General features: G+C 36.2%; 1 long non-coding RNA gene across 1 annotated transcript; it reads right to left on the bottom strand.

The window, feature by feature from the left end:
• Positions 1-2750: 2750 nt before the first annotated feature.
• On the bottom strand, positions 2751-9465 carry LOC118763200. Its single transcript, XR_004998951.1, has 3 exons — positions 9382-9465; positions 5043-5101; positions 2751-2760 (listed from the first exon to the last, which is right to left on the bottom strand). It is a non-coding gene; the product is annotated as an uncharacterized LOC118763200 (long non-coding RNA).
• Positions 9466-55000: the final 45535 nt, after the last annotated feature.

Below are 55000 nucleotides of genomic sequence, written 5' to 3'. Positions count from 1 at the left end.
TATATATGTATGTATATATAAATTTTACTGAAAATATGATATATTTGCGAAGAGGTTGCTGTCATCTCAGCGAGCGGGACTGGCTACCCTGAACTGACGACGAGCATTAGACTCAGAAACATATGTCTTCAGGTGCTAGTCCCAGCTGGCGGTGGTGATTGCCTCCCCTTTGCAAATATAAGGACACAGAAAATATGTCAAAGCCGACAGGAGATGTCGATGTTTCCTAGGGCTAAATGGCGGTGGCGTAATTCCCTTACGGGACTGTCACATTGAGTTGACAGTATACGACCACTATATCGCTCCACCACCGCTTATGTCTCTCTGAGACATTTAGAAAGTCAATATTTCTAATATATATATATATGGATGGAAGCACTCCGTCGGTTACGACGACGAGGGTTCCGGTTGATCCGAATCAACGGAACAGCCTGCTCGTGAAATTAACGTGTAGTGGCTGAGCACTCCACAGACACGTGTACCCTTAACGTAGTTCTCGGGGATATTCAGCGTGACACAGAGAGTGACAAGGCCGGCCCTTTGAAATACAGGTACAACAGAAACAGGAAGTAAGAGTGAGAGAAAGTTGTGGTGAAAGAGTACAGCAGGGATCACCACCATCCCCTGCCGGAGCCTCGTGGACCTTTCGGTGTTTTCGCTCAATAAACACTCACAACGCCCGGTCTGGGAATCGAAACCGCGATCCTATGACCGCGAGTCCGCTGCCCTAACCACTGGGCCATTGCGCCTCCACTCTAGCCACTCTATACCTCCCACTATATATATATATAATATATATATATATATATACATATATATATATATAATATATTATATATATATATATAATATATATATATATATATATATATATATACATATATAATATACATATTATATATATATATATATATATATATATATACATATTTTACTTGTTTCAGTCATTTGACTGCGGCCATGCTGGAGCACCGCCTTTAGTCGAGCAAATCGACACCGGGACTTATTTGTAAGCCCAGTACTTATTCTATCAGTCTCTTTGCCGAACCGCTAAGTGACGGGGGCGTAACACACCAGCATCTGTTGTCAAGCGATGGTGGGGGGACAAACACAAACACAAACACACAAACACATACATATATATATACATATATACGACGGGCTTCTTTGAGTTTCCGTCTACCAAATCCACTCACAAGGCATTGGTCGGCCCGGGGCTATAGCAGAAGACATTTGCCCAAGATGCCACGCGGTGGGACTGAACCCGGAACCATGTGGTTGGTTAGCAAGCTACTTACCACACAGCCACTCGTATGTATGTATGTATGTATGTATGTATGTATGTATGTATGTATGTATGTATATGTGCGTTTGTATATGTATGTATGTATGTATGTATGTATGTATGTATGTATGTATGTATGTATGTATATGTGCGTTTGTATATGTATGTATGTATGTATGTATGTATATATATGTTCATGCATTCACACATAATCACATGCATACCCACGTGCGCGCACACATACACTGTTTGAACTTCGTTGTTCAATCTGCCGAAACTGAATCTTGTTTGGCTTTTTCAGTATTTCCTCAGAGACATTTACTAAAGGAGTGAAAACTACTGAGATGATTAAAAGCTTTTGTTAGTGACTATCAAGCTACACAATTACGTGAGGAGTGAGACAGAAAAGTTCGACTTCCATGATTTTAATTAAGATATTTTAACAACGAACTACATACATTTCTGTTATATTCTGATTGCTTTCTCAAATATTTGATTATTCGCATTAAATCTTTTGTCACCTTTATCAGTAATGTGTGAATGAATATATTGAGGTATTCGGGTGCATGTGTGTGAATGCGTATGTGAATGGACGATGGATGAGTGCGTGCGTATGAGTAGAAGTGGATGTATGAGAAAGAGAGGAGAGAAAGAAAAAGAAGACGAAAATAGAGAGAGGGGGAGCGAAGAGGGAGAGAGTGAGAGCGAGAAAGAAAAACGTGTCAATGTATGATATGAAGGGTGTATGGGTATCTAAGAAAGAACGGGAGAATGAAGAGGAAAAATGTGTGTGTATATCTCTAATACACACATGCATGCATATATACATAGATGATGTCGTATATATGTATATATATATATGTATGTGTGTGTATATGTTTGGTGTCTGTGTTTGTCCCCCTAGCATTGCTTGACAACCGATGCTGGTGTGTTTACGTCCCCGTCACATAGCGGTTCGGCAAAAGAGACCGATAGAATAAGTACTGGGCTTACAAAGAATAAGTCCCGGGGTCGATTTGCTCGACTAAAGGCGGTGCTCCAGCATGGCCGCAGTCAAATGACTGAAACAAGTAAAAGAGTAAAAGAATATTATATATATATATATATACATATATATAATATATGTATATATATATATATATGTGTGTGTGTGTGTGTGTGTGTGTGTGTGTGTGTGTGTGTGTATGTATGTATGTATGTATGCATGCATGCATATATGCATGTATGTATGTATGTATGTATGTATGTATGTATGTATGCATGTATGTATGTATGTATGTATGTATGTATGTATGTATGAGTGAGGGCGCGTGGCTTAGTGGTTAGGGCATTCGGCTCATGATCGTACGGTTGTGAGTTCGATTCCCGGCGACGCGTTGTGTCCTTGAGCAAGACACTTTATTTCACGTTGCTCCAGTCCACTCAGCTGGCAAAAATGAGTTGTACTTGTATTTCAAAGGGTCAGCCTTGTCACTCTCTGTGTCACGCTGATTATCCCCGAGAACTACGTTAAGGGTACACGTGTCTGTGGAATGCTCAGCCATTTGCACGTTAATTTCACGAGCAAGCTGTTCCGTTGATCGTATCAGCTGAGACCCTCGTCGTCGTAACCGGCGGAGTCTTTTAATAATGTATGTATGTATGTATGTATGTATGTATGTCCGCATGTGTACGTAACTACGCCTGTATCTGACCCTGTGATATGTGAAAATAAATGTGTGTGAGTATATGAGTGTGTATGTCTGTGTGCATGCGTGTGTATATTTCTTTCAGAAAGCATAGCAAAAAAGCAACTTAATATTTAAAAAAAAAGGCAATGCTCCAAGCTAATCAGTTCAGTATTTGAATTCGAACTATCATTGTAAGATCAATACAGTTGATATTGATTTCTATCTGTGTATGTAATTGAGATTATCTGAATTGACACAGGACTATGCAGACTTCTCGGCGACTCTGTTTATCGACAGCAACTACATCAACAACAATAAAAACCATTATGAAAACAAGAAGACAGCAAGAGAATATACTGTCGAAGAGCTGGGGGAATGGGTTATGGTGTCAAACTAAGCTCTTAAGTATTCAGTTCAAATCTACTAAAGCCGTTTCCTTGTTGCTGCTGTCTCCTTCTTTTTCTTCTTCTTCTTCTTCTTCTTCTTCTTCTTCTTCTTCTTCTTCTTCTTCTTCTTCTTCTTCTTCCTCCAATCAGGACTCACGACATTAGCCACAAAAAATAATCTCTAATTCGAGCCTACTAAGAATGCGTGTGGCAACTTGAAGATCCACCCACTACACGCGATAGACTGGCGGTTGCACAGGCGCGAAAGCTACGTTGTTATCCTCATTCCGTAAAACGGTGGCTTTTAACGGGTGGAGAGCTGAATCATCCTGGGGTACTGAGGTTTCACAATCTAGACTAGGGTCTGAAAGTTTACCACACCATAGTGGGTTACACAATGGTTCCTCTGCTTTGTGACAGAAGTAAGAAGTAAGAGTGAGAGAAAGTTGTGATGAAAGAGTACAGCGGGGTTCACCCTCTCCCGCCGGAGCCTCGTGGAGATTAGGTGTTTTTGCTCAATAAAAACTCACAATGCCCGGTGTGGGAATCGAAACGGCGTTTTTACGACCGCGAATCCGCTGCCCTAACCACTGGGCCTTTGCGCCTCCATTGTTGCTGCTGCTGTTGTTTTAGCCACTGGCCAGTCCTGACTGACAAGATTTATGATCAAAGGCGTTATTAGTCATGACCCATCGCTTTTCTCTTGATCATTGAGTATCAAGCACTACATTATCTAATCTGTCCCTTGCTTCACCTTTATATTTTTTACTCTACTACGCTGTAATTTAGGGATGATTTCTTAGAGGCCAAAACATTCACGTAAGGCAGTGGTTCTCAAAAAGTTTTGCCAATGGAACCCCGTTTATTCCTATTTTACTCAGGCGGCAGGGACCTCAGCCATTCGATGCCTAAAATCTCTCGTATTTTTATGATTAAAGTCTTATATTTTTATGAATTGTATTTCAAAAATGTTAAAATGTATTATGTATTGTAGAAATATAAACAGTTTATTGCACATAAAGTTTAACAACAAATATCATATGGGTCCCCAGGTCATATGGACCTCGGTTAAGAACCATTGACGTAGAGGTTCCCTCACTAGTTAGCATTTCGCTGAGTACATGAGCTGACCTTTTGATTTTTGTAAGCTTCAGTTAACATAGATGTCGAGAATAAAATATTCAATCATCTGAAATGTTTATTTGGGGTAACTCGAGTATAATCTATGAAGTGATTTATCGCCTATGCACTTAAAGCCATATATATTTATTGGCTATTTTGTATGGAACAGTCTAAACAGTGTAAGACGTTATGTCGTGTTTTATATTCGCATCCAGTGAAAAGTAGAAAATTGAAAAATCTGTTGAGTGCTGGTAAATGTCATAAGGTGCTTAGTTACGTCGTTCCATGTTCTGATCCATTTTGGAATTAATTTCTTCTTTCTTTATTGCCCACATGGGGCCAAACATAGAGGGGACAAACAAGGACAGACAAACGGATTAAGTCGATTAAATCGACCCCAGTGCGTAACTGGTACTTATTCAATCGACCCCAAAGGATGAAAGGCAAAGTCGACCTCGGCGGAATTTGAACTCAGAACGTAACGGCAGACGAAATACCTATTTCTTTACTATCCACAAGGGGCTAAACACAGAGAGGACAAGCAAGGACAGACAAACGGATTAAGTCGATTACATCGACCCCAGTGCGTAACTGGTACTTATTTAATCGACCCCGAAAGGATGAAAGGCAAAGTCGACCTCGGCGGAATTTGAACTCAGAACGTAGAGACAGACGAAATACCGTTTGGCATTTCGCCCGGCGTGCTAACGATTCTGCCAGCTCGCCGCCTTAATTTTGAAATTAATTTCTGTTGTGACTGACTTCGCCTTTCATCGTTTTGGAGATAATGAGATAAATATAATTAAGTCTTGGGGGTGCGGGGAAGGACGTAGGTTGATTCCACTCAGCTCTCTTTCAAAATGTGTGGCAATATATTCTTATCGTTTAGTCAGACGAGGTGGCGGTTTCCATAACCCTTTACAGGGCCTCTGAGACTGGTGGAGGGAAAGAGGAAAGTATTCTCAAAATCGGAGAAATGACTCGAATGTTCGCAACTGAGTGGATTCCGCTAAAGGGTCTCAAAGTGTCAGATGGAGATGTTACACCAGTTCTTGATTAAGTTTGCCAGTCAAATAGGCCACAACAAGATTGAAATCGAGAACGAAAAGTCATAATGAATATTGCAACCCATCCAATTCGACGTTCCTACAGTCCTGCCAAACTACTATTCTGGATTGGTACTTTGTATTTTCCCCAAAAGGATGGAAAACAACACTCATCTCGACGGGATTCGAACTAGAGCGCTGAGATTTAAAAAATGTATAATATTTGTCAAACTCCATTGGTATTTCAATTGTGGTTTATCATCCACGAGTAATAAAAAGACTGAACTGCTAATTTCCTCCGCAAAATCAGGATAACTGAAAAATGAGCTCCGCGAGGTGGGGTGGCTGTTGCAGCGAGTGTCGCTGGCCATTCCGCCGCAGCAACGCCATTGCGGTTATGTCCGTATGGCGCCGCTGAACATGCTATTTGTTTTGGGGTGTACTTTACTCCCCAACCATCTTCTGCTGCTAAATCACCCCTTTTTTTTTCTTTTTCTTAGGTTCCTTGTAATTAAATTGTGATTCAACCTTTATGTAAATAAACCCAATTTTGAAAGTAGAAAAAAATTCATTAAAGAAAAGCAATACTGTCCTTAAAATATATTCATATATCTTTTATCGTGGAATCATCCGAATTCTAATACACTGTTGTGACGCCTAACTCGCTTTCTTTAACGTTTGCCCACCTGAAATTAGAATCCTTCATTTGTGTGACCTACGACCGTAAATAGAATTCAGTTCCCTACTCTAGTTGTAGATTAGTTCACCTTAAAACTAAGAAAAGAAAATCACCCAATTTTCCAGCGACGCCAGATGCCATACGAAACCCTTTGTCTCCGATATGCATCTCTCCGGAATTCACTTACTACACACGTTTCAACTTCTGATATGACTACAAGAATTCAAAATGAATTAATACTACGTATATTCCTCTATAGTGGAGGCGCGTGGCTTAGTGGTTAGGGTGTCATGATCGTAAGATTGTGGTTTCGATTCCTGGACCGAGCGACGCGTTGTGTTCTTGAGCAAAACACTTCATTTCACGTTGCTCCAGTCCACTCAACCGGCAAAAATGAGTAACGCCGCGATGGACTGCCGTCCCGTCCAGCTGGGGAACACATACGCCATAGAAACCGGGAAACCGGGTCTATAAACCTGGCTAGGCTTTAAAAAGGGCGCAAAAAATATTCCTCTATTACCCAGGATAGAGAATTTGAAAAGCGCTTTCTTATCTTATTAATGGACGCTGTCCCCCCATTTCGGATTCAGTAATATAAGAAATAGACTACACATTTTAGCTATGGCAATTCTTAAATAAAAAGCTGCATTCATATGGTATGTATTTAGCTTGAACTGACCTTTGATTTCCAATGAAAAAAGATACTTGTTGAAGTGTTATCAAGAAGTCTGTGTGTATAACCTGTTCATAACCTACATCAAATTGTCTGCAAGATACACTAGAATTTGTGCAATAACCTAATCTGTGATCTCTTCCATACATAAGCGAAACATGTTTATTATTATTAGCTTTATTTTTGCTCTGAACTTAACCCAACATTTTTCTACTGTCTGTACAATGAAAAGCTGTATTTATTAACCAGAGACACACTTGTATTCATTATTTTATAATAGACAGAGAAGAACGTGTGTGTGCGTATATATATATAATATATATATGATATAAATATAAATATATAATATATATATATATATATATATATATATATATTATATATATATATTAATATATATATATATATATATATATATATATATATATATATATATATATATATATATAAACGCATACGTACACACGCTCACACATATTCACAAGATATAGATTTACATATATCTATCTATATTCATATATACATATATATAAGGAGGGTATGTATGTGTGAGTGTATATGTGTGGGGAGATGGTTACAGAAATACCAGTTATTCTGGTTATTTTTCTTGTATTATTTTTCAGACTTTAAAATTCATTGTGTTGTTCTATTTGTTTTCATTCTTGATTTATTTAAATATACTTTAAATAATGCAATGCACTCTACATTAAATGATGTATTGTATACAGCCTTAGAAATACGTTTTAGTGTTATTGTTTTTGTTATCATCAAAAGTGAAAACCCAAGCATTGACCACCGATATGAAATATCCTTTGATCAATCAACATTGTCTTTAGTAGTCTATCTATATTTACACATACAAATATATATACATATATATATATATATATATATATATGGAAAAAAGTCAAGGTAGAAAAGGTTAAAATAATTTTATAAAAAACATTTCAGTACCGGTTTCGGTGATTGAGACTTTTTCAACTGTAAGTATGACACCCAGAGCAGGTTAGTGCATATATCGGGTTCTCCGAAGCACATGTGCAGCTGCTTTTCACTGTGAAACGTTGAGGGATCAGAGTTCTCATTCAAACATAGACAACGTTTCACAGAGAAAAGAAGCTTCATATGTGCTTCGGAGAACCTGATATACGCACTAAACCTGCCCTGGATGTCAAGAGCAATACATATCTCAAACAAAAAACAGTCTACGTCAAAGGATGGCTCTGCACAGATCTCAGATCAAAATTTTAAGAAAAAGAAAAATAGCATTCAGCCAACACATCGACATTTGCGCCAATAAAAATCCAAGCTTCAGAATGTTTCCCCTCCATCAATTCAGGGACGATACACCCTGTAGCCAACGAATTAATAAAGAGTCTCTCTTTATTACAAAATACAGATCCCTTTTGAACGCATCTACAACAAATGACATATCCACCACAGCCTTATAATAACACCCACGCAAATATTAAAAATGATACATTCAAAAAAGACACCCAAGAATTCATTAAAAACAGCCCCAATCACTGCTATAATCCATAACGAATCACTTTTAGGTCACTTGACCATTTAACATCCTCCTACTATCCAACCATCCTGCATTCCCTTATTATTCTTTCTCTTCTTCTCTGTCTCCTTCTTCGTCTTCTTCCTCTCCACCTCCTTCCTTACTTTACTACTACTGCTATTTAGAATAACACCTACGCAAATATTATAAACAATGCATTCAAAAGCGATATCTCAAGAATTCAGTTACTACTTCCATCCACAAGTCACTTTCAGGGCACCTGACCATTTAACATCCTACTACTGTCATAGCATTCCCGCATTATTTTCTTCTTCTTCTTCTTCTTCTTCTTCTTCTTCTTCTTCTTCTCTTCTTCTTCTTCTCTTCTTCTTCTTCTTCTCTGCCAAGAATTCACAACGACCTCGAAGCCACAAGAGTAAAGAAGAGAGACAAATACAGAAACAGGCAGAAACAAGGAAAATGCCCCTTGTATTTGAATACTATGCAAATATTCTTTTTAAATACTTTTCATTTAATTTTTTCAAAATTTAATTGTTTTCCATACTTACAGTTTAAAAAGTCTCAATGACCGAAACCGGTACTAAAATGCTTTTATAAAATTATTTTTGTATTTTCTACCTTTACTTTTTTCCATAAATATATCAACTCGTGTGTGTGTGTGTTCCTTTTCAACCTCATATATATATATATATATATAACTAATGCTTGCCGTGATCGTGAGGTGTTTTAGACTTTTTAAGTGTCCGCTTTTCATGGATTGAATGTATTCGTGTCTTTGCCGACATGAATTGCCGACTTGCATCGAATATCCTCGATATAATTACAGTTCTGAAAGCCCACTAAGCATTTCACCCGGCGTGCTAACGTTTCTTATTTCTAAACACAGAGAGGACAAACAAGGACAGACAAAGAGATTAAGTCGATTACATCGCCCCCAGTGCGTAACTGGTACTTAATTTATCGACCCCGAAAGGATAAAAGGCAAAGTCGACCTCGGCAGAATTTGAACTCAAAACGTAGCGGAGACGAAATACATCTAAGCACTTCGCCCTGCGTGCTAACCTTTCTGCCAGCTCGCCGCCTAAGACAGTTGAAATATTGCCGCCAAAATGCTTTCAATTCCATCCGATCTTAGTGTGCAAAAAAAAAAAAATCTGACAATATTTAGAAAATTGGCAATGTCTAAATCGATGTGTTCCACACATGTGGCAACAATGACTGCATATCTCTTTGTTTCTTTTGTTAACATCTGACATGGAATGTTTGAAACAAAAAAATATGAAAACAGCTTTTAATTAGTTTGAAGGGAGTTATATACGATAATTAAATGTTCAGAAATACCACTCGCACTTCGTGTGTGTGTGTGTGTGTGTGTGCCACAGAATCTCATAAAAGATGTCCCCAATGTCTAAGCGTTGCCTAGTCTAATAAGAATATCTATGAAGAAACACAACCAATATGATTGTATGTAGTCTTCTCAAACTATGAATCCACAAATACTTTCCCCTTTACTAGAATGAAGGGCAACTCAAGAACGTGATTCAGGTATGAAAAATAATTCACTCACTAATAAGCGTAACAAAATATACATTCCCATCATGTGTGTGTTTGTTATATCTTTGTGAATTTGCATACAACTATACTGTTGTGTATATATATTTCTGAGTGCCCATGTATCAGTATATATAAATACATGCACCCTGGCCCAGAACGCTATATCATTCAGTAACTGTGCATGTACAACAATGGCTAACAGTTGTCCGTTCATCAAATGGCCAACTGTGTAAGTTTTGTGACGCCATTTAATACTTCAGTCATTTTTAGACAAAGAAAACTTTATTTTCGAACCTGGGGTACCGTTAACATTTAAGTTCTGTGAAACTAAAATAGAATCTATATGAACACAGAGCCATAGTTTGTATGGTCCACCTAACATCGAAATATTCAGAATAGCCAAATCTTTATTTCAAAAAACTACTATACGTGTGACCTGATGTTTTTCAGGTGAAACCCAACATAATGATCTTCTTCATAAGCTATATTTATTTATAAATGGATGCATAAACATTTTAATGACTTAGACGAGGAGGAAAAATAGCCATGTTTCTTTTCCGGACGTCTGACACTGACACTGGTGGTAGGAGAAAAGGAAGTTAACCTAAGACAAAGGTGGCTATCCTGAATCCTTACAGCAAAGTAGAATTCGTAAAGGAACCCAGGTACCAAATGATGGCATTAAATTTGGTATCCTTCCAAGCCTACCGCTCAAGAGCAGAAATTTATGCTCAATTTAATTCTGAAAACTTTAATATATCCGAAAGTATGGTAAAATACTATGGTGCCTAGTGGGGGAATCGATCACAAAAACCTCGTAATTGCGAAGCGTACTTCATAAATTCATAGCTATGCCTGCATCAATTCAATATTTAAAATATTAGTTTCAAATTTTGGCACAAGGCCGGTAATTTGGGAAGAACGGGGACTCAACTCTGTGAGGTCTGTGCGTTGTCACGATCAGCAAATAATATCAGCAATTTGAAAATTTAATGTATAGATATACATACATACATATACATATACATATATATATATATATATATATATATATATAATATATTATATAGATATATATATATATATATATAGAATTATATATATTTAATTTGAAAATCTAACATATATATATACATACGTAAATTAATGTATAAAAATATCTATCTCACAATCAATTTACATCCATTCACTACTGTTTTGTGTGTCTATGCTGGGGCTATTATTATTATACTATTATTATTTATTATTTCTTATTATTATTATTATTATTATTATTATTATTATTATTATTATTATTATTATTATTACACTTTAGATTTTCAAATCACTGGTATTATTTGTAATAAAGAAATAAGAATTGTTATCGCACTGGATGAAAAAGCTCTGCACAATTTTTCTGAGCTCAAATCACGGCGCGGTCACTTTTGCTTTTATCATTCGGGGTCGACAAAATAAGTACCAGTTCAGTACTGAAACTGATATAATCGATTATCCACTTCCATACGAAAATTTCTGGCGCTTGTCCCTTTAGTAAAGAGAAGAGAAAAAAAAACAGGGAAGCAAAGATCAGGTGGTGTTTTTAAACTGGACAACAGAAAGCATTTTGTAATTTTCATGTTCCATTTACAGGAGAATTATTTAGATTTTGCATTATTTACATTATTTACATTACTTACATTCAACGGATATTTGTCCTCATCTTGTTTGTTGTTAACTTAACGTTTCGGCTGATATACCCTCTAGCTTTCTTCAGGTGTCTTGGGGAAATTTCAAACCTGGGTCCTCATTCTTAAGGTATATTTTTCGATGTTATTATTGTTGTTATTATTATTGTTGTTGTTGTTGTTGTTGTTGCTGTTGTTGTTGTTGTTGTTGTTCAGGTCACTGCTTGGAAACGAACTCGGAATCTTGGGGTTAAGAGCACGGGCTTCTAACCCCAAGATTCCGAGTTCGAACCAAGCTGTAACCTGAACAACATTAACAACAACAACAACAACAAAAACAACAACAACAACAACAACAATAATAATAATAATAAAATAATAATAATAATAATAATAATAATAATAATAATAATAATAACAATAATTACATCGAAAAAATATACCTTAGGAAGAGAACCCAGGTTCGAAATTTCCCCAAGACACCTGAAGAAGGCTGGAGGGTATATCAGCCGAAAGGCTGTGTTAACAACAAACAAGATGAGGACAAATATCCGTCGAATGTAAATAATGTAAATAAAGCACATAGTTCCTCATCTCTTAAATATAGAACTGTATTAAGATTTTGCCAGAAATTAATACGTCTACAAGACTTTCGAAACAGAAGAATTGAAAATATGAAGCTGTTTTTATATCTTTTGTGTCTTCCTACTCAGATCATAGTCTTAATTCTTGTAGGTTCGGCCCATCGTTTGTGTTGCGCATAAAATAATCGTGACCTGATTTTATATCAAGTTATTGAGATATTAAGTATATAGTATATATATATATATATATATATATATATATATATATATTATATATATATATTTTATATTATATATATATATATATATATATATATATATATATATATATATATTATATATATATATATATATATGTATATATATATATACTTATTTGGAAAAGAATGTGTGGCGTTCGATCATATAATAATATAAATAATATAAAATATATGCATATATACATACATATACGTGTATAGCTACGTATATATGTATATATGCATGCCTATATGGGTACAGGACATCAAAAATCGTTGAACACAATGAGAAACGAAAACATAAAAACAAAAATATAGAAAAGAACTTTTTTTTCGAACAACGAAAAAAAAAAAAACTAAACATCATATATATATATACATATATATTATATATATATAATATATATATATATATTATATATATATATATATATATAATATAACGTTTATATAATAGATTTCTTTTAACATCGATAAATCATTTCTGGAAAAAATATCTTTGATAACATATGTCTTTTTCTTGTTAAGTTTCATACCTACGAAGTACGTGATCGCAATACACTTTCATAGATGTATGCACGTGTACATGCACAGCATACACAAAAATAAAGACAGCCATGAAAATAGATGTGTGCTCGACCAATTGTATATTTGTGTGAGTGCGTGTATGTGTGTGTGAGCATATGTGTGTGTTTGTGTGCACGTGTGCGGATATATATATATATATGTGCATATGTATGATGTATGTATATACGCATAAATACATATATGCGTATGTATATATGCATCTATATATATATATATATATACATATGCGAATGTATATATACATACATACATATATGCGTATGTATATATTTATATATATATATATGTGTGCGTGTGTCTGTATACACATATATATATATATACACATGCATACACACGCACACACACACACATACACACAAACACACACGCACATACATGCATATACAGACGTATGTATACGTTCATAAATGCATAGACACACATACAATACCTACAAACATATTCACAAACACGTTTGTTTTTTTGTCCGCGTGCGCGCGCGTGTAGCGCAATTTAACACATCTGAAATACCAAGATATTTTCGTGACAACATAATAACTCATCTATCAATTTGTCATGTTTCTCGATTAAATTACCGGTGTATAACGATGATCAATGTATTTCTTTTCGATATCTGAGCTAAAAAGATTTTATCCTACTTAATTTACACCAAATTTCATCTGCTCTAATCTTGGTTATTTAGTTCTCAGAGCTTTTTTATTCTGTCTTTTTAATGAAATTGGAGTCATTTTTTTTTATTTTGAAGTCACGTATAAATTGTAATAGCTACATCAATTTAAGAACGATGTCTTCTCTTGATTAACTTAAATACTGGGTTGTCCAGAAAGTTCATGCCGATTTTTAAAGGAAAGAAAAAGGTCAATAAATACTTGCTATTATAATTTTAATCAACCAAATATGAACCATTTTGTTGCACAATGCGTCTCCATCTTTCCATTAAATTGAAAATACCCTCTTCCCAGAATAGAGGTAGTTTCATGGCAAAGAATTCATCAAGGTATCTTTTTACGTCATCCAAGGAATTGAAGTTTTTACCATTAAGACTATTCTGCAGAGACTTGAATAAATGGAAATCCGAAGGAGCAATATCTGGTGAATATGGAGGGTGGGGTGACACATCCCAGCCGAGCTGCAGCAATTTTTGTCTGGTTCCCAAAGCATCAAGTGCCGAAAATGAACTTTCTTATCTTCCATTTTAAAGGGTTTCAGAATTAACACAGGTTATAGGAACATAAACCTTCTCCCACGAAATGATAGCTTAAACTGTGCTCTAAATGGAGGTGTAGTCAAATCCTATTTCGTGGACTCAAACATGTTCTAAAGTAAGTCGAAATGTAAGCTACTATAAACCGGCATGAACTTTCCGGACAACCCAATATATGACTCTTTTGTCTCCCGTGTATAGCCCCTGAGTAAAGTATCTAGAATTTTACTATTTCAAGAAGTTTAGCAATCAACACTCTGTCTAAGACTATTCTGCAGAGACCTGAATAAATGGAAATCCGAAGGAGCAGTATCTGGTGAATATGGATGGTGAGGTGACATATCCCAGCCGAGCTGCAGCAATTTTTGTCTGGCCCCCAAAGCATCAAGTACCGAAAATGAACTTTCTTATCTTCCATTTTAAAGGGTTACAGAATTAACACAGGTTATAGGAACATAAACCTTCTTCCACGAAAATACAGCTTAAAATGTGCTCTAAATGGAGGTGTAGTCAAATCCTATTTTATGGACTCAACCATGTTCTAAAATAAGTCGAAAGGTAAGCTACTATAAATCGGCACAAACTTTCCGGACAACTCAATATATGACTCTTTTGTCTCCCGTGTATAGCCCCAGAGCAAAGTATCTAGAATTTTACTGTTTCAAGAAGTTTAGCAATCAATTACTCTGTCAGCATTTAGCAAAGCAATAAATGATGCCGAGTCTTCGAGACAGAAAAAACAAAATTTAAAGATACAAACGTAAAATATCTTTTAAGACAAATGTTGACTTAGGTAAAAGCTCGTGCCTGGTTTAGGGTCAAGATGATTAATAACTACAGGTTTTAGGATTATTCACCAACTGTTAAATAATTAAAAAGATCGGAAACCAGTTTGATTTTCAACGGCATTAATGCCTTCGTTGCTAAGTAATGAGAAAATTGTGTTTGCTAACAATATTATCGTAATCCTCTTTGATTTCACTCTTCGTCGAGTGAATGTCGTCAGTGGATGTTACTTTGTCAATACGAGATCTTGTATCGCTTTAAAGAGGATAGAGAAAGAAGCTTGGTCTTATGGTTTTTATCTTGTTCTATTCGATCTTCTCTTTACAGTTTCATAGTTTTGACTTCAGTCTAACATCGCAGCACTTGTGAAAGTGTCTTCTGCAATAACTCCGGACCAAACAATGCCCTGAGCACACACACACACACACACACACACACACACACACACACACAAACACACAAACACACATACACACACACATACACACAAACACACACATACACGCAAACACACACACACGCACGCACACACAAACACACACACTCACACATCACACACACATACACACCAAGAACACACACACCACACAAAGGCACACACACACACACACAAACACACAACCACACACACACACACACACACACACACAAACACACACACACACATACACACAAACACACACACACACACACAAACACACACACACACACACAACACACACACACACACACAAACACACACATACACACATACATACACAAAAACACAACACACACACAAACACACACACACACACACAAACACACACACAAACACACACACATACACATACACATACACACACACATACACATAAAACACACACACGCGCATACAGCGAGACGCTCTTTAAGATTATGAGAAGTCACACAAATAAGGTTACGCACTTTCTATTTTCGTTTGAAATTCTGCCTAGAATGTTTTTGTTGTTGTTTCGTATTAATTTTTATGAATATTTAAAATCTATGAATTCTGTCAATTTCTGTCTGAGTTGACATGAACTTTGTCCCATTCATTTTGCTACGAACTTTATATTGTATTATAAACACAAACTTTTCAATCAATTCATAACTCATTAACATATTGCGGTATAGTTAAGAGGCTTGCATTGCAATCACATGGTTTTGGGTTCAGTCCCAGTGCGAGGCTTCTTCAGTGAATAGTGCCATATTAGCGAATCTGGTAGACGGACATTGTGGGGAAGCCCGTCGAATATATATTTCTTTGTGAAGCGCAATGGCCCAGTTGGTTAGGGCAGCGGACTCGCGGTCATAGGATCGCGGTTTCGATTCCCAGACCGGTGTTGTGAGTTTATTGAGCGAAAACCCTAAAAGCTCCACGAGGCTCGTCAGGGATGGTGGTGATCCCTGCTGTACTCTTTCACCACAACTTCTCTCACTCTTACTTCCTGTTTCTGTTGTACCTGTATTTCAAAGGGCCGGCCTTGTCACTCTCTGTGTCACGCTGAATATCCCCGAGAACTACGTTAAGGGTACACGTGTCTGTGGAGTGCTCAGTCACTTACACGTTAATTTCACGAGCAGGCTGTTCCGTTGATTCGGATCAACCGGAACCCTCGTCGTCGTAACCGACGGAGTGCTTCCATATATTCCTTTACTACTCACAAGGGGCTAAACACAGAGGGGACAAACAAGGAGAGACAAACGGGTTACGTTGATTATATTAACCCCAGTGCGTGCGAAACTGGTACTTAATTTATAGACCCCGAAAGGATGAAAGGTAAAGTCGACCTCGGCGGAATTTGAACTCAGAACGTAACAGCAGGCGAAGTACGGTTACGCATTTCGCCCGGCGTGCTAACGTTTCTGCCAGCTCGCCGTCGAATATAAATGTGTGTGAATGCGTCACTCTGTTTGTGCGTGAGTGCGTGCGTGCGTGTGTGTGTGTGAGTGTGTGTCTCTCTGATATAGCTTAACAACCGGCTAATTTGTCTTGTTTGTGTTACCATAACTTAGCAGTGCGACAAAACATTTCGTTGGGATAAGTACCAAAAATCTTTATATATAAAAGAGAAGTTGTGTGTCTGTCTCCTACGATTTAGATTCCTAACTACTCCCACATTTTGCGGTGCAGTTTAATCAAAAGCGGGTATCTTATAGTCGTGATTCATATCGAGCCCTTCTGGGTATTAGCGCGCGTCTACGATGAGTCTGCGATTTGAAAAAAAATTACCATAATTTTTTTCCATTTTAATGCATTTTTTTCGCTATGATATAAGGGAAGTAACTCTCTAAAAATGTCTACGATGAGTCAACGATAAAAAAAAAAAATTACCATAATTTTTTTCCATTTTTAATGCATTTTTTGCTATTCTTTGGCTATAACTCTCTAAAAATGTTATATAGTTATTTCCCTTACAAACCCGAGCAACGCCGGGCGATACTGCTAGTAAAAAATTAAAAACTCACACAAGTACTGGAGTCGAATTCTCCAGCTAAAAGCTTTCAGCTCGGTGTTCCATTATGGTCGCCGTCGAATGAGTAAAAATATAAGAAATAAAAGATAAAAGAACGTACACATTTCCTTTGTGCTTTCAGTTTCTATACAGACTATATTCAATGTTGCTATTTTTATACTGTTCTTAGATTTTGAATTTCTTGCATTATGGATCTCTTGTGATCAACATATTTTTTTAGATCGTAGTAAAATGACCTTTGCTACGTGAATTATTCTCATTACTATAACTCTCTCACTCTCTCTCTCCTCTCTCTCTCTCTCTCTCTCTCTCTCTCTTTCTCTCTCTCTGATATCTCCCGAACTATCATCTTCAATTATTTACTTCACTGTCTCTTATTTTCGTAGAATATCAACAAATATATTATATATATATATATATATAAATATATATATATATATATATACTACACAACACACAAAATACTTAGATATTTACGAAAGACGATATATCGTAATAGATGTCTATGTCTCATTGGCGATTATTGAGATGTAGGTTCTAGATTGTTTCCTTATGCTAAGTTGAAGATATAACCAAAACTTAATGACTGTAAAATTAAAAAGGTCGGCTTGTAAACATGTGATTTCGGGTTCAGTCCCACTGTACGGAACCTTGGTCTAGTGTCCTCTAGATATGAAAACCACTTTTCCACTCCATCATTCTCGCTCTTCAGTACAGTATTTCAAGATTTTAAATTTGAGAACACTGTAAAAAAATTGAACATACCTTATCTGATCAAACGACATTAGACAAGCTTCATCCAATGACCAGTACTTCCGAATTCAAACAAACGAATGAGATCTCGTATTCTCCCTTCTCGTATTCTCATACGAGGGGCGTTCAATAAGTAATGCCCCTGACCCACTTCCCATAGCAGTAGAGCAACGACACTTGGCACAGTTATTGTCTTTTCCTACATAGGAACTACTCAGTTATGCATTTCTCCCATCGTTTGATACAGCTCTGGAGACCGTTTTTGTAGAAGACCCCAGCTTGGTCCTCCACCACACACGGGACTTCAGAAATCAAGGCTGCATCATCTGGAAACGCTTTCCTTTCAAAATCAACTTCATGGCTGGGAAGAGGTGAAAATCAGAGGGTGGCAGGGGAGGAGTTCATAGCTGCACGCCTGTGCTTCTGATCTGGCGACACGCGAGTTGTGGACCGGAGCGTTGTCCTGCAGGAGGAGGATACCTTTGCTGATCTTGCCCCTCCTCTTGATTTTGATAGCTTCTCTTAATTTCCTCAAAAGTGAAGCTTAATAGGCTCCTGTAATTGTGGTACCCTTTGCCAGGAAATCTGTCATCACTACTCCGTCCTGGTCCCAGAAGACTGTGAGCATAACCTTGTCAGCGGAGGGCTGCAACCCTTGCCTTCTTTGGAGGAGGTGAGTCACGGTGCTGTCACACTGCATTGACTGGGCTTTGGTCTATGGACATAGTGATGGACCAGGTTATCCTGTGTGATCAGTCTTTGAAACATTTGACTCATCTTTTGGCACATCTCCAAATTCATCCTCGAGCACTCAACGCGTTCTTGCTTCTGGAAAGGTGTGAGCAACCTGGAAATCCATCTGGCAGACACCTTTTGCATATGCAAATGGTCATGACTGATAGTTTCCACAACCCGTACTAATCTTGACCTATGGGCTATTTGGCGAATAATTAGCGTTGACCTTCCAAAATGGCAGCCTCAACTTGACGGACAGACGTCTCATCACGGCAGAAGGGGGCGACCAGATCTGGGAGCTGGTTTTCTACAGAGTTCCGACTATGTTTGAATTCACAATGCCAGCGTTTTACAAGGTCATATGGGGGGCATCATCACATAAGTTACTTTCATTTCATCAAAAGTCTCCCGTGGTGTGCGTCCTTTCAAATACAAAAACCAGATCACTGCTCGACACTCAACAGGCTCCATTTCACACTTGACTCAGTTCAAACACCTGTAAATCAGAAACCACAATTAGTTCAGAGCTATAATTTATACCTCTATGGAGGTATAAATAAGTGCACATGCAAAATTTCAGCTAGATCCAACAACTGCAAGTGGGTCAGGGGCATTACTTATTGAACGCCCCTCGTATATATACAGTCTTCTGGGACCAGGACGGAGTAGTGATGACAGATTTCCTGGCAAAGGGTACCACAATTACAGGAGCCTATTATGCTTCACTTTTGAGGAAATTAAGAGAAGCTATCAAAATCAAGAGGTGGGCAAAGTCAGCAAAGCCATCCTCCTCCTGCAGGACAACGCTCCGGTCCACAACTCGCGTGTCGCCAGATCAAAGCACAGGCGTTGCAGCTATGAACCCCTCCCTTGCCACCCTCTGATTTTCACCTCTTCCCAGCCATGAAGTTGATTTTGAAAGGAAAGCGTTTCCCAGATGATGCAGCCTTGATTTCTGAAGTCACGTGGTGGTTGGAGGACCAAGCTGGGGTCTTCTACAAAAACGGTCTCCAGAGCTATATCAAACGATGGGAGAAATGCATAACTCTGGGTAGTTCCTATGTAGGAAATGACTAATAACTGTGCCAAGTGTCGCTGCTCTACTGCTATGGGAAGTGGGTCAGGGGCATTACTTATTGAACGCCCCTCGTATCTAACTCCGAAACGCGTTTACAGTTAATCAAAGCCAGGGGAATTCGTTATTTTTTTCTCTTTGCCTACGTGGGTTGTTGAGTATTGTTGTCTGGCAGATTCTCTTATGGTAGAGAAATAGCTAGTTTTGGGCTGCTATTTCTAATTTCGTTATGTGGTGAGCAAATGTTTTGAACCCTAATTATAATTAATATATAATATATTATATATATATATAATATAATATATATATATAATTATATATGTGTTGTGGTGTTGTGTGTGTGTGTGTGTGTTGTGTGTGTGTGTGTGGCCCACAATGCATTTGCAGTGCCAGTACTTATATCAACATTTGGCTGCTTCATTGGACGCTTGATGAGATCCGAACCGCTGATGTGAAAACCCTAAAAATACTAGCAAGCACAAATAATTTCTACATAAACAGTGACTTAGACCGTCCCCAATTAAACGAAAACAAGGCAGCAGACGCTTAACATCGATCCAAAATGCCTTTCAGTGTCGCATCATATCCCTTCAGCAACACCTTCTAACTACCAAGAAGTTGAAGTGCATCCTTTTATTAAGTTTGCAAACATTAGGTTCATAACATCATAAGACTTGGAAGGCAGCTCCTTGAGCAACACTCTTTGTTTGATAAGCTAGAATACATGCCCAAAGAAGTCGCACGGCTGTACCGTAACGTATCATCAGATGAAAGGATGAGCCTATATGAGCAGAAGACTATGCATGCTACGTTCCAAATTTACTTTCTTATCTGTAAGATATAAACATATATATATATTACAGACAAGAAAGTAACCAGAAAGCATCGCCTTGGAGAACTTTTAGACGAATGAATCAACCCGAGTACTTATTTCTTTAAAGCCGTTATTCTAAAAGTCGCTTTTGTCGAACCACTAACTTACGCTTACATAAACACACCAACAACTGCTGTCAAGCAGTGATGGGCGGAGTCAGACACTGACACAAAAACACACACACACACACACACATAGTGATATGCGTGTGCGTGTGTGTGTGATATGTGTGCGTGTGTTTGAGTGTGTGTGTATGTGTGTATGTATATATATATATATATATATAATATATATATGTGTGTGTGTGTGTGTGTGTGTGTGTGTGTGTAGACGGGCTTCTTTCAGTTTCCGTCCACCAAATCCACTCACAAGGTCATCCCAAGGCTATAGTAGAAGACACTTGTCCAAGGGGACATGCAATGGGACTGAACCCAGAACCATGTGATTTGGAAGCAAACTTCAGCCAATGTTACGCTTAAGCATAACAATACTAATAATGTACTGTTAGAGCTCAGTATACATGCTGAGTAAACAGATGAGTAAAGGGCGCAATATGAAATGTTTAAAATGACAAAAGAACAGGAGTTATATAATCAACTATATAGATGTATGCGGAGGCACATGGCCTAGAAGTTAGAGCAGCGGACTCGCGGTCGAGGGATCGCGGGTTCGAATCTCAGACCGGACGATGTGTGTGTTTATGAGCGAAACATCTAAGCTCCACACGGCTCCAGCAGAAGGTAATGGCAAACTTCTGCTGACTCTTTCGCCACAACTTTCTCTCACTCTTTCCTCCTGCATCTTGCAGCTCACTTGCGATGGACCGGCGTCCCGTCTAGGTGAGGAACCTATACGCCAAGGAAACCGGGAAACCGGCCCTTATGAGAAGGAACAAACAATATAGCTACATAAGTGTTTATCCACGCCACATCAAACAACTGGTGTTGGTCTCTTTGTCCCTTTACATCACTGTAACTTATCGGTTCAACTAAATAAAAATGAATAATTTGTTTTTATAAATGAGAGATTAAGTACTAGACTTTCGAAATAAGTAATTAGATCGATTTGTTCCACTAGAAGCCCTTCAATTAAAAGATAAATGATACCAAATCGATTTTACTAACGAAGTCCACCAGCAGAATGTCATCACTTTGGTTCGTGTCTGATATTACATGATAGTTATAAACAATTGGAGACTATGTCCTAAGCATAGTATAAGGCGTTATTTGAATTATTGGTTCGCCTACGTCACGAACTGCTGATGGATTAAATCAAACGCTGATACTAGCAACATATATTCTCTCCCCGTGTTTTTCTTTACCCGCCCTTCCTCTCTTTTATTTATATACTAGCAGTATCGCCGGGCGTTGCTCTGGTTTGTTTCGACCCTTTAGAATTGGAATTTTTAGAAAGTAAAAATTTTGCATTATGTAGCTTGCTATTCTCTTTAAGTGAACATTTTCTGGTTGAAATGCACCGAATAATGGTGAAACAGCAGTCAAAAAATCGTAAAAAATAGGGATTTTCATAGAAAAAAAGCACCTTTTTGATGTTAATAATTTTTGGTGTTAACATGGTCTGATTTGAATTTTTTCTTTTACGGAAGGAAGAGCAAGCCTTGTATGTATGTATGTATGTATGTATGTATATATGTATGTATGTATGTATGTATGTATGTATATATATGTGTGTATGTATATATATATATATATATATATATATATATGTATATATGTGTGTGTATGTATATATATGTGTGTATGTATATATATGTGTGTGTGCGTGTGTGTGCGTGTTTGTACATATATACATGTATATATGTATGTACATATGTATGTATATATATTTACTATCGGACAATTTTAGGAAAAATGCATTGAACAGAAACTTGCACTATACCATTGCTTTGTTGATTAAAGCAAGGCATTCGATACTATTAATCGAAATACTCTGTGGATAATTCTAAGGAAAATAGGTTGCCCAGAAAAATTTGTAAACATGATCAGAGCTTTTCATCAAGATAAATGCCGTGGAAATGGAGTAAAGCAAAGAGACCTTGATGCACCCACCTTCTTTGCAATATACTTTGCTGTTGTACTGTTACACGCTTTTCAAAACTCTGAAGTGGGTATTTACATAAAATATCTAACAACAGGGAAGGTTTTTGATCTGACCAGACTGAAATTCAAAGCCAAAGGATTTTACGTCACTCATTAGGGAACGCTTATACGCTGACGATTGCAGTCAAGTCAGTCACTCTGAAACGGACCTGCAATCTCTTGTATCTGCATTTGATTCAGCTTGTGATGATTTTGGCTGGACCATCAACTTGAAAACAATTGTAATGTATCAATCTGTACGTGATGCTGTTTGCAACTCTACTAAAAATTTCGCTAAGGGTAAATTACTTGAGGTTGTTGAGTCTTTCATCTGCCTTGGAAGCTCTGTATAAAAGGGCAGCACAAGTATTTGGTTGTTTGGAGTCACGTGTTTGGCACCAACGACATATAAATAACAACACAAAATTGGATCTTTATAAATCGTTTGTTATATCATCACTGTTGTATTTTTCTGAAACAAGGGCGTGTTATGAAAGACATTTCAAATTGTTAGAACGATTCCACCAAAAATGCCTTTGCCGCATTTTAAACATTAAATGGAGTGTTTTTACTCCAGACATCACTTCTGCAGGCATCACTTCAATTAAATCAATGATTCTGAAAAGCCAAATAAGATGTTCTGGCCACATTGTTCGAATAGCGGATGAACGCGCACCCAAACAACTGTTTTATGGCAAGCTTGCAGAAGGAAAACGCAATCAGTGTAAAGCTAAAAAGAGGTTTAAGGACGGCATAAGGACTACCATGAAGTCACTTGGAATGAAACCAAAGGTCATAGAAATCCTTGCTTCGGATCGAGTTGGATGGCAAACAAAGGTGTGGAGTGGAGTGAAAGTGGAGTATTCGAGCGGTTCCAAGTAGTGCTGTTTTCTGCAAGCGGTCCACCCTTATTGCAGCCCCCTATTTGTTCCATTTTACCAACTGTTCCCAAAAATTTTTCGAAAATTTTCACCGAAAATTTCCCCCAAAACTTTTCAACAAAATTTTCACCGAAAATTTTGCCCATAAATTTTTCTAAAATTTTCACCGAAAATTTCCCCCAAAAATTTTAACCGAAAATTTTGCCCAAAAATTTTTCGAAAAATTTCACCGAAAATTTTCACCAAAATTTTCCACAAAAATTTTCACCGGGGCTCCATTTACTTGGTGCCAATCACTTTTCGGTGAAAATTTTGGGGGAAATTTTCGGTGAAAATTTTCGAAAAATCTTTGGGTAAAATTTTCGGAAAATTTTCCACAAAAATTTTCACCGAAAATTTTACCCAAAAATTTTTCGAAAATTTTACCCAAAATTTTTCGAAAATTTTCACCGAAAAGTGATTGGCACCAAGTAAATGGAGCCCCGGAAAAAAGCATAGGTGGTTTGACGTTTTTCCTTCAGGCACCACATTGTGTAATATGTCTATCAATATTTTTATAAATTTTTTTAAAAATCTTCATGATAATTTCAATTCATTCGTAAAAGCTACTTCTGTCTGTCCTTGTTTGTCCGACAGCTATTGGTACTACAACCACCATTTTCATTGACCATAACTGCTTAACCTCCCAAGCGAACCTGTCATATCTATCGACTTTTCTTTCTTCCTTATCGCATACCTTGTCAGATGAGCATGGTATGTCTATGATCCAGCATCGTTTGCTTTCTTTCTCAATTAACACTATATCTGGCTTCCTATTTTCTATCTTATGGTCGCAATTATTCATTACGTCCAGTGTTCGAATTCTTAAGATGTCGATATTGCATTTCGTCCTTTGTGGTTCGATAAAATAAGTTCCAGTTGGGCACTGGGGTCGATGTAATCCATTAACCCCCTTCCCGAAACCATTAATATTTTTATTATTGCCGTTGCTGCTATTGCAGTGGTAAACCGTAAGCCGACATCTGAAACAGAGCTCAAGAGAAAATGGCAATTGCTGTGCTTTATTTGGTGACTGATTTCGCTAAGAAAGGGTCTTAAAACATTTGAGGATTTACCACATTACCTTGTTGAGTGTGGGGAAACAATTTTCGTCTTTGGATATTTCTTTTATGCCTTGCAAACATTATTTACCAGTGATTTAATACAGCTTCCTTTAAGAGAAGTGTGAAGGGGTATCAGCCACAATGGAGATAACAAGGAACACATCTCCAACTTTGAAAATATTGACAATTTTGAAAGCATAAAAAAGTTATAAAAAAATGTTCAACAGGTTGTTCCACTTGGGTGCAATCTACAAAACATCAACGACAACAGTTTTGCTGGCGTTGCAAACCAGAAAGAAATACTAAACATAAAATTAAAGATAAGGGTTCGTATAATGTAAAATTTCTCCTGCCTCATCAGGCGTTTCCAATTGACTGACAGACACCGAATTAACCACTCGAATGAACTACTGTCGAAGCAGATTAGCCAGATCTTATTTTGAAAAGATTAACACACAAAGAATGTTTATGTTATCTACATTTTCGTGTAGTTAGTTATTCAGTTTCCAGATTTGTAATTTTTACAATCAACTTAGGATATCTTGAATCCGATTTCAATACTGAAAGATCATCGCATCGTTTCCAGAAGAATCGATTTATTAAGTCCAAATCACAGACTTTATTTAACATTATCTAAGGAGCTGTAATAGAAAAGACAGAGGAATGACAGTCTAAGGACTAAACATTAAATACTGGTTTCAAATTTTAGCACAAGGCTAGCAATTTTGGGAGGAGGGAGTACGTCGATTACATCATCCTCAGTTTTCTACTGGTACTTATTTTATTGATACTGAAAGGATGAAAGGCAAATCCGACCCTGGCAGAATCAGAACGTAAAGACGGACGAAATGCTGCTAAGCATTTTGCCCGGGGTGCTAACGATTTTGCCAAGTTGCCGCCTTACTAAACATTAAATATTAAGTGTGTTAATAATGTTATCTCCCTTCACTCAAACGGCCTCGAGCGATAAGTATTCTCCAAGCAGTACCATTCTGAACCAAACTGCACCCTTCTTCTCAGGTGTAACCCTTTTAGATCAAGACTTCCTGTACAGTCCTTTGTCACGTCTTCACCGGCCTGCTTCACCTTTTCTTTCCTTTTCAATTGTCCTCTCGACAGCTGTTTTTGCTGGTCTCTCTAACGGTGAGCGCAATACGCAGTCAAGCAGTTTCTTTTGTCTAACTGAAATGACGTCTAAGCAGTTTTTCTTAGGCCTCTTTTCATGATTTCACGGTTTGTAATGTGGTGACGCCAGGTGATCTTCAAGATATTTCTAATGTTAGAAATGATCATTTTCAGTTAGATTGGTGGAGACAACCAAAAGCTTTGTATGGTACCACGTGATACATTATTTCAAATCATCGATTATGCTGGTAAGATACTCTTATCGATTTTACTAATTGCATCGTCTAAGTAGATGCAGCATGTTTTCTGAAGCATGTCTACAAAAGGCCGACTGATTGCCTATAGTGTCTCTCATTTGCACTTCCATTAATCATTGTCGTTGATGCTTAACCCCGCGTTAATTAAGAAAGCCTGAGATTAATTGCGTTCCAGCTACAGCCACGTGTCTAGAAATATGTACTAATACATTACCCGTTGTGACCTTCAATTTTTACATGAGGCAGAATGCGATTTAAAGGAGATTTGGTTTCTATTTTTAGCCGGCTTGGCGACTACACAGAGAATTTCTTAAAGCCTTTAATCAACTTTAATTGAGCAAAAACGCATGCTCAAAAGCATTCTAGTTATGGTTGCCTTGCCCAGAGCTATTTATAACCACATTATCCAAAGTATCCTTCGTAATTTTTAAAAGCCAGTAGGATGTGATTTAAGGATACCAATTTCCAGAAGGTTGAATGATTGTATACATGTTATTATTGGCAATTTCCCAAGTGGGAAATATTCTTCGTAAAGTAGGTGTATTTCCAATTGAACGTCGTTCAAGTTTAGCACGTTTATTATTAGCCTGACGTAATCAACATATCTTTATCTTTACCAGTTAATTTTAACACAAAGATTTTCAGCATGTGCGATGTGTATGTGTGTGAAAGTGAATGAGTGTGTGTCCGCACATGCGTGTTTACTGGGGGTTTTGGGGGGGAGGGGGTTATATATATTTTATTTATTTATTTATTTATTTATTTATTTATCGATTAATTAGTTTTGGAAAAAAGACTGGTTAGGGTTGAGGAATTTTATTGGAGAAAAATCTTCAGTTTACGCAGTTAAAAAAGACCTCTATTCTCTTCTATATTCATGTCCAGTATCGTTGGCGCCACCGAATTCTGCCAGTGTGTAAGTATGTACGTGAGTGAGTGAGTGAGTGTGTGTGTGTGTGTGTGTGTGTGTGTGTGTGTGTGTTGTGTGTGTGTGTATCTTTTATTCTTTAACTTCTTTCAGTCATTTCACTGAACCATGCTGGGACACCGCCTTGAAGGATTTTTTTGTCGAATGTATCGACCCCCGGAAACACACCAGCACCGCTTGTCAAACGGTGGTGGTGGAACAAACACAGATACAAAGACACACTCACACACACACACAAACATATATACTACGGGTTTCTTTCAGTTTCTTATTTCTTTACTGCTCGCAAGGAGCTACACACAGAGGAGACAGACAAGGACAGACAAACGGATTAAGTCGATTATATCGACCCCAGTGCGTAACTGGTACTTATTTAATCGACCCCGAAAGAATGAAAGGCAAAGTCGACCTCGGCGGAATTTGAACTCAGAACGTAGCGGCAGACGAAATACCGCTAATTATTTCGCCCGGCGTGCTAACGTTTCTGCCAGCACACCGCCTTTCAGTTCTGTCTACCAAATCCACTCACAAGGCTTTGGTCGGTCTGGGGCTATAGTAGAAGACACTTCCCCAAGATGCCACGCAGTGGGACTGAACCCGGAACCCTGTGGTTGGGAAGCAAACATCTTACCACACAGTCATTAGAGAGAGGGTGAGGAAGGAAGGGAGGGGGTGAGGGAGTAACGAGATAGATAGATAGATAGATAGATAGATAGATAGATAGATAGATAGATAGATAGATAGATAGATAGACAGAAGATAGACAGACAGAAAGATAGATAGACAGAAAGATAGACAGACAGAAAGATAGATGGATAGATAGATAGATAGATAGATAGATAGATAGATAGATGATAGATAGATAGATAGATGGATAGATAGATAGATAGATCGATAGATAGATAGATATATAGATAGATAGATAGATAGATAGATAGATATATAGATAGACAGACAGATAGATAGACAAAAAATAGACAGACAGGCAGAAAGTTAGATAGATATAGATAGATAGATAGTAAATAGATAGATAGATGTGTATGTTTATATGAGCGTGCGTGTGTATGTACGTGTGTAAGAATGTTTCAACTGTTTTCTGTAGTTTTTTTTCTCCTAAATCTTCTATGACTTGTATTAAAGGTTGCTGTTATTGTTGTTCTCGTTCTCATCGCTGCCGTCTTTGTCATTGTTACTGATTTTTTTAACCCAAGCTGGTGCAGTTGATTTATAATGAGACAAGGCCTAGCGGTGATCTTTCCATCTTTATTTTCACACATTATCTCTTTCGTAGAAGTATATTACCACATGTGTATATCTTTATGTCAGCTTTTACTGGAGTAAGTTAGTTGCCGCTGCTACTGAATTCATTTAGAGCGACCGCTTAAAAAGCTTCTTGTAATAGTTTGGTTCGTTTTGGTTTATTTTATATTGATGGTGCAAGTCTGCGAGTAGTTAGTGTTATATGTTTTCTAGAAATCAAATTGAGATTGTTTTTCTTCAGTATTTAGGAGAATTTGATTAAATTTTTTTTTTTTTCATTCAAGAATTTATGTCGTGATACATTAGGCGCAGACATCTAGTTAAGAAATTCGATTCGCAAATATGTTCTTCCGCATCTTCCCTGCCATCTCGCATCTGCACCGCCACCTGGAGCAGATTCTTTCAGCAAACTTTGGGTTGATCAATTACCTTGTGAGTGAAATTCTGTACACTGCTCGGAAGGCCGACATGTGTATATGTGTATCTGTGTGCGTGTGTGTGTGTGTATAAAGCGAGAGAGAGAGAGGACTGATATATAGATATAAATACATATAAATATATACATACACACACATACATACTCACACACAAACACAACACACACACACACACACACACACACACACACACATGGATATGCACGAACATCCACGTATAAATGCACACACGTATTTGTGTGTATGTGATAGACAAATAGAGAATCAGATTATACACGCTATAACCGTGCGTTTGCATCTAACAAAAACGAAGTCACAAATACATAGGTGTACTCCTAGATACATATATTGACATATTTAAATACTTTGCCTTTATATCTTCCTTCGTCAGTCTGATGATATTGTTAAATAAATAAAATCCGTCAAAAAGACGGCCAGCTGGCAGAAACGATAGCACGTCGGGCGAAATGCTTAGCGGTTCTGAGTTCAAATTCCGCGGAGGTCGACTTTGCCTTTCATCCTTTCGGGGTCGATTAAATAAGTACCAGTTACGCACTGGGGTCGATATAATCGACTTAATCTGTTTTTCTGTCCTTGTTTGTCCCCTCTGTGTGTAGCCCCTAGTGGGCAGTAAAGAAATAAGGAACGTTAGCACGCCGGGCGAGATGCTTAGCGGTTCTGAGTTCAAATTCCGCCGAGGTTGACTTTGCTTTTCACCTTTCTGGGATCGATAAATTAAGTACCAGTTACGTACTGGGGTAGATCTAATCGACTGCCCCCACTCCCCAAAGATTTCAGGCTTTGTGTCTAGAGTAGAAAGAAATAAAATCCGTCAAAGTTCTTTAAAATAATTATTTAAACTATGAATATTTGCCCTGTGTATTTTCGCAGTTTTGCATTGAGCACTCCTATCTCTCTCTTCTTGTGTGCACAAACAATGAATGTGGATTTGTATGCATGTGTGTGTGTGCATGTGTACGTGTGTGCTCGCGCGTGTGTTTATGTGTGTTTCTATGTACCAATGTAAATCGATGTGTTCGTGTCACGTTCGTTTGCCTGAGAAAGGTAAAATTTAGTCATCGATGAATGGAGATCGAGAAAATAAGCACCGGGAGAAAATAGATAATGGATCCAATATGATCAAAAAATGCTCTTTATGATGGTGCTTCACGTGGCCGCTGTCCAGTGAGCGAAATCTGTAAAAGCATAAAAAAAATATTTTTGAAATGTTTTAGAAGAGTAACCATACTACTTACAAACACACACACTTGCATATACATACATACATGCACACATACATACATACATACATACATACATACACACACACACACATACATACATACATACATACATGCATACATACATACATGCATGCATGCATACATACATACATCCATACATGCATGCATGCATACATGCATACATACATGCATGCATACATACATACATGAATGCATACATACATACATACATACATACATGCATACATACATACATACATGCATGCATACATACATACATGAATGCATACATATATACATACATAAACAGACAGACAGATAGACAGACAAATAGGCAAGGAACATACATATACACATATATACAGACAGACAGACAGACAGACAAGTAGGCATGCAGGCAGTGATAGATAGATAGATAGATAGATAGATAGATAGATAGATAGATAGATAGATAAAGAAAACCATGTAAAGAAATGTCTTCAAGGCATCTATAGACAATGGTAAATGTTGTTTAGCTTCAGGTTCTTCTGATCAAGCAGAAGGCCTATAATTAAAGGTGGTGCTGCCATTATCAACGATTTATTTTTTGGAACAAAGCTTTCATAGCTAGAAAACTTCATTATCCAATGTCTTTATTTTATTTTCTTAAATATTTTATTTTCTTAAAGAGAATGTGACTCGTTTGGAGTTCGTGTACAACTTCTGGAAGTTTGAGCGCCACGCCCTCTTACGTTAGCCTGAAGTGTGCATACTTCTTTTGTTTATTTAAGTATCTTTCTGTCTCCCTAAATAAACTTACATACACAGCTGCGTACGTAAAATCGTTCAGATTTTACTTGCATAGATACATTATCCATTTACTTCAGAATGTATTTATCCAGCCTATATCTTTCTGTATGTGTGAGCGTCAGCAAACAAACTGCCTCACAAATCAAAAAATATATATACATATCTATTGATTTTCTACATCAGGACAAAGTTTGTCAGATATTTCTGATTATTACATTGCTCTTCGTTTTTTACAATGTATTAACAAGGGAAAGGAGATTGAGAGCCGAGATGTCAGTCGTGATGTTAAAGAGAATTACAAGTATCGGTGGGGAAATGAAGCGGTTTCGAGTCTGGACTGAAATCAATTCGCGACTTCAATAAAAGAAGAAACATCTGGTCGCTGCTCGATCTACAAGAAATAACAGCCAACATGTTCTCGAATCGTATTTTAATTTCTAACAAAAAATGTAAAACCTCACTGAAAAATACACTCCCTGATATATAAGATGAAAGCATGGTCACGGTTGGAACGGCTTTGATCGTAAGTATGCATAGTGTTGACTTGGAGTTAAAGAACAGCAAAAACAAAAACATGGTACATTGTCAATACCTATTCCCTCCATGAATATAAATTTCAACATACGTAGGGGTGGTTGTTTAGTAAGAAGCTTGCTTCCCAACTACATGGTTCCGGTTTCAATCCCACTACGTACCAACTAAACACAGAGGGGACAAACAAGGACAGACAAACGGATTAAGTCGATTATTTCGACCCCAGTGCGTAACTGGTACTTTATTTATCGAACCCGAAACGACGAAAGGCAAAGTCGACCTCGGCGGAATTTGAACTCAGAACGTAACGGCAGACGAAATACCTATTTCTTTACTAGCCACAAGGGGCTAAACACAGCGAGGACAAACAAGTACAGAGAAACGGATTAAGTCGATTATATCGACCCCAGTGCGTAACTGGTACTTATTTAATCGACCCCGAAAGGATGAAAGGCAAAGTCGACCTCGGCAGAATTTGAACTCAGAACGTAGCGGCAGACAAAATCCCGCTAAGCATTTCGCCCGGCGCGCTAACGTTTCTGCCAGCTCGCCGCCTTACGTGTTTCTACTATAACCTATGGATCGACCCAAATTTGTGTTAAATATGACATACTTGAACATTTTACTATATGTTTGGCCAGTATTAAAGTTTTATGAATTTTTCGCGAGTTCATATCGTCATATGTATATTTTGGTAATAGCCAGAGAGCTAAACATATTTATTGAAGAGACCTTGTATAATAACTATGTTTGGGAAACATGATTTCGTGCGATTTCTAGCGAGAAATAGATTAACCTCAGTAACTGGAAAAGAGATTAAATATATTGGTATAGTGAAAACCTTATTTCATAAAGCTTTTAATCTTCGACCCTTCTTGGTTTTAAAATCTCAGAAATATTGTTTACAATATTTTAAAGCAAAAAGAAAAAATCGATGAATTAGTTCGGAGGAGGAAATGAAAATAAAAGTGCAGAAAAGAAAAAAGGAAAGGAAATGAAAAAATATTTCTTAAAAATATACCAAATGATAGAAAAATTCTCGTCTATGTTCCTCTGTTTGTGAATTATTTTCTATGCAAGCTTTTGTGTATATGTGTGCAGTAATACGTATGGGTGGTTGAATCATCATTTGAAGGAGCTTTATATCAATGTCACTCCTGGTTTTGCTGCTATTTCCAGTGGGTCGAGAAAATAAAGTAGCAGCTGCTTGAGAGTGAAGTTGGTGACCTGGTTTCTTTTCACAGCTGCAGCCATTTCAGTCCACATTGTTTTTGAGAAACTATGAACGTCAGACAATCTTTTTCTCTTTTTTCGTTTTTTTTTATTTCGTTTTTTGTTTCTTTTATAAAGGAAATCGATATCAATAATGTACAGTCTCCTAATTCTTGGCATTATTCTTAGTAGTTTTTGCGTAATCCTGGTATTATCCTATTATTCAAGGTATTATTCTACTATTAAGAAGTAAGGATTTCAAAATTCCATTATTTTATTCTAGTCACTGTAATCTGTAACAAGAATACTCACTGAGCGATTCAGCTGCGTTGTATATTCTTCCATAGATCGAAGCCCCACCCACTTTGGCAACTTTATACAGAAAGTTCAAATCTGTATTTTCCAGTTCTCATCTAAAAACCAGATGCCTCACACTCTAAGAAATCATTTACGATAACAGAAAATATTCTGTTGCCTCCAGTAGAGCAGTTGCAGACGGAAACGCTTGGGCGAATAAGAATGTTTGCCTTATAAATTTAAGGGAGGAAATATTTTTCAGAGATACGACATGTACTACGGTGATGTATACGGGTGATGACTACGTTGGAGGCTCTAGGAAGAAGAGCCGAGGGTGTCAGTTGATCCATTATGGTAGACACAGCATAGGCGTTGGGCAGTTTGCGGGGTAGAGATGTGGCCTTGTAGAGTTCAGAACAACTGCACTCATACATTTATTTCCCCCTCATCACATCACACTCACATTAAAACAATTATACTCTATTCACAATTCGTCCGCCTCCCAAACTCTTTATCCGAAACTCTGATTCCGGGGTTAAATTTCACTAAATTGTTCATTTCTTCTTCCAGCATGGATTAGCTGCACAATTCGTCGCATCCTAACCTTTGTATCTGAGATTCTGATTTCGGAGTTAAATCTCACCAAATGGTTCGTTACTTCCTCCAGCATGATTACCCACCAAGAGCTTGACACAGCACGCCGTCGTGTTTTAGATATTGCTTGCACCTCCAATCTCCACGCTTCACCATCAATACAAACCGCACTTCTTTCATCTTAAGTTCCCATCCCATCACTCTATCATTCCAGTGTACCATCCTGCATAACCTCAGTCTCCTCCAATCCGACCCTGATACTTCGATAAACAAACCCACCCTGCTCTTCCTTTAGATTCGACCGACATGCGCAGTTTCTTGCAAATCCTAACTTCATTCTTTTACCTGTCCCTGTAATCTTTGCAGCACCTCTCTTTCTCATATCGGGGACAAGTAAACATAGTGACTTGTTATACTCACGAACAACGAATCAGAGGTTGGGCGATCATTTTATAGAGTAATTAACGGATGTCTTATGAAATAACAACAGATCACTTAAACTCGTCTCATTTCACGCTCACACTCATCTTGTAACATCGCAGCATTTCCGCTTTTCAACACTATTATGAGTTATTTTTGTCTCCGCCTTCGTTAAGGCGGAGGTATTGTTTTCAATCGTAGGCGGCGAGCTGGCAGAAACGTTAGCACGCCGGGCGAAATGCGTAGCCGTATTTCGTCTGCCGTTACGTTCTGATTTCTAATTCCGCCGAGGTCGACTTTGCCTTTCATCCTTTCGAGGTCGATAAATTAAGTACCAGTTACGCACTGGGGTCGATATAATCGACTTAATCCGTTTGTCTGTCCTTGTTTGTCCTCTCTGTGTTTAGCCCCTTGTAGGTAGTAAAGAAATAGGAGGTATTGTTTTCAATCGTGTTTGTTTGTCTTTGGACTGGATATCTCAAGAACTGCTGGACGGATTCGGATGAAACTTTCTGGGATGTCTGACCTCGTGACTGGCACGAACTGATTAGATTTGGGGATCAGTTCGATATCCGACAAAAATTCTGGATTATTTTTCCTGTTTTTTTTCACTTAATTTTTAAGGGCGGTCGGGTTCATTTTCAGTATTCTCGTTTGTGAGAGCAGCTGAGTTTATTTCAGATATTCTCATCTTAAAAATCATCTCTGGCTAATCGTTCAGAGGGCGTTGGTTTTGCCTTGGCGGATGTTTGCGCTATCTGAGTGCTCTTGTCTATTTATTTGTTCACTTATTTATTTTTTGCTTATTAACAGCCGCTCCCTTAGATGCCAATAATCGATTAACTCTCCTCCACATACCCAACGCACCCACCTACAAACACACATAGAAATTAACATCTACCCATACATTTCGCATCATCTTTTTTCCATATTTACACATACTTGATGTCTTGTTTTCAACTAAAAAGCTTTTATCTATTGGACCTATATCCTATTATGTCAATTATCACATGCATTCTGTTATGTCAATATAAATCTCTCTCACACTCGTGTTATTCTACTGTTCCAGTAGCACCCGAATCGCTATCACTAACGCCACTTTCGCTCACACAAGCTCTTTCTCTCACAGTTACACACAGCCACTGACACCTAATTTCTCCAATGCATGACCGATATTGGTCCACCACACGAGTTTAAACCTGTATTCTCCAGTTCTTATCCGCAGATGTCCTGTAGCAGTTTAGACGGAACATTAACGGCATCAAGCTCACCGGTGCCGAAGGACCCACACTGTTTCTCCTTCCAAACTCAGCAAAGAAGAGAAATACCCAACACACTTTCCTCTGCTAGAAACCACTTACCTTAGCCCGCTTCCCATCCACTATTATTCTCTTGCTGATTGTTTAAATACACATGAAGTTTTGTTCTCCATAAAGCTCGACAAAAAACTATCCGTTAACCATAATGTCGATATGTTTTTTCTTTCACAACTTAATGCATTCACTTTGTACTATTGTTCGTTCCTGGGTCTTTTGGACTTCTTTTCTGTTTTCGTAATTACGTTATATATATATAATATATATATATATATATATATAATATATATATATATATTATATATAGACAAGACGTGCTTTTATCTGTCTCTTCTCAAACCTCGTTTTTCTAGCGTTCATAATCTTCACATCGTGTGAAGATCAAAACAGTAAAAACAAACGATGAGGGTTGTTAAGCCAAGCTTAACAACCCTCACCGTTTGTTTTTACTGTTTTGATCTCACTGTCCTGTTTTTGTTACCACTTTCACCCTCCGCAAAAAAATCCCAAAATTTTATTTAATTTGCTTTGAGAAAAAGACTGTTTTAACGAAATCGCGTATTGTCCTTACCTTCGACGCGGGAGTCGATGAAACAGGGGACAACTGATGAAGGGAATGTTGCGTGTCTCGTTTCTCTGTTTGTTTTTTGGGGGGTGGTTTCGTTGTTCGAAAAAATGTTCGTTTTCTATGTTTTTGTTTTTATGTTTTCGTTTTAATTGTGTCTATGTTTTGTTGATGTCCTGTACCCATATATGCATGTAGATATACATATATATGAAGGTATGTACATATATGTTTTGGCGTTCAGACGAGTGTACTGGCATAGATGTGGCAACATTTGAAAATTTGTCTAGGTATATGCAGCTGATGAGGACAAATCAAATCTACATTGTCAAACGTATTTGAAGAGTCTGAAACCGGTCTTGCATTATCTGTTTCTAGGTTTTTCATTTTTCATATGTTCTTCCTAGAGGTAAGACAAATTTTTTTCATGTTTGTTGCACACACACGTCTTTGCTATTATATACGCAGTGAAGATATACAATAGCGTCATATTTATTACGATCGCTATTTTCCAGTAAATATCGGTACTTCGTTGTACCATTTATTTACTTTTATATATATATGCCACACTTAAACTGACCAGAACCAGATTGCACATATATAGAATTTCTTAGGAATAAAAACAGTAAATGCATTAAATAGGACTAATGTCATTTTAAATAAACTACACGTGAAGAAGAAAAGAAAAAGGAATTGCCTCGTTTGGAGCGACTTTGGTCAAAGGTCTGCTCCATCGGGATTAAACCAAGTCTAATCAACGGTAACGGTTCCAAAATTGATACGTTTGATGCTGATTCCTGAAGGGGTGTGGCTTAATGGTTAGGGTATTCGGCTCGCGATCGCAAGGTCGTGAGTTCAATTCCTGGTGACTCGTTGTGTCCTTGAACAAGACACTTTATTTTGTGTTGCTCCAGTCCACTCAGCGGCCAAAATGAGTTGCAACAAAGCGCCAGCCTTGTTACACTCTGTGTCATGCTGAATCTCCCTGAGAATTACGTTAGGGCTACACGTGTCTGCGGAGTACTCAGCCACACGCACATTAGTTCCACGAGAAGGCTGTTCCGTTGATCGGTTCAACTGGAACCCTCGTCTTCGTAACCGACAGAGTACCACTTATAATGCTAATTCATTATTTGAATATCATAATGGGAATATTGACACAAGTTTAAGCAGACAGTCAGGCTGAATTCCATTTGAGAAATACGCAACAATTTATTATTGGTCTCTACGGACCATGAGTTTTAGTTGTACGATCCAAAATGGATTCTGCTTATCGACTAAACGACATTGTAAACAAACAAATGACTCAGGGAGAAAAAAAAACCGTATATTTATTCTTCTTGTATTATCAAATTAATACTGTTTATTGTTTTCTGACATCATGACTAATTGGTTTCGTTGCAGTAAAAACCGTTCAGGCAACTATCAAGCCTTCACACACCATAAAGCTCTCCAAGTTACCTTAAATATCCGCTATTTAGCTAAGGGGCGGATACCAAGATTTGAAAATCAGATGGTAGCAACAGATGTATTCAATTCCAATGATTCGTCTGCATACTATAGGTGTTGAGGTAGCGGCTGTTAAGAGTTGCTGGGATGGGTGAATGAATGGACGGGTGAAGGTGGTATTGAATATTGATAGATTAACGCATATGAGAAATGTAGGTTATACAGCGGGGCAGTGTGGAGTGTGGGGTGTGGAGTAGACGTGGACAGTGGAGAGGCGGGGGAGAGATTTACGTGAGGGATGATGACAAGTGCCATTGGTTTATCGATTAAATGTTGATCGGCTTCTTCGGGTTGCATTAATATTGACGTCCCCTTGTAGTAGTAGTAGTAGTAGTAGTAGTAGTAGTAGTAGTAGTAGTAGTAGTAGTAGTAGTAGAAGTAGTAGTAGTAGTAAGTAGTAGTAGTAGTAGTAGTGGTAGTTATGGTGGTGGTGGTGGTGGTGGTAGTAGTAGTAGTAGTAAAATGATGATGATGATGATGATGATGAGTTAGGGGACGAGGAGGGGGGACGAGGAGGGGGGACGAGGAGGGGGGACGAGGAGGAGGAGGAGGTGAAGGAGAAGGAGAAGGAGGATAGTGCTGGTATTGGTATTGGTATTAGTGTTGTTGCTGTTGGTAGTGGTGGTAGTGATGATGGTGGTGAAGGCAGCGATGGTGGTAATGACGATGGTGACGATGATGACTATGATGATTGATGATGATCATGATAACGATGATGGTGATGATGTTGATGGTAGTGAGGAAAATGATGGCCTTGCAGTGGCAATAATAATAAAGAACTGATGTTTGTAATGAGCGTTTAAAGTAACGCGAAGAAGAAAGAGAACGATAATGGTTATAATAATGTGTGTGTGTGTGTGTGTGTGTGTGTGTGTGTGTGTGTGTGTGTGTGTGTGTGTGTGTGTATGTGTGTGCATGAGTGTTTGTGTGTTTGTGTGCTATCTGCACACTTATTTTAATTCTTCCATTTAGGACATAACTGGCTTCTGACATAATAACAAAACTCTATCGCTGTAATTTAGATAACAAATGGGTAAGACTTACGTGTTGGACTTCACAAACATCTCGAATACTTTTACTGTTCTGCTTACATAAATGTATTTGTAAAATATATGTCAGGAGATCGATTTTATTTATCTATTTATTATTATTATTTTTTTTTTTTTTTGAGCGGAGTGTGGTAGCTGGAAACACCAGCTTTTCACTTATCGCTTAGTGTAGCAATAATTATGTACACAAATATACAGGTTTGATGAAGGTAGAGAATCTATGAGTTTTGAAGCAGTTGTCTGTCAGTATCCTATTTCAAATTGATTTCAAAAGCGATGTTCACATTTGAAAGGTAGCATCTCGAAGGTAGATTTGCTCGACTAAAGGTGGTGCTCCAGCATGGCCAGAATTTATCTGACCAGACATAAGCGATGGTTTTGCTTATACTCTTTTATTCTTTTGCTTGTTTCAGTCATTTGACTGTGGCCATGCTGGAGCACCGCCTTTAGTCGAACAAATCGACCACATGACTCATTCTTTGTAAGACTAGTACTTATTCGATCGGTCTCTTTTTGCCGAACCGCTAGGTTACGGGGACGTAAACGCACACCAGCATCGGTTGTCAAGCGCTATTGGGGGACAAACACAGGACACACAAACACACACACACGTATCACAAACACACACACACACACACACACACACACACACACACACACACATATATATATATATATATATAATATAACTATAATATATATATAATATAATATATACATATATATATTATATTATACATATAATATATACATATTACAACGGCTTCTTTCAGTTGCCGTCTGCCAATCCACTCACAAGGCTTTGGTCGGCACTAGGCTATAGTAGAGACACTTCCCAAGGTGCCACGCAATGGGACTGAACCCGGAACCATGTGGTTGGTAAGCAAGCTACTTACCACACAGCCACTCCTACGCCTATGTCAATTGCAGCAAAATTATTTTCGTCCGAGTCCTTAAGGGACAGGGAACCAATGTTGAGTAGCATAGAATAGTAAGGGTCTAGTACATATGGTAATGATTACTGCGAAGAGATACAGACAGACAGACAGACAGAATAAACTGGATCAAGAAAATTATTGTTTATAACTGTTAATTGCTTCTGAGCTGTTGAACTTGAGAATAGTTATTGGAATGATGAAAGCATTACTGTTCGTATGAACTTAATGGACTGCAGCATATTTCCAAAGATTTAGATGTATTTCTTACAAAGAACAGTTTTACGTTCTCTTTGAATCTATGAGGTCCAGGGTTCGATCCTAAAGCGGCACATCTTAGACAAATATCATTTTCTATAGCCACGGGCTGAATCATACTTTTAGTCAAACTGGGCAGGCAAAAAATATATACAAGTCCATCGGGTAGACTGTACTCGTAATTCGAAAGCTACAGCCTTGTCCCAAACTTCATCATACTAATTCTGCCTGAGAATTATGTTAAAGGTACAAGTGTCTGTGGAATGCTCAGCTACTTACACGCCAATGCGGGAGCAGATGATCCAGTTTACCGAACAAGAGAATACTCAACGTGAAACGACGTTTTTTTACCTCTTACTTCTTTCAGTCATTTGACTGCGGCCATACCGGGGCACTGCGTTGAAGGGTTTACTCGAACAAATCGACCACGGTACTTACGTTATTTTTAAGTCTGGTACTTAATCTATCAGTATCTTTTGCCGAACCGCTGAGTAACGAGGACGTACAAAAATGTAACACAAATTGTCAAGTAATAGTTGGACACACGCACTATGTATGTATATATATATATTTATAGGCGTAGGACTGGCTGTGTGGGAAGTAACTTGCTTACCAACCACATGGTTCCGGATTCAATCCCACTGCGTGGCACCTTGGGCAATTGTCTTCTACTATAGCCTCGGGCCGACCAAAGCCTTGTGAGTGGATTTGATACACGGAAACTGAAAGAAGCCCGTCGTATATACGTAAATATGTGTGTGTGTGTGTGTGTGTGTTTATGTGTGTGTGTGTGTGTCTATGTTTGTGTGTCTGTGCTTGTTCTCTCAACATCGCTTGACAGCCGATGCTGATGTGTTTACGTCCCCGTAACTTAGTATAAGTACTAGGCTTACAAATGGTAAGTCCTGGGGTCGATTTGCTCGACTAACGGCGGTGCTCCAGCATAACCACAGTCAAATGACTGAAACAAGTAAAGGGTATATTTATATACGACGGGCTTCCACACAGTTTCCGTCAACCAAATCCGCACACAAATGCTATAGTGGAAGGCATTTGTTCAAGGTGTCATGCTGTGCTGTGGAAGTGAACCCGAAATCACATGGTAGATTTATTAAAGATACGGTGGTTGTATGTGCGTTTCCATGATATGAGTGAATTCTCTAGATGATATTTTATGAGACTAATTAGTCATGTCGCCAAATAAAAAATAAATAAATAAATAGATAAATAAAAGCAGAAAGAAAAATTCAGAAACACCGAGGGAAATAAAACTCAAAATCTTTGATAGTACACATCTAAATTTATTTCGATAATTCAACAATTTATTTCAATTATATATAAACACCATCACATAATCACACAGGAACAGAAAAAAACGGCTGACTTTCTGGCACCTTTGTCGTGCGTGTCTGTTGCTAGTTTTAAGCAACAGATACCACAGTGAGGAGAGGGACATTAATGGAGAAAAAATCAATAATATAGAACCATTGTTGTACGATACAATATCACAACTTGTTAAAAATAAAAAAAAAAGAAATGTCAGATACAAAATGCAAACATAACTTTAAAAGGCAGGCTAGGAAATATTTTGCTTCCGTTTAAAATATATATTTGTGTTCTCTAATCAATTGTTGTATGATATATATATATATATATATATATATATATATATAGTATATATATATAATATACTTGTATAAATATATGCATATACACACACACACACACATTATATATATAAATGTGTGTGTGTGTCTGTGTATATATATATATGTATATATATATGCATATATATACATAGATATATGTGTGTGTATGTATGTATATGTATGTGTGTATATATATATTATATATATATATATATATATTATATATATATATATATATATATATATATATATATATATACATGTATACATATTTTTATATATAACCACGTATGTGTGTATATTATAATATGTATGTTATATATGTATTATTTATCTTTTGAAATCCCAGCAAAAAAAAATAAAGAAATATATTTATTAAATAAACATATATTTTGAAAGATTTCTAAGTATAAATTATGTTTCTTATTCTGAAAATTTGTAAAATGTCAGCAATAAATTTAAATATGAATCATTTATTGCCGATCTTGCTAAAATATCGCAGAATATCATGTTTCAGTGATTTAATAAAATATGGTAAGTTTGAAGTAGTTTCCGCTAAATTTGAGAAATATCTAAGATAAAGAAGTATGTTCTTTATCTTAGTTGTGAAGATCAGAGCAGATAATAATCATTATAATAAACATCTACGTATTCCATGAAAGTGTACATGTATTAATGTCTCTTTTATAGCCGAGGAATTTTCAAGCTAATAGAAAATAATAATAATAATAATAATAATAATAATAATAATAATAATAATAATAATAATAATATAATAATAATAGCCCCAGCATAGACACACAAAACAGTAGTGAATGAAAGTAAATTGATTGTGAGATAGATATTTTTATACATTAATTTACGTTTGTGCGGGAAGATAAATACATACATACATACATATATATATATATACACATATACACGTAAAATATAGCATATATACATGCACATATATACGTATATATATATATATATATATATATAATATATATATCTTAACATATATATATATTATATAATATATATATATATATATATATATTATATATATAGTTATATATATATATTTATATACATATACCAACATATATATGTATGTGTGTGCGTATATATATATGTATATATATATATATATATATATAGACACAAATGTTTGTGTATATAGGCAAATTATTAAAACATATTTCCTAACAAGGCTAATGAATTATAATTAAATTAAAAACCAGAAGAAAAGCTTGACACCAAAAGAGAAACAATGAAAAACAATACGCCCAGTTTGGAATGTGACTCATAAATTTGAATTAACATTGAGAAATCAGTTACGTAGTTATCAACAACAGGGCAAATATTAATCAAGGCATTGTTTTGTTGTTTTACCATATAAACAAATGACTAAAGTATTTGGGTTGTACTAGTTAAAACCGCGAGGCGAAAAGTCAGAGCATTGGTGAATACTATTAGAGACTTTGTACGCACAAGAGAAGCAGGAAATATTACAAATGCTTCGCTTCTATTTCTATACACACACATACACACATACACCACAAACACACACACATACATATATATATATATGTGTATATATATATATATATATATATATGTGTGTGTGTGTGTGTGTGTGTGTGTGTGTGTGTGTGTATACATATAAATAATACGTATGTACATTTATTCAAACACACACATATATAATTATATATATATGTATATTATATATTTATGCATATGTGTAATATCATATGATATGCATATGTGTCTCTCTACATTCGCGTGTGAATATGTGCGTCGGACAATATGATGCGAGAACAATATACATGGTTAGAAAAAGACAAAAAGTTAATTGGATTTCCAAAATAAGAAGCACGAAAGGGCATTGATGAAAAGCTTCGCATGCAAATATATGCAAATATATGCAAATATGTTTGTGCTTAGAATATTATGTAAAATTGCATAAATATTTTTCAGGTTTATAAAATATGTCCGGTGATGAAAATTTTAAGATTTCTTATATTAATTGCATTTGTATAAATGATACAGAGGAAGATAAGATCTTTTACTATTCTTTTTTTTTCTTCAGAAAATATGGAAATATTTGCAAATCAATGTTTATGTAACAATCATTTGTTTGTTTGTGCGTATATGTGTGTGTATATGTGTGTGAGTGTGTGTGTGCGCTGCGTGTATGTGTGTTTGTGTTTGTTAATGAATATATAAATATTGTACGTTTTTTTTGTTATTCTTTGATTCATAACTGGGTTGATCTGACATCATAAATAAGTTGGCTTAGAAAATATCTCCTGTCGATAAGCTAAGGCTTCGTTCTCTATTCTTTTAATAGAAGTAATTATGTATATAAATATTAATATATATATATATATATTATATATATATATATATATATATATATATATATATATATAGTAGAATAATAAAAAAAATTCTTGGTACAGTATAATATATTCGAAAAAATTAGTAGAGATGGCTTTTGGTGTGGGGGTACAATTTTTATTTCAATAATAATGTTAACATTTACTCCAATGAGCTTCGAGCCTCTCGATAGCAGTTTTCAAACTGAAACTCTGTGGTTTAGAAATTTGCTTGTATAGCAAAGGATTTCTTCCTTACGCCAGAGATAGTTTTCAGTTTAATAAGTTTAATAAGTTTGTGTTTCGAGGTTGGAGACGTGAAGTTCCCACTTATCTCACGACGTTTGAAAGCTGCTATCGAGGAGCTCGAAACTCATTGGAGTAACTGCGAACATTATCATTAAAAATAAATTGTCCCCCAAAAGCCATTTCTACTATTTTTTCAAATATATATATACATACATATATATATATATATATATATATATATATATATATATAATATATATATATATATATATATATATATCATATATATATATACACATATATATATAAATATATACATACATACATTCATATATATATTATATATATATATAGCTGGATAGATGGATGGATATGTATATACATATATTATTATATATATGTATATATATATATGTATGTATGCATGTATGTATGTACATATACACACGTACATAAATTTACATACATATGTGTGCATATATGTGGATATATAAAAACATAAATTATTATTGCTATTATTATTATTATTATTATTATTATTATTTATTATATTATTATTATCATCATCATCATCATACTGATTATAAAAATAATAATAATGATATATATAAGTTATACATTAGATATCAAAATATATGCATGTATATATATATACATACATATATATATATATATATCATATATATAGATATATTAATATATATATATAATATTATATATAATATACATGTATAAATAAATGTATGTAAATGTAAATATATGTATATATACATGTATAAAGATACATATGTACATATATATATGAATTAATATAACAACAACAACAATAATAATCATAATAATAATAATAATAATAACAATAATAATAATTATAGTAGAACTAACTACAATAATAATATAACCTCGTATATAGAATAATGAAATTTTGTGCAAGACTTTAAGTATATGTGTACCAAGTAATTGTCTCCTGCAATAAACATGATACTAACTCTGCATGAGATCTAAAACTTAGTCCCCTTATATCTATAACCTGTATCTTCTACTATAACCTGTATCTGTTACTGAAAGCCTCAACCGAACTATACAACTACACATTGTTTGTTAATTACAGCTTTATATGATATTCTGTAAAATTTGTTCTATTAGAAAGATTTGTTACCGTTTTTTTTTTTTCTTGTTTAAGACTTCGAGGAAACGGGTACTGCTTCTTACATTTATGCTTTAAGGTTTTGCCATTAAATTACTGTATAGGTTATATGAAGAATTGGTTAGCATCTGGTTTATACATATGTAAGTATATGTATGCGTATATCTACATATATACTAAAGGCGGTGCTCCAGCATGGCCTCAGTCAAGTGACTGAAACATGTAAAAGAGTATGTATATATATATGCATTTGTAAGTATGTATGTATCTGTCTGTCTATTTATCTATCTATCTATCTATCTATCTATAGGTGCATATATATATATATAAGTATGCAGTATATATATTTTTCTCTAAGTTAAACTTCTAAGAAACTGTGCAAAAGAAATTAGAAATTTACTTCACTTAAATTACATAAATATCATGGCTGGCGGCAATCTCCAAAGAAGCCTAAAAAATATTTTCATCATAATATCATCTAATGAACCATGAAAAACAGGGTTAAAATAGCATCCTATAATATAATATAATAAATTTATAGATGAGGTTTGCATTTACAAAATCAAAATTCATCTAATGTCCTATCAAAAGGATTTTTGCCATTTATATATATATATATATAATTTCGAAACATTATTGGAATATTTGTTTTTGTTGTTGAATTATGTAAACAAATATAAGCTTTAAAATATCCTCGCAATTTAAGCAATGAAATGAAGCGAAGCATGCCTACGGGTGAAAGGGGAGGGGTAGTGATAGTATATAAAGACGACTTTATATCTTTCATCTATTGGACATATAACTTATATCAAGATTCTGGTTTTAACCCTTGCCCAAGCGCTGAACATCAAATTTTTTTTAATGTGTTTTTTTCTTTTATAAATTTCTGCTTATTATTTTGATTTATCGATTTTAATAATTCCTTTAACCACACAAATATATATACATGTTCATATATATACAGTATATATATATATATATATATATATATATATATATAATATATAATATATATAATATATATATATATATATATAATATATATATATATATATATAATTATATATCGTTCCTTACAGACTCCGTCAGCAAAAAGAATTCTGTCTGTCCTCAAACTACTGAGCGCTCCATAAAATCTCAACGATTGTCTTTCTCCTTGTGTCGGCATATCAATACAGGCACAGGGGAGTGATGTAGGATGTAGTCGCTGACGCTGCCCATAACGGTCCTCTTTATTTTCCCCATGCCTCGGGATCCAGTGACAATGAATATTGCGCCAGATTGTTTGGAGACCTCCAAAACCGCGTGGCCTGGTTTCTCTCCCGGCATTCGTACAAATTCATAGCGGACCTGCAACAAGGAAAGAAGTTAAACAAAGTCATTATTTGAGGGCATATATCATCATCATCATCATCAAGAACAACAACAACAACATCATTATCATCATCATCATCATCATTATCGTCATCGTCATAGTCAGCAACAGCAACTTTTTAACGACAACTATTTCATTCTTGAATATCCAAAATCATATATATGTATGTATATATATATATATATATATACATATACATATATGTATGTATGTATGTATGTATGTATGTATGTATATATATATATGAGGGAAAATTTGAGCTGATGCATTTTGGAAGAAATTCCTCACTAAAACAACCATACTCTCTTCCTTCAGGGGAACCGCTCACAGCCTCTAACAATATCAGAGACCTGGGTGTAATTGTTGATGACGATCTCAGTTGGAGTGCACACATCAACAAGAAGGTCGATACAGCTCGTAGGATGAGCTCCTGGATCTTAAGAACTTTCCGGTCCAGAGAACAAGGTGTCATCATACCACTTTTTTCATCCTTTGTACGGCCACACCTTGAATACTGCTGCCCACTGTGGTCTCCTCACACAAGACAAAACATCTCCAGAATTGAGTCACCCCAGAGGGCTCTCACTAAAACAATTGAAGGCATGGCTGCTCTCGACTATTGGGATCGCCTTAAAGCCTTGAAACTTTACTCCCTCCAGCGTCGCCGTGAGCGGTACATCATTTGTACGATGTGGAAAATATACCGCCAACTTTGCCCAAACGACCTAAACATTAGCTTCAAGGTTCATCCGAGACTTGGACCACGGCTATACGTCCCCTGCCAAATCAAGATCACAACATACATGTACACTGCAACATAATTTCTTTTCCTCAACAGGCCCTGCCCTATTTAACATTGTCCCGAGGGAGATCAAAGAGGAAAGGATCCATCAACTTCAAACAAGTCTGGATAGATTCCTTCAAAGAATACCAGATAAGCCACCCATAATGGATACAACTCACCCAACAAGAACTCACTACTTGAACAAAACTGGATACAACTCACCAACAAGAACTCACTACTTGAACAAAACTTGACTTAAACGGATTCGAATAATCCTATCAGGTGGTGCTATTAAGTTAGACATGGCCTGGACCAATCTCTGTCGAAACATATCTAAGTTTTTCTAAGTTTTATGTGTGTGTGTGTGTGTGTGTTTTTATATATGTATGTATTATATATATATGTATATATATATATATATATATTATATATATATATAATATATATTATATATATATATTATATTATATATATATACGTGTTATGCACGTTACTATAATTTTTTGAGACACGAGTTGAATGGAACAAATCACTCCAAATCCTTGTTATAGTTGCCGTGAGAATGGATTTAGGAATTACCATCTTATCATATAATGTATAATATCTAATCAAACCGAGCAATGATTCTTTAAATGCGTTTAATACCTATGTTTCAGGTAATTGCATAATAGATAAAAAGGATTTCATCTCTTACGCAATATCTTCGTCAGTTGGACATAGCAAAATATATATATCATTCTTCTAAATGGTATTTGGATCTGTCATATATGAGGAATTACATTTAACGTTTATTCTATTTGCATTTATTGGTGTCTGATAGAGTCAATCAAATTCGCTTCAAACTGAGTGCTTAATTTATAGCTAGCTGAAATATTTAACCCTTTTTTTTTCTTTTTATATTAATATATATATATATTATATATATATATATATATATACGCGAGAAAGAAGCAACAAGAATGGATAGGTATTTAGTACGATCGTTTCATACAAGGAACAGGTTTTATTAAAAGTTGCAAAGATTACAGCATATAAACGATTTAATTATCTACATTACTTCATGAGTATAGCCTCAAACACTAGGATGTCTGGAGAACTTACATGTATTTTAGCTGATGAGTACGGGACTCGTTATATGCTGTAATCTTTGCAACTTTTAATAAAACCTGTCCTTGTAGAAACGATCGTACTAAATACCTATCCATTCTTGTTGCTTCTTTCTCGCTTATAATCACCCCACATTACTGTATTGTTAATCAGTATAGTTTTTTTTGGTGCATCTAAGTTAGGTACCATATTCAAGTAATTTTTTATTAACTTGAATCTTTATTGCTCTTTGTATATTATATTAATATATATATATATAGCAGGCAGACTTTGGCTGATGAGAAATCACGCGCCTATTTGGAGCTAAATTTCGAAACTGGTACCAAGTTGACCAGCATTTACTTGTTCTGACCCATTTGAGGTAAGACATTATTATTATTGTTCACTGATATTTTTTCCTATCTTGTCTGTAATAGATTTGTGACTATTAGGTGGTACAGAAGTATTTTTTTACTTCTATCATTAGCGATATAGGTACTCATGTAGTACCCTTGTGTATATATGTACATATCTAGTATTGTATGTATATATTTTATTAATTTGCCTGTACGGCTGATAATTCGCTTACCACTTGTGATGGTATTTTAATAATACCATCCCTATATATATATATATATAAATATATATATATACACAGGTGCAGGAGTGGCTATGGGGTAAGTAGCCTGCTTACGAACCACATGGTTCTGGGTTCAGTCCACTGCGTGGCACCTTGGGCAAGTATCTTCTACTATAGCCCCGGCTCGATCAAAGCCTTGTGAGTGGATTTGGTAAACGGAAACTGAAAAAGAAGCCCGTCGTATATATATATACATATATACGACGGGCTTCTTTTGTATACGTGTATATATATATATATATATATATATATATATATATGTATATGTATATATATGTTTGTGTGTGTTTGTGTGTCTGTGTTTGTCCCCCCAACATCGCTTGACAACCGATGCTGGTGTGCTTACGTCCCCGGTAATTTAGTGGTTCGGCAAAAAAAAAAACGATAGAATAAGTACTAGGCTTACGAAGAATAAGTCCTGGGGTCGATTTGCTCGACTAAAGACGGTGCTCCAGCATGGCCGCAGTCAAATGACTAAAACAATTAAAAGAGTAAAAGAGTAAAAGTGATATATATATATATTTACGGAATGTTTACGTAATGGATATATTTCCTGATATTTATTACGCTCAGCTGAAACGTACGTATCAAATGATTTCACAGTATCACTTTTCGGTTTGACTTTATTGTGTGCGTGTGCATGTGTGTGTGTGTGTGTGTGTGTGTGTGTGTGTGTGTGTGTGTATGTTCGTGCATGTTTTAGTGTCGTTTTATACTCATTGAAGTAATGAACTATCATTAATGGAAACACTAAATGAAAACTTCTGTCTGGGATGGAAATAAAATTAACCTCAAAACTTAATATGAAATAATGTCATTCACCTTATGTGTAAATCTAGATTTATAAACTATCATCCATCAGCAACGAGAACAGCAGCAGCAGCAACAACAACATCAACTTCTCCCTGGCATAATACCATGATACCACCCACCATTTTTGCTTCTGTTAATGTTATTAAATATAAACAGTATTATACTACTGCAATACAAGCTAAAAGACAGCAAGGAAGTCTCTGCGCATTTGCTCGATCTGCTAAAAATAGCAATCAAAACTTCCTCTTCAAATTACACTTCCTGCTCTCTTAAACAAAGATAGACATAGACATTGTCCAGAAAAGTTGTATATGTGCAAAAGATGGGATTGTTATGACAGGAACGCCTTTAATCATAGCTCTGCTCCAGAAAGGTTGATTTGAGGTACAACAACAACGCTAAACTTTTTAATTTTAATTTGTCGTGAACCTTAGGATTTATAAAGTAGATTATTCAGGTCCAATGGCGTATAAGGGATCGAGACCCCGACACTCCCATGAACGGGACGCCCGACTGTTACAGGGTTCAACGCGCGCAGTTTTGAGAGGAAGGGACAAGTCCATTACATCGACCCTTCTACTTAACTGCTATATTGTATAATCGACCCCGAAGGTGAATGACAAAGTTGCCGTCGGCAAAATTTTGGTTCAGAACATAAAGAACCGGACGAAATGTCATTAGGCATTTTGCCCGGCATGTTGACGACTTTTATTTCTTTATTGCCCACAAGGGGCTAAACATAGAGGGAAGAAACAAGGACAGATAAAGGGATTAAGTCGATTACATTGACCCCAGTGCGTAACTGGTACTTAATTTACCGACCTCGAAAAGATAAAAGATAAAGTCGACCTAGGCGGAATTTGAACTCAGAACGTAACGGCAGACGAAATACTGCTGAGAATTTCCCCGGCATGCTAACGATTCTTATTTTTTATTGCCCAGAGGAGGCTAAACATAGAGGGGTTTCTGCTAAGCATTTTGCCCGGCGTGCTAACGTTTCTGCCAGCTCGCCACCAATATATATGTATATGTATGTGTGTGTGTGTATGAGAGAGAAAGAAAGAGAGAGAGAGAGAGAGAGAGAGAGAGAGTGTGTGTGTGTGTGCGTGTGTGTGTGTGTGTGTGTGTACAATGGGCCTCCATACTGTTTCCGACTCCCAGACTGACTCATAAGACATTGGTCGACTCGAGGATATAGTAACAGACACTTGCCGAAAGTGTTGGCGAGTGAGGGTGAACCCGAAACCATGTGGTTGAAATGCGAGTTTCTTAACGACACAGCTATACCTGTGCATATCTACGGAATTTTGGCATAAATATAGTCAGGTGTCCTCCCACGTCCTGAATTGGCTCATACCCTTTCTGAAAATTAATTTTTTGTTTTTAATGAAATTCTTCAGAGATATAATTTCGATTCTGTGGATTATATTAAGTTCATAGCATTAAAAAATATTAATTTTGAAAGAATTTTGGATAATTTTCCCCTTCCAACTCGACTTTATTTCCTAAGACTCCGTAAATTGCATATAATAAAATCTGAAAAATAAATTGTGAAAAATGTTGAAGCTATGGAAATTGGTCTGGAGTGAGTGAGAAAGATCCGAAAAGACCCACCCGCGTCTGTCCCCAAAATTGTCTTTCATATTTTTTTTCCTTTCTAAACTTTATTAACATAATCGTAAACTACGCGTTCCAAAATGTATTTCTGAAAAATATCGATTAAAAATTACATTTTCAGACAGTAATGACGAATTAATGGCTGAGATGGGGGTACCGAAATAAAGTTAGGACGCAAATTTTCGTAACAAATCTTTTAATGTATTTTCATAGATACATACATACATACATACATACATACATACATACATACATACATACATACATACATACATACATACATACATACAGTCGCCATGATTGATCGCTAAATCCACAAGTTTTTTTTTATATTCTCTCTCTGTTTATTTCATCGTGTTCCTTCTGTTGAAGAGCATAGGCTCGAACATAAAAGACTTTCTCACTTTCCCGAGAGTCAAATTAATGCACCTGCTTGTTGTTTATACTCCTGTCTTCGTCTGTTGTTTTTCTGTAAATTTCAACTACATACATACGTACATACATACACAGATACATGCATGCATACATACATACATACATACATACATACATACATACATACATACATCATACATACATACATACATACATGCATACACCTACATACATACATACACAGATATTTACATGTTACAAAAGTTTGCGTCCTAGATTTATTTTGGTACCCCCATCTCAGCCATTAATTCGTCATTACTGTCTGAAAATGTAATTTTTAATCGATGTTTTTCAGAAATACATTTTGGAACGTGTAGTTTACGATTATGTGAATAAAGTTTAGAAAGGAAAAAAATATGAAAGATAATTTTGGGACAGACGCGGGTTGGATCTTTTCGGATCTTTTTCACTCACTCCAGAGCAATTTCCATAACTTCAACATTTTTCACAATTTCTTTTTTCAGATTTTAATATGCAATTTAGAGAGTCTTAGGAAATAAAGTCGGGTTGGAAGGGGCAGTTATACAAAATTATTTCAAAATTATTATTTTTTAACGTTATGAACTTAATATAATCCACAGAATCAAGATTGTATCTCGAAGAATTTCATTAAAAAAAATATTAATTTTTAGAAAGGGTATGAGCCAATTCAGGACGTGGGAGGACAGACACCAAACTATACTTATGCCAAAATTCCATAGATATGCACAGGTATAGCTGTGTCGTTAAGAAACTCTCATTTCAACCACATGGTTTCGGGCTCACTCTCACTCGCCAACACTTTCAGCAACTGTCTGTTACTATATCCTCGGGTCGACCAATGTCTTATGAGTGAGTCGGAGAGTCGGAAACTGTATGAAGGCCCGTCTTACACACACACACACACACACACACATACACACTCTCTCTCTTTCTCTCTCACACACATATATACATATATATTTGTGGCGAGGTATATATATATATATACTCACACACACACACACACAAATGTATACCTATAAATATATAATATAAATTGCAAGTATCGAATATTCATATATTATTTTCCTGGAGTTTCCTAGTAGCATTGAACATGCTTTTATCCAATTTCCAATCACTGTTCGTCAGCGTTTATGTGTGCCTGCGCACTCTGGGTAATAGATGTAAGTATTCTATGATTGTATTTTATATTAGAAATAGTCATGATTTTGAAATCTACTTTTTCCTTGTTGGTATGTATGTATGTACGTATGTATGTATGTATGTATGTATGTATGTATGTATGTATGTATGTATGTATGTATGTATGTGTATGTATGTATGTATGTATGTACGTATGCATGTATGTATATATCAAACACTACCCAAATTTCATCCAAAAACTTTGGCTTCCACGTTGATGCCAAATTAAACTTCAGCTCCAAATACGAGATGAGAGTTTAAGTGTGTAAGTTCATATTTAGTGCAAACTTTTCTTTCTAACTCTACAAATCTAAATATTACTAATATTTCATGGAAATTATTTCGAAGATTTTTACATCTTTTGCAAAATTTAATCTTGTATCAGAAGCGTTAATGAAACAAATTTACTTCCGATGACGTGGGAAATGTTAACGTCCGAATCTAATATGGCGTTATTTAGAAAAAAAACTACACGATATTGACCAATTCTTTGAAGAAAAGTGAAAATAGGAAAATTGCAAAGTTGTGAAGGTTGTATATCCTATAAATATACAACCTTCAAGATTCTATAAATAGAAACTGATTTTATTGGTAGATACAAAGGTTATATGTGAAAAGAAATCATTTTTCTTAATCATTATCAAATCTCTGCAAAGCTAACAGTCAATTTGGAATTAGAAAGCTCTGTATGTCGCTGCGATTGGGTGATGAGGTACGAAACAATTTTAAATCAAGTTAAAAGATATCAGTCTTATATATAGAAATACCGCAATATTCATTTATACATAAATAAATGCGTGTATTCCTCTATGTATAAACGTGTTTTTACTTGTAATATGCTTCTATCTGTCTATCTATCTATCGATCTATCTATCAATTTATCTATATGTGTATGTTAATGTGTGTGTGTATCTATCTATCTAGTTTCTTTTATTTAGTTAATATATGTGTGTGCGTGTACGTGTGTGTGTATATATGTATGTATAGCTGTATATGCATACATACACAGACTTTCTGTCAGGAATGGCGACCAACAAATATTATCAGCAATTGAATAACCAACAGAAATAAAATTTCCTTGATCAGATCGGAACGTTGACTGCGGTGCATTGGATGATAGCATACATAATTGCATGTTCACACACATACACACACACACACCACACACACACACACATACACCACCACACACAACACACAACCCACACATACCACACACACACATATATATATATATATATATATTTTAATTTCTAAATCTCTCGTAGAGACATGTACGGTGGTGGGCGATAGAATGGTTGTATACTGTCAATCTAACAAGAACGTGACAGTAGGGGGTACACCACCGCTGTATAGCTCTAGGAAGCATCGACGCCTCCTGATAGCTTTGACACATTTTTTCCCTGTGTCCTTATATACATATACGAAGGGGAGAAAACACCCCCGGCTGCCGGAATGCATCTAGGTGTCCTGAAACACGGTTGTCCCTATATGCAGTTCCGGCAGCCGGGGGTGTTTGTCTCCCCTTCGTATATGTATATAAGGACACAGGGAAAAAATGTGTCAAAGCTATCAGGAGGCGTTCGATGCTTCCTAGGGCTATACGGCGGTGGTGTACCCCCTACTGTCACGTTCTTGTTAGATTGACAGTATACAACCATTCTATATATATATATATATATATATTACATACAAACATATGTACATACATACATGCAAATATATATAGTCAATCCAAACATGAACAAGCGAGAAAAAAACAACGTGTGAGACGTGGAATAAGTACAGTGTTATTTGGACACTCAGGAAAGGAAAGAAAAGAAAGAGGATTTATATATATTACTGATAGATATGTGTATGTGTATATGCGGTTCTTTATGAATGTGTATGTAAGTGTGCGTTTGCATTATGTGTGTGTGCGTGCGTACGTGTGAGTGT

This window comes from Octopus sinensis, linkage group LG4 (genome assembly GCF_006345805.1).
Source record: "Octopus sinensis linkage group LG4, ASM634580v1, whole genome shotgun sequence".
NCBI lineage: Eukaryota > Metazoa > Mollusca > Cephalopoda > Octopoda > Octopodidae > Octopus > Octopus sinensis.
Note: the sequence above shows the minus strand (reverse complement) of the source record. Positions and strands in the feature narration are given on the sequence as shown.